Raw genomic sequence first — 72,089 nt, 5'->3', positions numbered from 1 at the left:
CTATTATGAAGGCTGTGAAGTACTCTACAGCAGCATCGATTTCTAAAGAAGACATGTCATCCCATGATATACTAGTTAAGTTTCCGAATTTCTTCCAGTCTGCTGTGTCAACCTTCCACCTAGGAGCCTGTGGTGGATATTCATTTTCTTTAAGTGTTCTTAATAGTATGGGGAAGTGATCGCTTCCGTAGGGATTGTTCGTAACTTCCCATTCGAGTTCAGGCAGTATGGACGGGGAAACTATGCTCAGATCGATTGAAGAAAAGGTATTGTTTGCAAGACAGTAATAAGTGGGTTCTTTCTTATTTAAAATGCACGCACCAGAAGAGAAAAGGAATTGTTCGACAAGACGTCCGCGCGCATCTATACGAGAGTCGCCCCACAGGGAGCTGTGCGCATTGAAATCGCCAAGAACAGCATAAGGTTCTGGCAATTGGTCTATAAACGATTGGAATTCATGTTTCGTTAATTTGTAGTGTGGGGGTATGTAAAGCGAGCAAATGGTGACGAGTTTATTGAGAAAAACAGCTCGAACCGCCACTGCTTCAAGGGGCGTTTGTAGCTGAAAACGCTGACAGGAAATACTTTTATGAATAAGAATGGCAACACCGCCTGATGATACGACAGCATCATCGCGATCTTTGCGGAACTTGACATACGGTCGGAGAAAGCTTGTGTGTTGTGGTGTTAAGTGTGTTTCCTGTAGACACAGCACTTTTGAATTGTGTTTTTGGATAAGCTCTTGTAAGTCATCAAGGTTCCTAAGAAGACCTCTGACATTCCATTGAATTATTTGTGTAGCCATATTGGAAGTAAATAAGTGCTGTGTCTATGGAAAGGGAGGTGACGCCTTAGGTTACAGAGCTCTTTCGAGGCCCTGTAACAGGGGTTCTGCCCTTTCTGGAGCGTTCGAGGGAGCCTCGACGCTCCTTAGGCGTTTGGTGCGCCTTGAGGACAGGTGTAGTGTCCATTGCCTCTTGTGAGGCGCCGGACACGTGCTCTTGCGAGCGAGAAGTTACAGGGGAGAGTCCTGCCTTGGAGGGCAAGACCCCTGCGCCCACCAGCCCGGAGGTAAATGGGGCATTCTGCGGGATTTGGCTGCACCGGCTGTTGCCAGCGCTGGAAGGGGCCGGGGTGGTTGGGGCAGCCTCGGCTGCGCCCACCTTCGGGGTTGATGGTCCCCCTTGCAGTGTTGACGGAGCAGCGCTAGCTGCAACCGCCGCGGGGGCAGATGGCGTAACTGCCGACTCACTGCCTGTGGGTCGGACAGCCGCCGGAGGCCGTTGTGACGCTGCCCCCTTACGCGCCACATCGGCAAAGCTGCTCTTAGACAGGTATGACACCCGCCTACGTGCCTCCTTGAAAGATATATTTTCTTTGACTTTGATTGTGACAATCTCTTTTTCTCTTTTCCAGGACGGGCAGGACCGCGAGTATGCGGCATGCTCGCCCTCACAGTTGACACAATGTGGAGTGTTCTGGCACGTTTCGGAGGAATGTTCTTTGTCACTGCACTTGGCACATGTCAGCCGGCCTCGACAGTTCTGTGAACTGTGGCCGAACCTTTGGCACTTAAAGCATCTGAGAGGATTGGGCACGTATGGCCTAACACGAAGTTTGATATAACCGGCCTCGACGGACTCGGGGAGGACACTTGAACCGAAAGTGAGTATCAGGTGTTTCGTATTGATCTCTTTACCGTCTCGCCTGATCTTAATTCGCTTTACATTTATGACATTCTGTTCACTGAAACCCTCCAAGAGTTCAGCTTCAGTGAGCTCTAGCATGTCATCGTCCGAAACAACGCCGCGTGTGGTGTTCATGGTTCGGTGCGGAGTAACTGTTATTTGGGTCTCCCCAAATGAGACAAGTTTCGGCAGTTTCTCGTACTGATTCTTATCGTGGAGCTCCAAGAGAAGATCACCACTTGTCATTCTCGACGCCTTATATCCTGTTCCAAAAACTTCAGTTAAAGACTTCGAAACAAGGAACGGTGAAATGTTACGCACTAATTTGTCTGAGTTTTCTGAGTGGATTACATGATATCTAGGAAAGTTCTGGACTTGTCGTCCGAAAAACTGAGATATCTTCGGTGCGCCCTCGTTTGTGAGGGCGATCAGGGAGTTTAGGAAAAGCGTTTTCCATGAGTACAGTAGGGTTTTCGGCCGCGATGCCGACCACCCACCATGGAGCCCAACAGGGGGACGTGACAGGAGTTCCTGCTAGAGAAACCCTGCCAACGCCAGCCGTACATCGCTGCTATAACCAAATACAGCATAACCAAGGCTGGCTAGCTACACAAGGTTAACCCTTGCCGCCGGGAGACTAGGAAGTTAGCAGAAGTGAAGAGAAGACAGGAAAGATGAAAAAGGCGAGAGAGAAAGACGAAGATTGGAGAGGAGGACAGGAAAAGGCGACTGCCGGTTTCCCCCGGGTGGGTCAGTCCGGGGGTGCCGTCTACGTGAAGCAGAGGCCAAAGAGGCGTGTTGCCTCCGCCGGGGGGCCTTAAAGGTCCGAACACCCGGCATCGGCTCAACCCCCAGGATCCCCCTTTCCCCGGACACGGCTAAGCCGCGCACGGCTACACGCGGGAGGGTCCAACCCTCGTGTGCTCGGGTCCGTGGTGTCGCAACACACCAAACGCCTGCTTGCGCAGACGCCCCTGCGGGGGGTGCAGCAAATGGTACATGTCCCTCAATATCAGTAAGTGTTCCCACGTGTGCTTTCATCGACGTCGTAATGATGTAGTACCGTCCTACTCCCTTAACAACTACACTTTAACACAGTGTGAAACATTTAAATACCTTGGCGCGCATATATCTCGTGACTTATCTTGGACCCATCATATAGATCAGTTAACTAATTCCTGCAACCGATTACTAGGTTATCTGCGCCGTTACTTGTCATCAGCATGTCCCTCAGTCAAACTACTAGCATATAAAACCTTAATCCGAACTAGAATATGCTTGTGCTATTTATGACAACCATCAGGTTAATATGTTTAACACTATTGAAGCGGTTCAGAACCGAGCGGCCAGATTCATTCTTTCTGACTACTCCTATAACACAAGTGTTTCAGCCTTAAAATCCAGGTAGTGTCTTCTCTCGCTCGCCTCCCGCCGCAAAAGTGCTCGCCTTCTTTTATTTTTTAGGTTCTTTCATTTACAGCCCACAGCTAACCAGGTCATCATTCCAGCCCATCGTTTTTCCCGCCACACACATCCTAATGCTGTGTATCTACCACGCGCCTATTCCACTACGTATCAACGTTCTTTTTTTCTATACACAGCCCGTGAATGGAATACCTTTCCTTCTGACATCGCTCTCATCACTGACATTTCTCGTTTCAAAGCTGCCATCGAAGACCACCTTTCAAGTCACATTACCTAACCTGACACGCCGTTTTTTCAATGTGCCCACCCCTCAAGTAATGTCCTGCTCAGGGACCTTTGAGGTATAATAAATAAAGTGTTGTGGTATGGAAACAGTGCAACGTATGATTTTTGTATTTGCTGCTCAATGAAAATACACTGAAGTGTGGCAGAAAAATTAGAGAATGCGAGCACATGCACATGACAGGATCAGATCAGATTTCTGTGTGTACACTGCAAAGCATGACTCATAAGTAACTATCTTGCATAACAGCCTTAATTTGCTCATGAGAAAGGTCTTAAAATAAACTTTCTACACTTTCAAAATCTTGCGAAGACCAAAACACAGGTAATACAATGCAAGCCCATAATGTTCAGCACTTCCTGTACAAATAGGTAACCTCACGAGACTGAAATCTAGGCTCTGTACATAGCAGCCACATTGCAACAAGCAGAACTGCATTTCCGTCAGTGGTTTAGTCATTCTGCTCACTCCCCTCTTTATACACATTAAGGATCACTAAAGGTGCAAATCATTCACACAGGTTCCTTGATGACGGTGATGACCGGCCTTTGTCAAGCCCTGCCGATGACCCAAGGCAACACGAGCTAAATAACAGCTATCTGACAGAGGTGTACCCCGGACTATGAATATGAAGCCCCTCTGTATGTAGTCGATGAGGCGTTGTTCTACTCATAGGATCCTACAGAAGCTGAAGGGGACACTCCTGGTTCACAAGTCTGCAACCAAGGGAGCACACTACAACAAGATAATGCATTGTCTTTGCATGATGAGACACTGTCCTGGAACCAGTGGTGGTGGGAGCAGCAGTAGCCACCACTCTAGCGCCACTGGCAGTAGCTGAAAGTCAAGGAGCCCTGAACACAAGATGGCAACAAGCAGGAGCAGCAGTGGCACCTCAGACTCCACGCCCCTCATGGTCAGCCCAGCAGAATCATGGCCTCCAGGAGGCCATCCAGCTTAATGCAAGAAATGTTGACTTGGAATATGCTGCCCTAGAAGGCAAAAAAAGAGCTGTTCATATTGAACTGAGTGCAACAAGAGCTGGTGCTGAAGTAGTAGCAAAAGTGTCATATGCAGCTGAAGGCTGGACGGCAGTCAGCGATGCTGCTGTTGCCGTCATTAACAAATATGGAGCTATTGCTGATGCAGTTTTAGCAGCAACACAAGCACGAACAAAGATGTGCGCAAAGCTGAGCTAGAGCTGGAACTACTTCAGCTAGAAAACAAGCGGCATAAGCTCGAGATCTTGAAACTGCAGCTGTAACTCAAAGCAAAGACTAATGAGATGGCAAATGGTGGGGAAGGAAACTGCCACATTTCTCTTAAATTTCAGTCAGCTTTACACCTAAGATTATGTTTTATAAATCATATCTTTCCTAATGACGCTACTATTGGCACAAAGGTTAATAACTGGAGGTAAAGCTATTTGCAAGTTTTGTGGATGCATATTTGTTGTTTGTGGAGCTGCCTTGCATTTTAGGCCTTCCCTTTTTCTGAGCCATGATATGGTTTGATTTAATGGGGCTTAACGTCCCAAAAGAGCTCAGGCTATGAGGGACGGTGTAGTTTAAGGCGCTCAGTAATTACATCCGCTTGGGATTGCATCTCACAGTACACGTGATAGTAATGTGCAGTTTTCACACTGAGGTAAAAGCATACCGCTATGTGCCTAGTCTGGTTGCAACCCTTTCTTGAAACACAATGTGCAGCTCGAGTGGGTGGGTTGTCCCTTTGTTCGTGATGTGCTTGGCGTGTCATTCCTTAATTCAACTTACGCTGTCATTGCAACGTGTCACGCTGAGTCTTATGAGCAATGTTTGCAGATACAATCATGTCTAAGCTTAGAAGGTACCTACATGACATGCCAAGAAGCAGAAAGCATTCTGGTGTATTCCTTATCAATGCTTAAGTTTATTTTTGTACTCCTTTTTCTTGCTTGGGTTCTGACATTTAGGTTTTTCCTGTGCCCGTAATCAAAAATAAAACAGGTTTCTATCCACTTTCTAGCTATTTCTCATCAACTGTGATAACAGCATTGCATAATCAAATAGGGAATTGTTGTCCAGGGCAAGATACATGCATGTCGGGAGTATTAACTTCAGCGGTAGCATTTTTCCCGTGCATTTACTTTAGAACTGACATCATAAATGAATTTCACGACTGATACGTTTCCATACTTTTCACATTAACGCAATAGCGCATCTCTAGGTGATATGTGTCGTCTTGTGACCGCTTTTTGGAGCAGTATTCAATGCCTATGTGGATGGGTTTCCTGCATACATAATGTGGTTTCATGTTCCATGATTCCTTACTTCAACTTGTGATGTCCTGGCAACATGCACCACTTTGAACATAAAGAACAACTATTAAATACGCAATCATCTTTGGTACTCGAGGTTAATTACATATATTAAGTGCTAAGCAGGAGTAAATTTCTTGTTGGGACTTTTTGTTAAAATTCACGTTTTTTTGTGCAATTGTTTACCTTTTGAATTTTTAGTTTTGTCTTGTGTACACAAACAAAATAACATGTGTTCCTGTTCGCTGCCGAACTTTGTCAGCAATTATGACAAAAGCACTGCACATTCAGCAAGGGCTTTGTTGAAGTCCAGGGCACTAACCACAAGGCAGGTTAGGCCGCGTGACAGCGGCCTGCCAGTGGCCGACTCGCTACCTTCACTGCAGAAAACACAGACTTGTGTACTGCGTAGAAATCCTGCTGGCCCAACTGCAACGCCAACCATGCTTCCGATGACTCTAGGAGCGCGATTTTTTAGAAATGACTTTTTTCATGCCAATGCCTTTTCGCGTGACGTCAGCGATTTTTGGAAATTGTGGTTGCGTAAGCACGACGTTCCTTGGATCGTCGAATCAGAAGCTCCCTTTCATTGGCCGGATGTTTCTTTTGTGTTCTTTCCTCTTTTTCCGGGGCTGTATAGCAAATTTGTTTTGTAAAACGGCACTTAATAAAAGCGGACTTCCATGCTGCGTAAAGCAAATTCATTTTATTGCCTTACAACGCAAAAGCTGTCGCAGCCCAAAGAAATGCACACGAAAATACTCTATTTTCGAAGCCGTAGCCACATAGTAGTCGGATGTGCATCCAAGCCATGCCGTTGAGCGCAGGCAAAATGGCAGCCTCTGTTAACCCGAACAGCTGACAGCCCCTAGCGTGTCCGTAGCTGCCCCCCCCCCTCCCCACCCGTGAGATACAGGATTGAGGTAACTATTGCTCGTGTAGTTCTTGCATTGTCGTGTGGTTTTCGCTGCATGTCTGACGTGTGATAATTTCGTGTCATAAGCGTCCTTCCTTTCTTTCGATCACTATCTATTTATCTCCCTGCCCGTGCCGATCACGACGTTTGGCTGGCGTAGATCGTTTCCCCCTCCGAGACACCGAGTTCTTTGGTTCGTTCCGTTTGCTCAGGCGCACATTTCGTTGCCGCGCCGAACGCTGCGTTGCTCGACGCTCACCGCGTGATAGGTGGGCGCAAAGTCCGATGCGGGGCGCCTCGTAAGTGATCGCTGCGCCGTAGCGCATTGTCTTACACCCCTTGGCGGGTCGACGGGAACGCTGTCGCGTTCCACTCTTGAAGGCGAAGCTTAAGCGTCCTCCAATTTTTTTTACATTAGTGGTATAAAAAGGCAGAAATAATTAAGTCGTAGTGAGCACTTTATGCAGGCGCTTAGCTTAGACAGAATGTTTGCCTCTAAATTTCTTATTGTGCCGCGGACCAGCTGAAATTCCCAAGTTGACAAAGAGAAAATGGCAGCAAAACGGCCGCGGGTGTCAAAAGAGCAGGCGGCTATTCCCGTGCAGTTCATCGAGCAGCACCCATACCTGGCGAGAGCTTCTACAGAGTTCTCGCCACGTATCACTGCTGCCCGAAAAAACGAACTGTGGGAGGAGGTGGCGGCGGTCCTTAACGCACAGGGGCCAGCCGTAAAGACCACCAGCCGTTGGCGCAACCATTGGGCCAAGATGGCCCATAAAGCGAAAAAAAAAAGCGGCCAGGGCCGCGAGCGAGAAAAGGTGAGCTTTCTAATGATGCTGACAGTAACGTCGTTTCACGTTGTCGTTGTTGCCGTGTTTGCAGGGCTACTGGAGGTGGCAAAGTGGGTGGCGTCGACGGCCGCGTCCTCGACGTCCTCATGAGCACAGGAGGGGTCCTTGTTTCCCTCCCCCCATTTCTCGCCGATAGCGAGGTGCGTACATTGGATTTAAAAATTGTTGTTTGTGTGACCTGCTGTGGCCTCAAATTTTCAGCATTACGTTGTAACACAATATTGCAAATGTTTTAAGCCCCTTCTTTCGTTTTTTTTTGTGCAATTGACAATATAGGTCATGTACTCTGAGCAGCAACTTGTGTACATGATGCGCATTGCGCACACTGTTTGCAATGTCTCAAGAATACTCTGAATGCAGCACACAAGTTCGGAGGAAGCTGCAGGACCCAGCGGTTCCCGCAGACATCCACCAGCGACAACTGCCTTCGTGGTGTCGGGCCCTGCAGCTGTTGCTGGGCCAAGTGGCCTTACACGTAAGGCAGTGACCTAGCTTATGTAGTAGCATTGTTTGCAGTTGCTGTATGATCTTGCTATGAAGTAAAGTACGTCACTGTGCTGTTATTACCTTTGTGTCCAGCAGCTCTTATTTATGGAGGAGAAATGAAAGCCTACAAATGACATGATGTTGTAATAGAGATTCCTTGTGCTTTATAGGTTACTGCTACCACCAACTTTCTGTGGCATCTTTTGCTCTAACTACGTGTTTTGTGTATCATTATTGTAGCTATGCACCTATAATGACATTTCAAAGTGACTGGTTAGGACAATCAAGCTGTGTGGGTCGGATAACAGTGAATCAGCAGTCTTTGCTTTTGCCTTGCATGAAGAGCCACCGGCTACCCCTCAGGTGCCGCGGCCTACCACCCAGCTGCCGCAGCCAACCCCCCCAGGCGCCGCAGCCGCAGGTGACGCAGCCAACCCCTCGCGAGGCACGGGCACCCCGTAGACAGCCCAGGCAGCAGGAGCTCGAGGGTGCCGTGGTGACGGCTACTGCCGAATACGTTCGACAGGGCCAGTTGGCGGAAGCCAGAGCTTAAGAGGAGGCCGCTTCCACCAACAAATGCTGGAGCAAAACCGGCAGGTATGTGTAAGGCCACAGATGTATATTTTTCTGCGTGTGAAATTGATGAGCATATGATCTCTCTAAAAATTATATTAATCAGTGAACAAGCGTAACGTATACGTGTAGTCCTGTGGTGGTATCTTGTAGACATTCGCGTGATATAACATGTGTAAATATCTACGCAATTACGTGGCAAAAAGAAAAAAGTGGCGTTAAGTTCAAGGAAGCAGGTATAGCAATGTAACACATCTTAATGGAATGGGACGGCACAAGTTTCATGGGCCAGAAAGATATTTCCAGTGTTTGAATATACAATGACAAGACAATAGCCTGCAAATGCGGATGAATGCAACACACGAAGGCCTTGTTACTGAGCTTCTGACAGTTACTGAGCTTATGACAGTTCGGCAGCGGTGCACGCACAGCACGGATCTGATTGCCATTCATTCTTTGTCTTCGCAGTGCTACAGATCGTATCAGATTATCAGGGCTCATCTTCGCCGAAGACTGCCACGCGTTCATCGGACGGTCCGCCTGCGCTGAAACCTTGGTCCCGTGACTACCTCAACAGCAACGCCCCGAAGACAACGCACGCTATAAAAGAGGCCACACAGGCTGCATTGCACAGTTCGGCAGCGGTGCACGCACAGCACGGACCTGACTGCCATTCATTCTTTGCCTTCGCAGTGCTACAGATCGCATCAGATTATCAAGGCTCATCTTCGCCGAAGACTGCCACGCGTTCATCGGACGGTCCGCCTGCGCTGAAACCTTGGTCCCGTGACTACCTCAACAGCAATGCCCCGAAGACAACGCACGCTATAAAAGAGGCCACACAGGCTGCATTGCACAGTTCGGCAGCGGTGCACGCACCTGATTGCCATTCATTCTTTGCCTTCGCAGGTGAGGAATTTTGTGCCACAGATTTTGTAAATCCTTGTAGTGCACTGCTGCCGAACAATCTACTGTTGTTGCCTGTGCTGTACTGTGCATGTGCTTTCATGTCTAATGGCGGGAAAAGATACAGGAAAGAGCACTGTGAAAGGGGGCGGCGTTCCTTCGGAACAGGAAACGAAAAAAGATTTGCGTGAGATGACAAGGGCTCTTGAGAATTTGAGGCGTAATTTCCGGGAAGAAATGCGGGAGCTTAAGAAAAGTGTCTTACTGCACTGATATTTGCAATGATATCAAAGATACTACTAATGAGATCAAAAACTTGAGGCTTGAAATGCAGGAATTGCTCAAACAGAACACTGAACTGAAAGGCGAAAACGCCCGATTATCACAAAGGTGTGAAGAGCTCGAGCAATACCAGCGCCTCAACAACCTCGAGATTAAGGGCGTCCCGGATGGAAAGGACCCGCTTGCAATAATAAGCAAAATAGGCGAAAGTGTAGGGGTAACCATTGACACCATGGTTGACATTGAGACGTGTCATTATGTGCGTACATTCAATGCTGATGTCAAGAACATAGTTGTTCGCTTTGTCAGACGAAATCAGCGGAACGAGCTGTTATCAAAGTGCAGAAAAAAGATAGACAGCTCTATGCTTGGTCTTGAAGGAATAACCCCGGTTTTTGTGAACGAACACTTGACTCCAAAAAACAAGGCACTGCTTTCAGATGCGATTAAAAGGAAAAAGGCTGCCAAATGGAAATTTGCCTGGACGTCTGGAGGCAAGGTGCTTGTACGTAAAGATGAAGACTCCGACATAATTCACATTGCTCATGAAGGAGACTTAGATAAAATCAATTGTTGAAGACTAAATTGAATGTGATTTAATGGCCTTTCCTGTTTATGATGATGAACCCAGAGGAGAACAGCAGATACTACACAGTTGACGCTTTTATTCGTGAGTTTTCTTGTGGAAAGTTTCTTTCTGCATTACATGCAAACAGTAGAAGCATTCGACCAAAGGCAGACGACATTTCTGTTTTTTTGCATTCGTTATCAGTTGACTTCGATATTCGAACCTTTACTGAAACATGGCTTTCAGATAATGACACAAAACCAAACTTTCCAGGTTATCGGTCTGAACATCTTTGTCGTAGGCAAAAAAAGGGTGGAGGGCTGGCTATGTACTTTAAGAATACCTTATCTTATGAACTGTTTAGTGATTTCTCGGTAATGAATGCCGACTTTGAATGTTCGTGCTTGCGTATCGACAAAATAGTGGTGGTCGCTCTTTACCGCCTTCCGCTAGGGCACAAAGGTCGTTTCGTAGAGTTAGTGGACTTACTGTTGGCTTCCCCTGTCTTTTCAAACGCATCTTGCATTATTATGGGGGACATCAATATCGACTTAAGTTCCAATGATGCTTACGTAGAAAATTTTGAGACACTGTTATCTACGTATGGCCTCGCAAACCATATAAATAAACCTACAAGACTTACAAAACAAACTGCCACTGTTTTGGATGTTTGCATAACAAACTTCAGTCCACGAGACATCTCCAGCGGAATATTTTCATATGCTCTTAGTGATCATCTAGGTAGACGAGCCATAAACCTTCCAAGACAAAAAAGAATTTTTCCACTTGGTCAGTCTGATTGACTGGAGTGAGGTTTACAATGACGAAAATGCAGACAGCGCTTACGAGAAATTCTTTTCTTTACTACACGCTTCATACAATGCTGCATTTCCTGTATTACAGCCGTCCGGTCGTAATAGAAAACACAAGAAACCTTAAATTAATTCAGAGCTTTATCACCGTATCAAAATAAAAAATAAGTTACTCCATGATTTTATCTGTTCACAAGATCCAAATACATTCACAGAGTTTAGGAAGTATCGGAATGCTTTAACGACTGAGTTAAGAAAAGCAAAACAGTACTACTATCAGAATCTTTTTCAGAGCATATACAATAATCAGCGACGAATATGGGAGGTTGTAAACTCGCTCACTTCAAGAACAAAAGCTAGGGATAGGATTACGCAGCTCGTAGTTGATGGTAAAACACTCATCGGTGAACGACTAGCTAATACAATGAACACACATTTTGTGGATGCTGGCTCCTACAATACCATGCGCGAAACCGTCCGCGACGACAGTATGCCACTAGACACCATATTGAATCACTCTCTTTTCCTGAAACCTACTGTTCCTAGTGAAATTTCAAGTATAATTGGCAAGCTAAAAAATACATCTCCAGGGGTGGATGAAGTTCGTCCAAATGAAATAAAATTAATATCGTCTTTAATATGTGAAGTTCTTAGCTACATAATTAACCTCACTCTAACAACAGGCGTATTTCCTAAGCTATTAAAAATCGCCAAAGTCACCGCAATTTTCAAAGGAGGTGATACAAACAATTTATCTAACTACCGACCTATTTCAGTATTTCCTACAATATCTAAAATATTCGAATGCGTCATTCATGAGAGGCTAGTTTCATTTTTAGAAAAGCATCAGGTGATAACTCAATGTCAATACGGCTTTCGCAAGCATCGGTCGACAGAACACGCTCTCGTACACATCAAAGACAGGATAATTGAAAACACGGAATGTAGAAAATATACACTAGGTTTCTTTTTAGACATTCAGAAAGCTTTTGATTCCATACAGTTCGATTTATTACTTAACAAATTATCAAGATACGGTGTCCGAGGTATTGTACTAGATCTTCTAGATGGTTATCTGAATGATCGTTATCAGTTGGTGAATATTAATGATGCGGTATCAACACTCGCGAAGCTAAAACAAGGAGTACCACAAGGATCAATATTGGGCCCATTACTATTTCTTGTCTATATCAATGACATTTTCAAAGTTGATAGTTCTGCTGAAACCATAATGTATGCTGATGATACCAATGTCTTTTTCTCCTCGCATAACCTACTGACCCTTCAATCCTCTGTAAATGACTACCTTGTGCATCTTTGAAACTGGTTAAGCAGAAACAAGTTAAGATTAAATGCCTCGAAAACAACATATGTCATATTACGTCCTCCCAACAAACCTCTACACCACAAACTTAACGTGAAATTTGAAATCACCCTTATAAAACAAGTTCAGACACAAAAATTTCTCGGGGTTTGGTTTCAGGAAGACTTGAGCTGGTCAGTGCACGTTAGAAACCTAAGTGTAGATCTTGCCCGCACAGTTGGATGTCTGTACAGGATATATGCGCTCATACCGCTCTGGCTAAAAAAGAACATTTATTATTGACTTTTTTTATTCCAAATTAACCTATAGCTTAATGGTTTAGGGCACTACTACGCAATACAATTATACTAAACTTATTACTTTGCAGAAGAAAATTCTGCGCTGTTTTGAATCTTATTGTGGTAATGCACGGGACTTAAGAACCGCTCCTCTGTTTAAGAAACACGGCATCCTAAAGGCAGACCAGTTATATTATTTAAAAGCGCTGCAAGTAATCCATCAGAAGAAACTAAGGGCTCGGTGACTGTGCATCTGCATAGCTCGCTAAACCTTTTGCTCTTGCAATGCAGATCGTCACCTTCGCTACTGTGCATTTCCTGCTGCCTACGGTAACCGCTGCTGCTACGTCAGCTTCGTCGAGGTGCGTGGTCGACTGCCAAGGAAACGAGCCAGCCAACATCCAGGTTTTCCGTACCAGCGATGCGTCATACCCGGACATCCAACAGAAGTGGCGGCCGGTGGTCCTCAGTCGGGGGTGGCAATCCCCATCGTCAGCAACAACAACGCAGTCACCAGATATTCGCAAGTTCCGTCGCCTATAGGGGGCGCTCGAGAGACTCAATATGGCGCCCACAGAGAGTATAGGAACCCTTGAGCACACGTGCGTTCTTCATGTCGGCTCATATTTTGCCTAGCGCTTGAAGATGGCACTACCTTTTTGTGGATCGCTGTCGCTGAGTGACATCATGCGCCACATTGACGCCTCAGAAACGCGAATACGGTGCCTCATTGAAGGGGAAGAGGTCCTGAACGCCAAGCACATCATTTGTTGCGGTGTGAAGGCCTGCAGCGCATCGTCTGTTGCCGTGCAAGGGCTTTGTCTGCAGACGTCCCATGTCCGCCAGAAGCCACACGAGCTGGAATTTATTTATGACAGGGAGGGTTCTATCAAGGTACGTTAGCTTGCATTTACTCTTTTTCGTGCTAATCGCGACGGCCCGCGAAGCCTGCCTTTCGCGCACTGTCGTTTCGCGACGAAGCAGTTTTTCAGGCTCCTGTCACGTAATTAGTTATGAGCAGATATTTTCGATAATTAAAAAAACGATATCACTAACTCGATTTTTCAGACGTTATTTTTGTACTTCGCTATGCTAAAGCATGCATATGTAAAGAAAGGTTGTTTTATTTCTCGCTGGTATTATCGTTCGAGTGATGAGGAGTCGCGACAGAAGCTTGTTGCGCTCGCGTCGCGAATTCAGTATGTCTGTTTTATGTTCCACCAATCTTGTTTTCAGGGCCACTGTAGCTGTAAAGCTGGTAATTCACAGCGGTGCAAGCACATGATTGCGATGCTGCTACTCGTGAACAGGCAAGTTAATTTTATAGTTTTCGTGATATTGACATTGATACTGCTGCACACTATCAAACAATGCACGTAAGCATGCCTAGGCCAAGTCTCGCTCAGTTCTGTTACAACCTCATTGTAATGGGTTCCGAATGAGAGAACGCTCGCGTACCGTGCAGTGGGTGCACCTTAAACACTCGGTGGTCCAAATTAGCCTGAAACTTGCTTCAGCGTGCCTCTAAATCAGATAGTTACTTTGGCATGCAAAACCAAATAATTAGTTTGTAAAAGTTTCATAGATAAACAGAGCACACAAATTCGTGAAAACTCTTTATTTGGCATGTGTAGATTGCTTCTTGATCTTCCGCCTTCAGCGCGTCTCTAAATCAGATAGTTACTCTGGCACGTAAGACCCTATAATTATTTTTCAAAAGTTTCGTGCATTAAGCACAGTACACAAACTCATGAAAACTCTTTATTTGGCATGTGTACATTGCATCTGGGGACACAAGAATCTAGGGGAGCAAATTTCATGGCAAAATGTATGTAGCCAAGTTGCGCCATAAGAAAACTGGAAATTATCCGTCTTCATAGTGCTTTGGCTTGATTCATTTGCGTAGATACGTTCTGTGGGTTTATCAGAACAAGTGGAATGTTAAAATACAGGCATGTTAACACAGACTAACTTTGGCTTACAAACAGGTCCGGCTTTGAAAGCTTACAAGCTTTGTCATCTACTGACATGAAGCAGGCCTGGGGAAGACTGCACGCTTCTCCACTCTACGAGGCAAAGCAACTGCAAGAGCTTTGTCACGTGCAGGTGCGCCCGTGTCAGCACCTTAGTGACGAAATGAAGCAACAGACCAGAAGACTCCTGGAGGCTGCACCACACAGTGCACTTGCGTTACATTTTCATGGTCGGCTTCATCCAAGTGGGTTTGATACTCTTAGCACTGATGTATCCCATGATGAACAAGCCCTCTTTAACCACATGGACAGTGAAAGGGTAAGATTATACACAAGCATGCTTTTCCATGACGTAATATTTTTTGATGCAACACACTTCAATATAATCAAGTTCACAGAAAGTGACATCACAGAGGCACAGCAAAAGTTTTATGCTACTAATGTCATAGTGACAGCAGCACAGGCTGCACAGATATGTGCAGATACAAGGACTCAGGAGAGCACCAAGTGGCAGCGAACAAGAAAAGTTCGAATTACAGGCAGCATTTGCCATGCATACTTCACATTCATCCCTCGGCATGACCGCACGTGGGAACAGAAAGTATCTGCTATGTTAGCCAACTCTTTTCGTGGCAACGCAGCAACGAGATATGGCAAAGCGTGTGAAGGCTATGCTCTTGAAGAATATGTAAAGCTTACTGGCAATGCTGTCACAAGGCTCGGTGTGGTTGTGAACCCACTAGTGCCATGGCTTGGCTACAGTCCTGATGGCATTTCATTTCAGGGTGGGAGACCAGCCATTCTCCTCGAAGTTAAAAGCCCAGTTCTTGGGAAATTGCACAAAACTTCTGACTTAGCTCGGGAAAAGAAGCTCCAATATGTGAAACAAAATGGGGAGGATCTTGTGCTGAACCACAGACATTCATATTTCTCCCAGGTTCAGCTTGGCATGTTTATCTTGAATCTGAATGTGGCTCATTTTATTGTTTATTTAAAGGTGGAATCTCTCATCCTTACTGTGCAAAGGTCCAATGCACACATTGACCAGCTTGTGCGAAAGCTTCAGTATATTTACTTCAAGCATCTTCTTCCAGAGCTTGCTAAGCATGCATGACTCGAATAAGCATTGCCAACTGGAAAGTTGTTGAGAGAAACCTAGTCTATAAGAGTGTGAATGTTTCGCCAAGAGCAGTGTGCCCTAAATCATTCATTTTCACTCTAGCAAGTCTACTGTCTTGTGATATGCTTCATTGTTATTTTTGTTCCTTTAAATCAGTACATGCCTAAGTCCTTAGCATTGCACAAAAGGAAAAGCTGTGATACTCTGTGTATTGTGTGGCACAGGTCAGTTATGTCGTTGGCAGGCTCATTCAATCTAAATATCTCTTACGCCGCCGTGCACTGGATTCTAGTCAGACATCAATAAAATGCAAGAGGAAAGAGAGGGCTACAAGGAAATTTCCCCTGCTATCAGGTTGTCAGTGCTGGGTTGTTCAGGTAGTGTTCTTACCAACAGCCTGATTTACTCTTATCCCCAAAGACTGCCTATGTTCCTCACGACACAGGAACTTCTGAAAATGGTCAGCTTGTCTAATATACCATGGAGTGAAAAGCAAAAATATTTTTCCGGCAATGTGCCACGACTCGGTTGCCTGTACATACCCCTCACTTTGCCATGCCATGTGCTTAAAAATCTTCAACAAAGTTGTCTAGAGCAATCTAGTCTATAAGAGTGAATGTTTCGGCAAGAGCAGTGCGCCGTGAACAATTCATTTTCACTCTAGCGAGTCTACTGTCTTGTGATATGCTTCATTGTTACCTTTGTTCCTTTAAATCAGTACGTGCCTAAGTCCTTAGCATTGCACAAAAGGAAAAGCTGTGGTACTCTGTGTATTGTGTGGCACAATTCAGTTGCAATGTCATTGTGTAAGTATGTTACATGATGCTTTGCTTTATATACTGTAAATTGCAAGTGTGTGCAAATACTCTATAAGTTTGTAATACGAACTGGATACTACACACTAGCTATTCATACTCGAAAATGAACTATTTCGTATATTCAAATATTTCATAACCGCTGAATGCAAACGTCTCGTTACTGTTCTCCATCTGCTAAGCAAAACATCAGAAATAATCAGAAGTTAGAACACAAGTGTTACCAAGCAATGCAGAAATACAACGGGCAATGCAAGCTTTTTCTCACGAGTTGGCAGAAAAAGCCTACGTGACTTGTAATTTTTGCTTGTAATGTTTAATGTTTATGGCAGCCTAGTATGTAACTGTTTTATGTTTTAATGCTACAGCCTGGGATATTTATGAACGGTGTTGCGTTTCGCCTGCGACACGTGGTTTTGCCGGCGCGACGGCGGCGGGGCGGCGGACATTTTGGCCCGATCGTCGTCACCGCAACACTCATCGCCAGGTGTTTCCAGGCGCGTCTGCGGCGATGCGACCGCCTAGGGATTTCGTTCCAGTCATTGTGCCCGAAACAGGCGAGGCCAAAGCAGGGATCTCCTTCCAGTTATTGGGCCCGAAACAGGCGATGCCAAAGCAGGGATCTCGTTCCAGTCATTGTGCCCGAAACAGGCGATGCCAAAGCAGGGACCATCTTCTCGTTACAGTCATTGTGTCCGACCGGCAGCGCCACGACAGTGTGCTGCGCAGCGCCACGACAGTATGCTGCGCAGCGCCACGACAGTGTGCTGCGCAGCGCCACGACCAGGTGCTACGAGATCGTGCGCAGCGCCACGACATGGTGCTACGGCATCGCTACGACAGTGTGCGTCACCATTAGCCCATTGTACATTCACGTGCTCGTCTTTTGAGGGGTTCCTTCTTGCCCTCAACTGCGAGAGTATAAAAACAGCTGCCCCCGGACGCCAGGGGAGGGCTCCGATTTCTTCCGTTGAGTGAAGTGCTCTCCCGTCTCTCTACTTCGGTCAAACCTGACCGCCAACTCTTGGCGATGTTAAAATAAACAAGTTGTTTCGTTGTTACCTGTCGACTCATGCTTTGCCGGGACCTTCGGATGCTTGCAGTTGTACCCCAGGCCGCCAGGCCAACGCTACCCTTGGGGCTTGCGACCCAGGTACAACCACGGGCGTCAGCGCCGAGTTCCCAACAGATCGTACCAGCAGTCGGATCCAAATATCTGGTTGCCAGCGGTGAGATCGCCTACGACTTCAAACAACGGTCTGCCAGCGGCGAGATCGCGACAACGGAGGCCAGCAGCAAAGAGATGCAGTTGACTGTATGCTGAGCAGCTCAACGTCGATCCGGGAGCAGTGCAACGAGCCCTGTGTGACGACTGGTTGCCTGCAGCGGAACGACTGCGCGGAATTCCTGCCTGCGAGGTTTGGTGAGTGCGGGACTTTCTTCTACTGAGCTTTGCCAGGCTTTTTGTTAGTGTCAGAAACAGAGCTGGTAATTGTGGTTGTCGTTGCTGCCGGGTTAGTTTGCGGCAAGACAATAGTAAGCAGTAGAGAAAGCAGCATTCAGAGCAGCCATGGATTTGAAGTCGTTGCGCAAACCGAAATTGTTGGAGCTTGCAAGAGAGTTGGGTCTGGATGTCTCAGACAAACTAAGAAAACCGGAACTGATAACGGCTATTCTTGAGTTAGAGGCTGAGGATGACGAGCTGTCGGAATGCCTTGAGACTATTGAGGAGAGGTCAAAAAGACAGGAGCGCGAACTTAAAGAGCAGAAAGAAAAAGAAGAGCGCGAACACGCTTTGGAAATGAAGCGTCTCGAGGTAGAGATGGAACGCGCTCGTAATGGAAGTCAGGCACACGGTGCAGGAGAACGCGTATTGTTCAAAATGACTGACCTGATGCGGCCGTTTAAGCTTGGAGAGGACATTGGTTTGTTCCTGGTTAACTTTGAGCGAACGTGCGAGAAGCAGGGGTTCTCTCGGGAAACGTGGCCACAGCGCTTGCTCACTTTGTTACCCGGCGAGGCGGCCGACGTAGTCGCTCGCTTGGATAGAGAGGAAGCAGAGGATTTCGACAAAGTAAAATCGAGTCTGCTAAAAAAGTACCGGCTGTCTGCGGAAGCGTTCCGTCGGAAGTTTCGGGAAAATGAGAAAGGCAAAAGTGAGTCATATACAGAGTTTGCGTATAGGCTTATGTCGAACATGCAGGAGTGGCTCAAAGAAGAGAAAGCGTTTGGTGACCACGATAAAGTTCTGCAGTGTTTCGGGCTAGAACAGTTTTATAGTCGGTTACCGGAGAACGTGCGATACTGGGTCTTGGATAGGCCAGACGTGAGTACGGTGGCTAGAGCCGCTGAGCTAGCCGAGGAGTTTGTGACGCGTCGAGCTCGCGGAGCTAAGGACGGTCAAAAGGGTGAATTTGGCTCCAAGTCTGAGAGGCCAAGGTTCACGCCCATGAGATTTAAGGGGGACACGCGTAGTGAGGATGCGAGTGAAAGCAATCCGACCAAACGTAAAGAGACGGCAGCCGAAGCCGAACGCAGAAAGCGGTTCGAGATGAGGCGAGCGGGCGTTTGTTATACGTGCCAGAAGCCGGGTCACTTTTCGGCGCAGTGTCCGGAAACAACACCAAAAGTTGTGTTTTTTTCAATAGGCAGCACTGACGAGAACATGAAGCTTCTCGAGCCTTACATGCGAGACCTCCTCGTGAACGGGAAAGAGTGCCGAGTGCTTCGCGATTCCGCAGCTACGATGGATGTAGTTCACCCATCTTACGTAGAACCCCATATGTTCACGGGCGAGTGCGCGTGGATCAAGCAAGCCGTGGAAGCTCATAGCGTGTGTCTGCCAGTAGCAAAGGTGCTTATTGAAGGACCTTTCGGAGCGCTTGAGACGGAGGCGGCAGTGTCATCTATGCTGCCACCCCAGTACCCGTACCTATTTTCAAACAGGTCCGATCACCTCCTGCGCGAGAAGGGGCTTTTGTTTGGTGAAGCTAGTGTTCAGGCCTTAACCAGATCGAAGGTTCGGGAGCTCGCTGCAAAGGCGGTAGTTGCGGGGCCGACGTTATCAAACAACGAAAAAGGGTCAGAGGCGCAGCAAGCTGATATTCAGAGCACGCCCGAACAGAATAGAATTGAGTCTGTAGCGTTGAAGGCGCCAGATACTGAAGAGGAAAATCCCGACGCGGGAAAGTTAGAAGAGCTATCTACTGATTTGCTCATCGCGCCTACGTCAGACGGACTTGATAGGTTGCTAAAAGTCAGCCGGACGGCTTTGATAGCCGAGCAAAAAAAGGATGGCAGCCTGGAAAACGTGCGCTGCAATGTCAAAGAAGGTATCGCCAGGAAAACTGCGCGTTTTGTGGAAAGAGGTGGAGTCCTGTACCGGAAGTATCTAGACCGCCGAGGAGTGGAGTTCGATCAGCTGGTCGTGCCTCAATGCTATCGTCAGGATCTGTTGCGCTTGTCACATGGGGGTTCGTGGTCCGGACACCTAGGAGTTAAGAAAACTAAGGACCGTCTCTTGCAAGAGTACTATTGGCCAGGGTGTTTTCGGGACGCAGACCATTTCGTGAGGACATGTGACACTTGTCAGCGGGTGGGCAAACCAGGGGACAAATCGAGGGCGCCGTTGAAATTGGTACCTATCATTACGGAGCCTTTTAGACGGCTCGTTATTGATACAGTGGGACCTCTGCCGGTAACAGCCACGGGGTACAGACACATTTTGACTGTGATCTGCCCAGCGACAAAGTTCCCTGAAGCAGTGCCGCTTAAAGAACTCAGCTCAGTTGAGATAGTTAATGCACTACTGTCCATATTTGCGCGAGTTGGTTTTCCTGCAGAAATTCAATCAGATCAGGGCACAGTGTTTACTAGCGCTTTGACGACAACTTTTCTCGAAAGGTGTGGGGTAAAGCTGCTACACAGCTCAGTGTACCACCCACAGTCGAATTCCGTTGAGAAGCTCCACTCCGTCATGAAGCGCGTGTTGAGAGCCTTGTGTTTTGAACATCAAACTGACTGGGAGCTGTGTCTGCCTGGGGTGATGTTTGCTTTAAGGACCGCGCCGCATGCGGCTACGGGGTTTTCGCCAGCTGAACTGGTGTACGGTCGCTCGCTTCGATCTCCGCTTCGCATGCTTCGAGAATCATGGGAAGGTAGGGGCGACGACCCAGTCGTGGTGGAGTACGTGCTTAAGCTCCTCGAACGCTTAAGAAGGGCACAGGAGTTGTCAGGTGAAGCAATGACAAAGGCCCAGCAGAGGGCCAAGGTTTATTATGATCGGACAGCCAGGGCCCGTCGTTTTGAGGTTGGCGATGAGGTCATGATATTGCGCACATCGCTAAACAACAAACTAGACGTGCAGTGGGAGGGCCCAGCGCGAATTGTTCAGAAACTGTCGGACGTTAACTACGTGGTAAGTCTGCCAGGAAAGCGGAAAGCACAGCAAGTTTACCACTGTAATCTGCTCAAACCTTATAGACAACGGGAAGCAGTGGTGTGCATGATGATAAACGTTCCTGAAGAGCTTCCAGTCGAGCTTCCGGGACTAGGCTCAGTGACGAACAGGGAAGACACCGGTCAAGTCATTAGTGACCTTATCAGTAAAGCACCGCTGTCGCCTGAGCAGAAAACCGAACTACACCAGCTATTACAAGAGTTTCAAGGTCTGTTCTCTGAGAGGCCTGGTAGGACTTCTGTACTTACTCATGATATAGAACTTACCTCCACAGAGCCAGTACGATCCAAGGCGTATCGGGTGTCACCCCGCCAGAGCGATATTATGGAGGCTGAGGTAAAGAAAATGCTACAGCTCGGTGTTATTGAGGCAGGTGAGAGTGATTATACCTCCCCTTTGATTTTAGTTGAGGTACCGGGCAAGGAACCTCGTCCTTGCGTCGACTACCGCAGGCTTAATTCCATCACTAAGGATCAAATTTATCCGATCCCTAACATCGAGGAGCGCCTTGAGAAAGTTAGTAGCGCTCAGTTTATTTCCACCCTAGATCTTGTCAGGGGTTATTGGCAGGTTCCACTTACAGAAGAGGCTAGTAGGTATGCGGCGTTCATTTCACCAATGGGAACATTCCGTCCTAAAGTGTTGAGTTTTGGTTTGAAGAACGCGCCATACTGTTTTTCAAGTCTCATGGATAAAGTGTTGCGGGGACAGCAAGAATTCGCTTTACCGTATCTAGACGACGTAGCGATATTCTCCGCATCCTGGTCTGAGCATATGACACACTTGCGGGCAGTGCTAACCCGCCTGCGCGAAGCAGACTTGACAGTAAAGGCTCCTAAGTGCCAGTTAGCACAGGCCGAGGTTGTCTACCTCGGTCACGTGATTGGTCAGGGTCGTCGCCGCCCCTCTGAAATAAAAGTGGCCGCTGTGCGAGACTTTCCGCAACCGCGCACAAAGACCGATATTCGGTCGTTCTTAGGTGTCGCCGGCTACTATCAGAGGTACATCCCTAGGTACTCTGATATCGCGGCTCCCCTGACGGATGCTCTAAGAAAGACAGAGCCTCAAACAGTCGTCTGGGACGAGACAAAGGAAAGAGCTTTTAGCGCCCTAAAGAGTGCCCTAACAAGCCAGCCTGTGCTACGATCGCCAGACTATACAAAAGGGTTCATTGTTCAGTGCGATGCTAGTGAGCGAGGCATGGGCGTTGTACTGTGCCAACGGGAAAATGGAGAAGTAGAACACCCCGTCCTGTATGCTAGTCGTAAGCTGACCAGTCGTGAGCAGGCGTATAGCGCCACCGAGAAAGAGTGTGCATGTCTCGTGTGGGCCGTTCAGAAATTGTCATGCTATCTAGCCGGCTCGAGGTTTATCATTGAGACAGATCACTGCCCTCTCCAATGGCTGCAGACCATCTCTCCCAAAAATGGCCGCCTCCTGCGCTGGAGCCTCGCTTTACAACAATATTCCTTTGAGGTGCGTTACAAAAAGGGGAGTCTCAACGGTAACGCCGATGGCTTAAGTCGAAGCCCCTAACGTAGGAATCAGCCTCAAAATTGTTTGTTACTGATGTTTTTCTTCCTGAGGCAGGATTTTTTTTTTTAACATATTGCTTTTGTTTAGTGTTTCAAAGTGATGATATGCTTTCTAGTGCAATTTTTCAATTTGTGGACGCGTTCTGAGTGATGCTAGACTACTGTAAGGAACTAGGCAGTGGTATAAAAAGGGGAAAGAGCCTGGCAGGGCTTAGTGAGGGTTGTGCCGTGCTTGCTGACTGAGCGGTTGAGTTTTCAGCGTAGTTCTAACGCTTGCCGGGAACGAGAACAAAAATGTGAACTCTCCCGAAGTCACTTTGCAGTGTCCCGTGCGAACCTGAACGAGAGAACGAGGCCTTCTCTGTGCGCTGCGCTCAAGAAACGTCAAGGGACGCCCGACCTCGGTTATGAGCATCATCGAGCGACATCCCTCCGGACAGCGGATGCAGTCCCCTGTCCATCGGGATCTCCTTTCCCCGGCGGGGCGGTCTGTTGCGTTTCGCCTGCGACACGTGGTTTTGCCGGCGCGACGGCGGCGGGGCGGCGGACATTTTGGCCCGATCGTCGTCACCGCAACACTCATCGCCAGGTGTTTCCAGGCGCGTCTGCGGCGATGCGACCGCCTAGGGATTTCGTTCCAGTCATTGTGCCCGAAACAGGCGAGGCCAAAGCAGGGATCTCCTTCCAGTTATTGGGCCCGAAACAGGCGATGCCAAAGCAGGGATCTCGTTCCAGTCATTGTGCCCGAAACAGGCGATGCCAAAGCAGGGACCATCTTCTCGTTAGTCATTGTGTCCGACCGGCAGCGCCACGACAGTGTGCTGCGCAGCGCCACGACAGTATGCTGCGCAGCGCCACGACAGTGTGCTGCGCAGCGCCACGACCAGGTGCTACGAGATCGTGCGCAGCGCCACGACATGGTGCTACGGCATCGCTACGACAGTGTGCGTCACCATTAGCCCATTGTACATTCACGTGCTCGTCTTTTGAGGGGTTCCTTCTTGCCCTCAACTGCGAGAGTATAAAAACAGCTGCCCCCGGACGCCAGGGGAGGGCTCCGATTTCTTCCGTTGAGTGAAGTGCTCTCCCGTCTCTCTACTTCGGTCAAACCTGACCGCCAACTCTTGGCGATGTTAAAATAAACAAGTTGTTTCGTTGTTACCTGTCGACTCATGCTTTGCCGGGACCTTCGGATGCTTGCAGTTGTACCCCAGGCCGCCAGGCCAACGCTACCCTTGGGGCTTGCGACCCAGGTACAACCACGGGCGTCAGCGCCGAGTTCCCAACAGATCGTACCAGCAGTCCGATCCAAATAACGGTCATTTTTCGTGTGCCTGCAGTGTACAAGTCGAAAGCTGCATTTTTTCCCACTAGGATCTTTTTCCAGCAACCATTTATTTATATTTGTAGCTAGTCATGAAGCAGCCACTCTGTCATGAAGATCTTGTTCGTGCTTAGGCTTTAACTTGTTGAGAGGCATGTACAGTACCTATTTACACTATTTTGTCCCACTTTCGGCTGTTTTCAAGTGACATCAGCATTACTAAAATACTGTTTATAAAATATTCAACTGTTGTTTGCGACATTTCACCTTAGTCATTTCTGTACTGTTTTGTGCAACATACTGTGTTCATGTTATTACTTTATGTGTGATCTGTTATGTTTCTATTGAGACGTGGCTTATATTCATATCTATGTACGTACATCAAAGTGGGGCACTACAAGTGCTGTGATGTCGAGCCCTGCTTTGTGACTGGTTACAAGGTCTCTGTCAAGTTGTAGTAAACTTAGCTAACCACACCACGATTGTGTAGGAAAAAAAATAGAGAATTCAATGAGAAGATAGCTCTGTTGGCTAGAAGGCAGCGAATATTGACTCATGGCAAGCAGATATAAGCTTGGCCTAGAAAGAAGTGTTTAATCTTTGCATCATACTAGTACTAAAATGTGAGTAGGCTTCAGCATTTTTAATTTAAACTGAAATAAGTACACCAACTCTTTCTTTTTTAGAATTCAGTTGTAATGAAAAATGGTCAGAGCAAATTTACTGGACAGCTACAACAGCAGTAAGTGCGCAGTGTGGATCCTAAACATGTCTTGATGCAGGAAACCTGCCAACGTGAACGTCATGTGCCAGCCTGCCTCAAAAGCAACCTGTACTTCTTTCCTTGTGCCTGTTGCTTTTTTGAAACAGATAGGGGACTACATGAAAGGGTTGTGAAGGCCCTGGCCCAACTCTATGTAGTTGTTGCACTGTCGTGGACGAATTAATGGAAATACGGGTTATTCTACAAAGTCATTTTTTTCTGTATTTGTTGCTCTGTTCCAGCATAATTTTACAAATAAAGTATGTGTGAGTATCAAACATAGTCACTGGTCCCTGCTAGTCCCAACTTCACATGGTTTGTTCAGTCTGAATTTGAATTTATTCTTAAACAAAACATACGAGTAGCCAAAAAATGCTACGGAGCTCGCAGCTTGGCAGGATTGCTCTCCCTTTACATGGCAGCTAGAGTGTACACTTTTTACATACAAATGCAGAGAATGAAATCGCAAGCTAAAGAATGTGTTTTACTTAAAGAAATGTTTCACTTAAGAAGGAAGACCAGGAAAAAATGTGTTTTCATTGCTTGACAGCCTGAAATGAAGGATCTTTCGCGCTAATATCGCGAAAAATTAACACGCCATGTCCTCTTTCTGAACACAAACATACTGAAACAAGTAAAATTACATGTGTAAACGTAACGGGAAAAGAGCTGTTTGCAAGTGATATGAACTGATTACGCAAATTCTTGTCGGCAGGCACTATTTGTATGCAAAAAGAACCACATAAGCAAGTACAAGTAGACATGTTTGGTAAAATGAAAGTAATCTGTCATCGCAGTAATCGCATACAGAAATATCTCAAACAGCAACAATGGGCACATCAACATCAGCAATACTACCCAAGCGGTGTTTTATTTCAATTTCCTTGCAGAATAACAGCACAATGCGTAAACTATCCTGTACTGTTTTGCATTGGTATGGCAACATGAACATGTATAACCTCAATAAACTTAGGCATGTAACATTTAAAAATTAAATTTAATTAAATTTTCGTTTCCCAGCCGCTGGGGCTGGAAGCGAAACCACTTCTCGAGCTCGGCAGCACAATACCTTACCCGCTAAACTACCATGGCGGGTTGCATGTAAAAATTATACTGCTTGTAATATTTGAACCGTTTTTTCGTCGGCATAAGCATGTTTATTATCAGGAATATGTCAACTCAACAAACTTGGAGCACACTGCTCGACACCGACTTACTTGGATGGATGGCATGAGAGCACATTGTTTTGAACAATCACAGCATCTCCTCATTTCTATATTCAAAGGCACTATTACTGCTCAGCGCATTACTGCCATGACCAAGCGTCACCACAAACTCTCTGTAGTGTTTGCAGTGCTGCTTGCAATGTATGAAACCAACAGTAGCATGCACAGCAGAATGGTAGCAAATTAAACATACGTCCTTGCACTTTAGGTATCCCCTTTTGCGAGCAAAGCATACATTTTAAACTACATCAAAACAAACAGGCTTTTGACCTCTAGCTCACAGTTCTGGAACAGCAGATTCAGTTAAGATTTTCAGGCGAGAGAGATGAAAATTAGAGAAAAGCAGGGAGGTTAACCGGAGTTAAAGCCTCCAGTTGGCTACCCTGCACTAGGGAAAGGGGAAGACCGAAAGAAGAGCGGGGGACAAAAAAGAAAGGCTTAAAGAAAGAAGGGGGGAGCGGGTCATTACAGTCTTTCCAATAGGCCACTGCTACGTAAAAATGTCAACAAAGCCTCGACAGACTTTCGGTGCGAAGGCAGTTCATGTCGCCATTTTTAGACCCACCCTTCGGCTTTGCCTCTCCAGGTCAGTGAGCATGCATTGTAGTTGGTCCCCTGAGTTACTAAGCAAGGCAATATCATCAGCTAATCGCTTGCAAGCACAAGAATTTTTCATTGCTGCGTCTTATCTTGAAAATGGCAAAGGTTTTCAGAACCTTATATCAGACAGTATTGGGGTCGACAGATTAACAATACCTGCTATTACCGTGAATATTTGGTCAAGCGCCCCTGTCATTTCCCAAGGCACTGGGCCCTTGAGTACTTTGAAAACCTTCATTCTCTGGATCGCTCTTTCAACATGAACGCGTGCTCTAGCAATTTTCAGTGTTTTGCTTGCATCTGCAGCTGAGAATTGCTGCTGAGAACGCAAGAAAGGGGGTTGTATAATACCCAGCCCTAGCTTTGTGCAGATGTGATCTATATTAAATCCCTTATCAACCATGACGTCATCCTGAAAGCTTGTCAGCTTCTGAAGTACCTCTGATTTCTCTACGCAAGCCTTGTCAGAAGCCCTACCACCAAAAGCACTGCTTACGAAGGTTATGAGACCTGCAGGTGATACACCCACAAGGACTTTAGCTGTATGTGTTCCCTTATAGTGGGAGTATAAGTATTCTGCATGAAGCACAGTGACTCTTTTTCTACCTCAACCTCTGTGCAGTCGAGAATGACGCGCACCTCTGAGAAATCTGAAAAGCAAAGTGGCATGTTTTTTTGTATTTCCTCTGTTGTGGACCAAGGAATGGCACATTCCAAGACTGCAGCAAGACTGCACAACGTGCAGTAAAAGAGCCTGTGCACAGTTGTTTTGCTTATGTTAAATAAGGCACCTAAGCAATCAAATGGAAGACAAGTCTTTAGGCGCACAAGGACAAGTGCAACACGCTCAAGCACGGACACCTCAGAGCTATTATTGTCAATTGCAGCCACCTCACTGCAAATGGAATGAAAAGTTTTAACTGACTGAACACCTGTGAACGCTCGAACAGCATTGTCTGTAGACAGCAACTCTGCAAGGTTTAACTTCTTGCTTACAATGGACAAGGAATCCACCTGCACAGATTTTTCGATTTGATTCTTGTCATTGCCTGATGCTGCAAGTTGCAGAAGGGCCTCCACTGCATCTTCTTCCTTATGTATCGTGTCAGCCCCAGCTCCAGATTCTCTAGTAGCTTCATGGCTTGACTGCTCCACCTGTACCAGTAAACAGTAACAAAATATATGCACTCAATGTGAGACAGCACACCATGCAAAGGTCTTGTCATTATTTTACTGCGCTACCTAGATAACGTTCCTTGTCTCCAAGCCCAGTCCATGATAGTTTATGAACAGCAGCCAAGCATAACACACACTAATGACTGTGAAATATGTGTGTGAACTACTGCAAACAAGTGATGTTGCTAATGAATAATATTTAAATACATAAATTTACTGCAACATTCTGACCGCCTTGACTCGCAAAGGCCCTTCTGTTCTGCAACCGTTTTCTGTTAGCAGACTGCCACTTATGTACAATGGCAAACAACACAGCAGAGTGCAGTAAAAACAAAACAGTTCCCTGGAAGATGATGCAGAATAGGTGACAATTGTCATTTCTTCAACATTATTTTTATGCAGTGGTTCTGGTTAGGAATGCTGTACGTCACATACATTGCTGATCAGATAGGCATACATTAATTGCATAACTGCACTTTGAAACTGCCCTAATTTCCAATGAATCTCTTACACTGATAGCCTTCATACAAGCTCATACAGCAGCAATTCGTTGTTAACAGAAATTACTCCAACATAACAATGTCATCACCTTGAATTTACATCTGCATAGAATGTAAACAAAGCAGTGCATCACTGTACACAAATATAGCGGTAAATAATGGCTCTGCTAGACATCAATGTGGCACTGGTGTATCTTACCTCCATCTGGTCTTCATATGGAATGCTGTTGTGCCCAGACACTCTTTTGGTCTTGAAAGTCGCTCCTGCACAAACTAATCACAATTTTTGTTACCATGGGAGAAGTGCCTATTCATGGTCATAGTACAACTGTCAATGTCTGTTTTAAGCTACAAAGAAAACTACTGATTGTTCACAGTAAGTTCACGTTTATAATAATGGGCACAGATGGGTTAAACGCCAGATGATAATGTTGCTAGTATAAACACACGTGTTCAAATGATACAAACCTTGAGAATGCCTTGCAGATGCACGTTTGTTACGTTCTTTGGCTGCTTGCATCCTAGACAAGTTCATTCTGTCATGAGGCCGTACAGGTAAACATTGGGACGGCACAGCTGTCAACTTCAGTCGTCGCCTAGCAGGCTTCCACAACTGCGGGTCTGCATACCGAAAAACGAGCTAGTTTCACTGAGGAGCATTCTTTGCAAACCGTTGTCTAAAGGTATGAATGAACTATTGCTATCCTGCACTACACATTATCTGGTGTCTGTATCCTCCAAGCCATAACTTTCTGAAGCATAACGATTACTGCCTTAAACACTCATATGTTCTCTTAGCGCTGGCGCAAGTGCGCAGCTAGAGCTCAGGCGCGCGTTATCGCACGGCGCGCAACCCAGAACGTAAACACATGCGGTTCTGGCGGGACGAGACATAACTGCGACCACACTACGGGCTGCTGCCGGTGAAACACGGTCAAATGCTCACTACACCCGCCCATACTGTAGCATTTCTCTAGAGTTGCGTCAAAGTGCTACAAACATGTGAGTTTCTATCTTAAATGCTCGTATGTTCTCGTTTCGCTGGCCACAAGTGCGCAGCTCGAGCTTCACCCGGCCACCACACAAAGCCACGCCGCTGTTCGCGCTGCTGCAATACACTCCGCGGCTCTACTTTTCTAACTAACACATCAATTATCCGTAGGAAAAGAAATAAAATAATGCACATAAGTAAAGGAATTTCGTTTTCTTACCTACTTGGCTCCAGAAGAAGTCACTTCCGACGAAATGCGCACTGCACACTTTCATCGGTGGTGTGACCGGCTTGCCAATTCTCAACTTCACAACCCATTCTTTCTTCTTTGCCGCATCTTTGGGGAACGAGTGGAGGCTCACGTCGCTTGCAGCTCTGTTGGTGCATTGCGGCACGCAGCACATGCGATTGCTCTTGAACTTATTCATACCATTTTAAGCCCACGGTGACCAAGCCTACTAACCGCCATGAAGAAAGCAAGCAAATGCGCTATCGTCGCACCACCTGCAGTTAGTCCTATACTCTTTGAAAAAAATTCGCCGGTGACCGCGGGGTGGCGTGACAGTCTGCGGAACTTGCGAATAAACTGGGGGCGGCCGTCGACACAGCTTTGTGGGCTCGGCGACTGCGCATCTGTACAGCTCGCTAAACCTTTTGCTCTTGCAATGCAGATCGTCACCTTCGCCACTGTGCATTTCCTGCTGCCTACGATAACCGCTGCTGCTACGTCAGCTTCGTCGAGGTACGTGGTCGACTGCCAAGGAAACGAGCCAGCCAACATCCAGGTTTTCCGTACCAGCGATGCGTCATACCCGGACATCCAACAGAAGAAGTGGCGGCCGGTGGTCCTCAGTCGGGGGTGGCAATCCCCATCGTCAGCAACAGCAACGCAGTCACTAGATATAAACTGGGGGCGGCCGTCGACACAGCTGTGGGCTCGGCGACTGCGCATCTGCACAGCTCACAAAACCTTTTGCTCTTGCAGTGCAGGTTAGTCAACCATACGCTCTTTGCTAAAAAATCTAGCAATTATTTCCTGATGCAGTTGCCGAGCCCGCACTGCTGTGCCGCCATTGCTGTCGAATGTACTCATATTATTCATGCCTTGCTGATTTTGGCCGGTGATGTGGAAACAAACACGGGTCCTAACATTCCTGAAAACCTACTAACCGAATTGCGAAAACTAACCGCCGGTCAGAACCAGCTGATCACTGAAATTCATGGTCTTAAGTCGCAACTTACTTCTACCGATAAAGCAATTACTGATCTAAGCAAGCGAATGAATGATCTTGAGTCACTACCAGACGCTTTTGTCCATTCGAAACGAAGTGGATGCAATGCGCACCACGACTGAACAGGCTATTTTTCGCATTTCCGAGCTCGAAGCAGTTGTAGTAGCATGTGTCTCATCTGCAGCTTTGTTTCCTATTTAGGACAAAAAAGATGTGGCTCATTTTGGCAGCCCTCCTGAATACTTAGTTTGGAGGCACCGTCTTTGCAGCACAAGTGGAAAATAAGTAGAAGTCCCTGGAACGCCGCTATAAGAGGGCTAAAACGAGGAATAATTATTCGGGGAACCATTGCCTGCCGTGTGAATATGAGGAGTATCTACTGTAATAAATGTCTGGCTGGTTTGCCGAGCACAAGTGGAAAATAAGTGGCAGTCCCTGGAACGCACCTATAAAAGAGCTAAAATGAAGAATAATTCTTCGGGGCACTGCCGTATCGCGTCATTGCAAGCCCGCCTATCGCATCACGAAGTGCGCATGCACCTACTGATTCGTATGGAATAAAAGCAGCCACGCTATCTTCAATAAACGATTCCAGTGCTCGCACCTACTGCGTCTGTTGTTGTTACCCGCGCTACAGCAGGCACCATTGCGTGCCGTGTGAATATGAGGAGTATCTACTGTAATAAATGTCTAGCTGGTTTGCAGAGTACATAAAGTCGAACTTTTTTCTTGTAGGGAGCTGGCCAAGGTGCTGGGAAAGGAGCACCATATACAGCCATCAGCACTCATTGAGAATGCTGTCTCGACAGAAAACTCTGAGCAAGTGCTAACTGCATTAAATGTACTTGCCTTAGTATATAGACTTACAAATTGAATGGAAGAGCAAACTTGGGACATCAGAAGGAACACCGACTGCAAGCTGAAATAGCAACTGAAGTATAAATATTTTCCTTAGGAGCTAGAACAAAAGCCTGTCACATATGTTCATTCTTGTGTCATCTTTTGAAGTTTGTGCTGCTTGTTTACTAGTAGAGTACTTGGTGGAAATGCAACAGGAAATCATATGACGTATGCATATTCGTGTGCGCGAAGTACTGTAGCAGAGGACACGGACTCCTTCGGGGACACGGAACAAACAACGCAGGTGCCGGTCAAGATGCCCCGAAGGAAGAGGCGGAGGACGCCTTCACACAGCATCCTCGCTGAAACGTTTCAAAAAATGGAGGCAGCAAAAGCGAGGCGCCATGAAGAACGCATGGCGAAATTTGACATGCTGGTTGATGTAATGAGAACCAATAAACAGTCAAAATTTTACCTTTCGGAGTTTCCATCAAAACTATGTAATGTGTCTTACTTTCGTTCGAAATATGTTTACGCATTTATTAATTTCAACTACCACAGCAGTGTGACTTGTGAAAGCAAGTACAGTCGAACCTCGATATATCGAATAGCGTGGTGATCACGAAATAGTTCGACATAGCCAGAATTCGATATATAAAATCACGTAATAGACGCGTCAAGAACTTCTGCAAACCAATCAATGAACCAAGGGTGCGATTGGGGATCGTTGTTCGGAGCGCGCGTTCGTTGCGCCACACGCAATGGACGGTCGATGGATGGATGTTATGAGCGTCCCCTTTGGAACGGGGTGGTAGGTTGCGCCACCAAGCTCTTTGTATTGTACTGCATAATGTCCCACCTAGGTTAAAAAAGAAGAAAGAAAAACCACGATGAACTCCCACAACCAAATTTCCTGACCCCCTATTGTGAACTTTGCTTTCGTACGTCTTCGCTATTTGTCGTTTACCTACGTCCACCAATATTCCAATCGCCTCTTACTAATCTCTATTGCGGACATGTTTACTTTTCTCCTGCTCTCGCTGAACCCAAGGGCTTGAAGGAGGCCAGTGGTGCCTAAATAAGTTTGCAAAATAGTGAGCGCCATCTGGCGCACTACAGGCAAAGCTGCAGTTCTCTGCGTGCGACAGTGTGTAGTTAGAAAGCGAGTTTCCTTTCTCCGCTCCTGCCTGGCTTCTGCCGCGGCCACCGCATATGTTCACTGCGGCAGAAATTATTTACGACGCCGTCACTCCGTTCCAGTTTTCGTACATGACATGAACGTCCCATTTCTCGAAGTTTACCATTCAAGCTGATTGCGTGTGGCCAGTATCTGCTTACAATAACTGCCACTATTCGCCAGGCTCATCGAGGCTCGGATCTGAAAAAAAGATTACGTTAAAAATGTCGCATATTCGGAGGCTGGTGATGCCAGCACGGGACTGGTGCGAGTCACATGCACACTTTCAACAAAGGGGGGTGTGCACGTCGTCGAGACACACTTCCGGTGTGTGGCCGAGTGTCCACACTTCGCTTCGCAGACTGGCCGCGCGCAGCGACCACCGTGCAAGGCGCTCCGCTTTATTTGCTCTTTGCCCCCGACAGAGTATGAAGTGAACGAACATTGTGTTCATTTAACCGCGACGTAATTGTCCATACGCTAAAATTCTCACGAAAATAAACGATTTGCGGCTCGCGGCATTTTAATTGCAAACGCCGTCGGCTGATGCTTCGACAACAGGGAGCTAGGCCCACCGGCTCGAGCGATCGGCGGCTGTGGACAAAGTCGGCGCGCCGAGCGTGATGCTCTGCTTAGGAGAGCATCACCGTACTAATATGGCCCATCTGCAACAGAACAAAGCTTCATGGAGCTGCTTGTCTTATTACGACGGTGCTTTATCGCGTACGGTAACCCAGCTAGTACAAAGGAGATATAATCATTATTATTCATGGATATTTCTTCTTGACCGTCCAAAATCGAGATTGAAGAAGTCAACATCCAGAGGAATTCAATCTACCTGAAAAATCTGCCTATAAGATGGATTTTGAAAGACGATTAAAATCGCGCGTTCTAGGAGCCTAGAATTAATGTTTTTTGTTGTTGTTTTCTTTTGTTTTTCTTTTTGGCTGGAAATTCTGCCGGGAATTGACGAACGTAATTCTTGGTTTTAGTTCGCACGGTTAGAGGAGAACGCTATTAACGATGGGCGCGGGTGTTCGCATTGCGGGGAGTACGCGCTGAAGGGGCAACCGCTGGCTCCTCTATTTTGTTATGAACTCAGCAACAAAGAAAAGTTACGCTGACCTTTCGGACCCTCAGAAAAGGCGAAGAATTAATGACGAACTGATGGTATTTGCGAGCCCTGTTGCCAGGAGTTGAACCATATGCCAGGGGGGCTATTCTGCAAGAGTCCACCTAGTGGAGTGTCCACTTCGGCCGCCGCTGATTGGCTGTAGGTCTACGAATGACGATGACGACCGGCGCTCGTAGCTTCCGGTTCCTTTCTGAAACGTCAGACTGACGTCAGTGGTGTTGCACTTACTCTTCACGTTTTGTGTGATAACTGAACATGCTTCGGCGCGTTCACGTGATTCAAACAGTCACCGCGCATCAACGGATCTTTCTGCGATTCCTTTGTTTGGAGCAGACCGCAGCACTACGATGGATGCGAGCCTGTTTTTCTTGCTTTTCGATAACGGAGGAGAGAGGCGACTTTGAGAACAACGGGACCCGTTCGCGATGTCCGATGAGTCTTTTCGGAGGCACTTTCGCCTTTCGAAAACGACGGCGATGTGGCTGTGCGAGGAGTTATCGGACGACCTGGCGCGCGAGAGAGAAGGGCTCACCGTTCAAGATCAGGTGATTTGCGCCCTTCGGTTTTATGCTACCGGTGGCTTCCAAACGGCTGTCGGTAGCGAAGCCACCGTATCGCTTTCCCAGCCGTCTGGCAGCCGCTGCGTTCGCTCCGTATCGGAAGCAATCGTCCGTGTCGGCACCGAACAGCGCTGGGTGTCGTTTCCGCGTACAAGATCGGAGATAGCGCTCGTCAAGCAAGGTTTCTTGCGGAGCGGCAACATCTCTGACGTCGTAGGATGCGTGTACGGCACCTACATCGCTATAGCCGGCCCGGACCTGCCCCCAGCCGAGAAGCAGACGTACTGGTGTCGGAAGGGATACTACGCGCTGAACACCATGGTGGTAAGCACGCTCTACCTAATATACTCATGATATATACAAAATCCCAACTCGCGACAGCGACTTAATTTACTGATATACTACAATTCACAGGTGTGCGACTCGAACATGCGAGTGCTGGCCATCGACCCTCGCTTCGCGGGCTCGTGTCACGACGCATACGTATGGCGTGGCTCAGCCCTGTGGAGCATTTTCGCCGACACCCAAATCGTCCACAGAGGAGAGTTTCTCCTTGGTGAGTAAAATGCTTATAAACGCGCTTATGAACCATAGCCAATGTCTGTTATGAATTCGGCGCAATTCCTGCGCTACATTTATTCTGCAGGCGACAGTGCATACCCTGGAGCCATGGGTCATCACGCCGGTTCCAGGACATACCGCGCTATCGTCTCCGGAGGGCCGTTTGAATGAAGCTCACGCGTCACTGTCTGTGGTGGAGCGCTGCATCGGCCTTATGAAGAGTCGGTTCCGCTGCTTGCAGCGTTATCGTGCACTGCAGTACTGCTCCGCTGTAGCGGAAAAGATTGTCGCGGCTTGTGCAGCGCTGCGTAACCTATGTCTCCACGCCAGCGAGCCCCTTCTTGGCGACGACAGCAACATTGCCGGCGAGGATGACGACGACCAGGAAGACGTCTTGCCAAGTGATGACTGCGGTCCGACCCGTGGCGGCAGAACGCTGTACGCAAGGGGAAAGGCCACACGGGACAGGCAAATTGCACTGTATGGCATCAGCCGCAATGCACATTTGCTGCACATTCAGCGAGCTCGCCGTCGAGCGCAACGTCACGCACTGGACAGCTAGAAAGTTATGCACAATGAGCTTACTTCCGGCACGGCGCCACATGTGCGTCACTGTGCTCCGTGTGGAGGGACTACAGTTACTCCCAATTTTTCTCCTTCACTGTGTTTGGGCTGCAGCAAGCAGTTTATTGCCTCTGAGATGCAACACCTGTGTGTCGTGCAGTGTGGGTACACGTACTCGCAGTTTTGCTTGTGTGCAGTGTTTTGGGCTGAAGCTAGCAGTTTACTGCCTCTGAGACGCAACACCTGTGTGGCTGTGTGTCGTGCAGTGTGGGTACACGTACTTGCAGTTTTGCTTGTGTGCTGTGTTTTGGCTGAAGCTAGCAGTTTACTGCCACTAAGACGCAACACCTGTGTTTCGTGCAGTGTGGGTACACATACTCGCAGTTTTGTTTGTGTGCTGTGTTTTGGCTGAAGCTAGCAGTTTACTGCCTCCGAGACGCAACACCTGTGTGGCTGTGTGTCGTGCCGTGTGGGTATGTTTAGCTGTGGTGTTCTTGCTTTCTGTTGGCAGTAGATGAATGTAATGCACCGTGCGTCTTGCATGAACAGTGAGAAAAGAAGAGCAGTAAGAATGGTTGCACATCATTACAATATTCCAGCATCATAGCGTAATGGCATTATAGCATGCAGTTGCGATGTTGCCATTACTTCATCCCCCTAATGCTCTTGTGATTTCTTTCTTGTCACTTCATCGTATTTGTGTAATTTTCAGTATCACTCTCACCACCTTTCCATTGCATATCGTGCTGCTGCCTATGCGGTTGTCGTCGTACCGTGAAATCAGCTGTCATTATTTCATGAGACAGAGAGAGAGAAAGGGAAGAATGAAAGGCAGGGAATTTAACCAGACTGAGTCCGCTTTGCTACCCTACATCAGTCATGCCGTTGCATTCATTGTGCCCGCATCTCTGAGTCAGAATTGCACAATACCATCTCCATCATTGGCTTTGATCTCATGATAACACCATTGTCATCCTGTTTTTGTCAGCATACCAGGTTCATGAATTCCATCATCATGTCATCTCGCTGTGTGTGTTAGGCCATTGTCATCATATTTCCTAAATAGCTTCAACATTTCAAAGTTGACGTGCAGTGGTCGTAATGCTGTCATCACCACACCATCGTGTGCATCATGTGGTTTCTTTGTTGTCAATAATGCTTCATCCAGAACTGTCGGCCTTGTGAAATTCCGTTAGTATCATAGCAGTGACGTGGTAGTGGGTCCAGTCTCACATTTCCCGTGACAGAATCTTCTCAACTTGGTATCAACTCTGTTGCACCACTGTAGAGCAAGGAGGTCTATTGCAAGTGTTCGTATGAGCCATTTAGTGTGCAATTGCTAATTTTCGAGGAGCAACAGCTTTCTTCAAAAACATAGACGAAAGGTTTGCGTGAAGCAATTGTAATGCATGGAGACCGCAAGAACAATTTTGCTCAATGAAAGTGGGACTCATACCTTCACCGTATGTGGAGGAGCAGCATTTTTTTTATGGATGTAATCTCACGTAATTGCTTCTTTCTAACACAAAAGCGTCACTTCGAGCTGAATGTGTAATACTTTCCTAACCTGCAATGTTGCAGAAGTTTCTAAACATGTGAAAGTGTTGCGTACTGCCTTTTCTTTGAATAGTTGAAGCATTTTGTTGCCTCCACCATATATCTAATAGGAAGCTCCACCTCACGGCCAACTGAAAATGGCCACTGAAAGGGCAACTTAGGAAATTTTTCTATGTCCACTGACCTTGAAATTGAAATTTTGAGTATGCATTCCCTTTTGTACTCTAATTGTTCATGCCAAACGATGTGACTAAACATGAATTAGATTTCCTTATCACGAACATCAAATATTGGTTGCATGCTCCCGGGCCATGCCCACGGATGTATAACTCTGCACTTGGCGTCCCGTGTTCGTGATGTCGTACACTACACGACCACTTAGACCACAAACGACAAAGCTAGGTCCCTTTCGCACGAGTCAATGGCCAGCAATCATTTTGAGATAAGTCACAACCGGTGCTTTTCTTCGTCTACCTGCAGCACACTGTGTTGTGTTTAGGCATGTCAGCTGCCTTGCATAGTGGGCTAAAAAAATATCGATCCTGCAGTGCTAACTCTGTTTGAGCAATCGAAGGTTTATTCGCAATTTAAAATTAGGGATGAGCTTCTAAGCCAATTATGCCATTCCGCTGGTAACAGTAATGTCAACGGCATTTGGATATTAAAACACCCTAATGTACTTAAGCACCAGCGGTTCCATATAAAGTGTATCCAAACTGTACAAGTGGCTTGCCTGACATAACCGGCAAAGCAATCGCATTGAAATGTGTTGAACCTTAAAGAGAAATAAAAATTGCGGTATTACAAGAAAAATGGCACCTGTGAGTAACATAGAGGCAAATTTTACTACAAATCCGCTAACAGGTAATTTCGGAAAGCTTCACTGAAAGGATGTCGCCATGACGTGAAACGTGTAACATAACACGATTATATGTACCTGAATGTGAATGACACCCAACAATGATCTTCAAACGTCGTACAGCGTACGTAGCATTGCTGCACATTCAGTACGCTTTATGATGTACAATATTAAATAGGCAGCATACTTCCAACAACTTTGCGAACTTGAACTATGAGGTTCATGTTAAATAGTGCAACTTGCGCAATTGTTCCTCGTTTGAGTGGCTGACAAAATTTAAATTTCATTCCCTTCTTTTGTGTTGCACAGCTGTGAAAATAAATTTACGACGGAAACTAAGCATTGTGTTAAGAGCAATGTGGGGCTGATCATACGAAGCTTCTTGTTTTTAGGTGCGTTTTACAATTCGCTGGTCACCTCATTTGGTTAAATGATATGTTACGAGCTATGTTGCATTATCGTGTGTATCTCAAAGTGTCACCTGTATTGCTGTGACTGAGAAAGTAATTTTTGTTGCATGGCTGACAAAGACAAGCTTCTTATTACCGTGTATTTCCATGTGCCCCTACGAGGTCATGTTCACTCATGACCGAAACCAAAACTGCATGCAGTTCATATGCCAAGCCGTAGTTTCCACCTCCTTTATGTCCATGTGAATTATTTAACATACAGTTTAGGTTTCGATAGCATTAGCTGTAAAGGAACGCACTCAAACTTTTGTGGCAACAGTGTGTTTTTCTCTATGCACTGGAAGACATATTATGTGGGCTGTGCTGTTACTGTGCTTGCTCAAATGGTGTCGTGCGACAATTCTTTTAATAGAATTTGTCCTCTTTGAGTGATTGGCCATATTCATCATGTTCCCTTTAGTTTGTTGTTGAATACTTCCATAGTGTTTCCTAAGTGTGTTACATTGTGACACACATCGAGATTTATTTATGCTGGAAGTCGTTAACATGAGATTTTTCCTCTATCTGAGGCGGACACACGTTTGTGTCCCATCATCGAGGAGCGGTTTACTTTTTCGACATGTTATGCTCGTATGTACTGCAAAGAAGTGTGCGTGCGTAACACTTTATTAGCATATCCTTTCAGCATGAGCGTAGGAAGAAATGGTGACAGCAGTTAGCGGCTCGGACGTAAACTACTAATCCATGTAATTTATAGCTTTGGTATGCATTTGTGTAATCTACACGAAGTATACGTGATGTTATGTTGGCAGTGAGGGTGCAAGAATTACTTTAAAAATCGGCTTTTTTCTATACTCCAATGGCACAACAAAGTTGTGCAGTGCCTATCCATACTTGAAAAGCACTGGAAGTGCATGGTACCTCACAACATTATTGCAAAGCTGGAACTTTGTCAATTGCACCATCTTGACAGAAAGCCGAATTCCTGTTCCATACTGCGCCAAAAACAATAATGTGGAGAGGATTGTGCCATGAACAGGGAGCAAATTCTATGTAAAAAAAGGGGGGGGAACAGCTGTTCACATGCTGAACACCTAGCCAACGCGCCTCCCACATGAATTTTTGCGCTCACAACAGCGGACTTTTCAGCGCTTTCTGCAAGTGACCGGCGCATGCACGGACACTTGGGAGGTTGTAATTAGAATGTACTTCATTAAATGTTGAGTTCGTCAAATGGCATCGTCGGCCCCTCCTCACACGCTTTGACTCGCACATACTTTACAGCATACAGTACACGGCGACGTCGTTATCGCCCCTGGAATTAATCTGGAACATCACGGCTACAGCGACGGCAGAAATGCGCCTACAGTGTCCATATAATTGCTATTGCGGTAAAAACAGATTGGAATAGCTAGAAGTTTCACCAGCCCGGAGTTGGTCGCGGCTCTCTGCGTCTGCAGTGACATATCGTGAACTAGAAGCTGTGTGACCGCGTTGATTGTGCCACATGAATTAATAACATTGCAGTTATCAGCTTTGGCACGGGAATGTGTAGTTAGATCATAGTGCCACCAATGCTCTTGCCTTTATGCAGAAAAACATGCACAATGCTGCCTCTTTACATACTGTAATGTTGTTTTCATGTTGGTCTTTAATATACCTATGTGCTTTCGAAGTGCCCTGTAAATTACATTATTCCACCAAAATTGACATTGGCCTGCTCCAAACAGAATCAAAATGAATATTTTCTACCCCAAACTGATCCAAAATACAATTTCGTCTGCTCCAGACTGCTCTAACACGCAATGTTACTTGCTCCAAGAATTGCGGAAAAATAATTTGGGGCAGTTTCACCTGTGACATTGCCACACTACATTACTAGTAAACCTTGAAACATATGCTGGTATTTTTAAGAAGTTTTAATACATACACATTAGTTAGAAATAAACACTAAACTTGTGGTGTATAATTTGAAATAAATGAGGCCATGACTGTGGCCAACTCCGAAATTGGCCTCAGCTGCCGTTCCAAGGAGTCTACCTGCCGCTCCATTGCGTCGGCCAGCCTGCTAACCTGGTCGTTGAGCGCCTGTAGCTCAGCAGTTAGCTGCAATAAAAATCTTTCATCAGCAATGCTTCTACACGTTACTGTGAAAGGCAGAGTTTTGCTGAACATGCAGTCGTCTTCGACGGCAAAACACATGGCCATGCAATGTCACTAGCACCGACACATTCATCCAAACTTGGGCTCTTTCGTACACATCCGCCTAACAAACGAGCTGCCACGTTCTGACTTGCTGTCATTAAACCTTGCGAAAATGTAACGGACAGAACGAAGCTACTACTTTCACTCTACCAGCATGCAGCAGCACTCATTCAGCCTCGCTTCTAATGAAATGTACTGCCGCCATCACGACGACAAGAATATGCGAGGATAACTGGTAATGTGAAGCAGCACTGGATGCAATTGCACTGGGAACACAAGAGTATGGTTGGGTCAAAGCCAGGCATGCGAAACGTGTAGACAATCTAATGAACCATTAATGTGGTCGTCACTTGAACCATGTATTGTAAGTGAACATGGCTAGCCTTCACCGGCACAAAACTGGGCTTTTTGCTTAGGCGTCAATTCGCATGCGATTAATTTGTCAATTACGGCCCAGCCTGGACAGGCTAATGCAGCGTTTGCATAGCGTCTCGGCGACTGATCATCTGGCGTGGTGCAGGTGTGACTTGACAGTCATGCATGTCTGGCCTGTGCCTCTGGGTCAGCAGAATGACAGCTGGTTTCACATACTGAAGAACTGGACTGCATGCCTAGTGGTAGGTTGGCCGCAACCTTGCTCTTGTATAGATTTCATCCAGTGCTGTTTCGCCATGGTGACGTTGCCCAAGGATGTTTCCATCCGCATTTGGGTGAAGTGTCGCAATGGCAGCACATCACGTCAACTTGCTAGTGTTTGCCTAATGTGACTCCTACTTGCATGTTTGCACTCTCAATCTCAGTACTGCTTGCATCACTGCAAGGACGTACCAACGAATTGTTTTCTGAGGGGGATATGGTGGGTAGGCACTGCAACATGTCTGATTGTTAGATACATAGACAAGTGAACAATGCACTCTATGTAATGTCAACCTCACGACGCAGGACATATGCAAGCCTGTTCTGCGAAACAAAGCTTTCGTAGCTTCGTTTGGCTGCTCTGTACTATCCACCTTTTACCTGTAGGTTTTGCTGCAGCTATTTCTGCGACTGCACTATAGCTCTCGATCCACAATTAAAATGGAATGCATGTTCCTGTGCTAGCCAAGTTCTCTGCGAAACCTGCAAGCATGTATTGCATTGATAGTCAGATGTCGTGTAATTTCCTCCCATTTCTACAGGTAACAGTGTGCGGTTTGTAATCATTCACATATGTTACTAATTGCCCCGTCACTGCTTTGCAACTGACATGTTTATTTGTATTGATATTGTTGGTGCTATTTATTTGCCTTACTAGCAACGCGCTCGGGTGTCTCGTTTCATAAAAACTACAGCTGTACCTCGCATTGTCATGTGCTGGTTGTCCGTCTCTCTTGTTATGTAGCATTGCCAGTTTTTTTCAGTTCTTGTCAACGCCATGTTTGTAAAACTTTCTGATGCAATCATATGTCGCTCCATGCTGATTTCTGTCATCATAATTGGCATAAATCTTTTAAATAAGTTGTGTGCTGCTACGGACACATGTCACAAATAACATAATAAAAAGATGAAGTGCTACAAAGCAATCGACATTGGCTGCTTGACCTTATGGACTCTCACATCAGATTCAGATATTGCCAGATGTGTGGTTACAGCACAGGTATAGCGGCCGTTATAGATGAATGAAAAGCATGCTTGGGTACAGATGTTCAGCGATATGCATGGCATCTTGACGCATTTGCGAGCAGAGCAAAATTTTTTGAGAACATTTGAAACGAGACACAGTATAACTGGGTTGGTACATTTCTCAGGGGCCACTGACAACAGAATGCTTGACCCGGGAAAAGTTCACAGAGTGCATATACAATCAGGACTGCATGGTCAGAGTGCAAGACCCAGGAAAACGCTGCAAGCAGGCAAACATCAATGAAATGTCACATGTACAATACATGTTAGGTCACCACCACAGAATGATAAATGTGCAGTGTAAAACAATGCAATGTTACCACACTTAAGAGTCTGCCTATCTTGTGACGATAGGTAAGCAACGAATGCACTCAATTTCAAAGTAACATTGTGATATGTAGGGTTGCTTATGCACACATTGGTATGCAACTAACAGCTAGTTAAAACAGTTTTGTATTGTTCCACTTGCACATCTTGCATTTTCTGTCAAATGTATGTATGTTTTCTAAATGAATGTGCCAGTAATAACGCTTCAATGTTTGGAAGCACAACCACTAGAAAGACTGCTGTTGTCACAGGCATGATGTGGCCCCTGACACCAGGAGAAAGTATCTGGCATTTTGGCCGTTGCAAGTTGCATGGGGGGGGGGGGAATTGGTGAAAATTATGAGGTGTCTCAAATTCACATAAACATCGCCCTGTTTCGATACGCTAGACTTATCCATATGTCTGGCAAGTGTCGTGTAGCTGCATCACAGTGCTTTTGAACTGATTACAGAAGTGTGTATAAAACTCGTACTGGAGGCCGTGAGGTCCTGATAAGCTATCACCTGAACCCTTACAGTGCCGTCGACGTACTGATGTGTTTCTGCGTTTATTTGACGTTGCTTTTGTGTGACAGTGATTTGAGGACCACAGAAAGGGAGCATTTGCCATTGTAGGTGGCATCATATTTTTTCTTTCTGCGCAAACAAAAAGAAACTGGCATTTTGTTTGCAATATCTGAGAAAGAAAAACCGCTGGGGGTGTTTCATGCCCGAAAGGAAAACAACAATGAAAGGGTTCATCACTTTGTATTGCAGAAATCAGTACATTTTATGCTAGCTATGCGCACATGAATACCAATGTATCGAACAGCATTACATGTGACAAAAGGTATTGCGGCTGCCTAAGCACTACAAGCTGCTTGCTACAAGACTTCAATCGACTTTTTTGGGCATAAATTTGCATGTGATGCGCAACTTTGTTTTGCACATAAAATTATGTTCATACCGTCTAGAAAAGCGGAACAAGTTCCAGAATCCCCTAGACAATGGTCAATACTTCTCATGCCAAATGTTACGTACATAATGAAGATTCATACATTCGTAACATACATTCCTTGTGTCTGCATTTGAGTTACTAGTGTGAATTGTGAGAATTACTAGTTTGCTTAACATGCTAAATTGTAGGAACTTTTTCCCCGTTTTCATTTCTATTCACCAACTACACATCTGTACTCGGCCGCGGCAAAAATTCATTCGCTCGGGTTTAATTACACGTACACACTCTGTCAGCACTGCCATCTCACCTTGCGGGACTCCTCCAATAATTTTTCGGCTAGCTCGTTTCGTGCAGCTGCCAGGGTGACCCTTCTCGCTGTGTCCCCCACAGCCTGCTGCAGCAGGCGGCCTCTTGAAGTAGCTCTTGGAGGCCCTGCATAATTTCGGAAGCACACTAGCTTCTAAGCTGCGCGACTAAAAAAATGTAACTATGCTGTTTAAGGAAGAGCAGTGCAATTATGGCAGCATTAGCAAAAGGTAATACAAGTATTCATCTGCACCAGGTTTCAGGTTGTACTTGACTGTGCATACATTTCATACCTGAAACAGGAATACTTCATGGTCTCACATGAGGAGCATAAACCTTGGAATCGTTATAGAAGCGTGTTAAATTGGAAATTACAGTTCCTTTTACAGCCACACAACTAATGCAGCTCATCGTTTCTTTTATGTGGAGTGCAGTGTTTGCGTTGTGCATTTAACCTTTCTTGTAATATATCGACTTCCCACAGAATCCTATTCCCCAACAGTCGATAATAGCATGCGCAGTTCAGGTACATAGGAAGTTTCTCGTTCTTTTAATCTTTCTTTTCCGTACCCCTCGTAGAGAGAAACAGCCTTTCCCGAGTGCTCAGCCAGCAACCACATTACATGATGTCATGCAAGTATTCATTTGGCTGGACTATATGTATGTGTTGTGTGACATGGCATTTGCATAATTACATTCGTTGCATTTCAGTCTTGACAATTTTACTTCAAATTTGTGCAAGTTGTCCAAAATTACTTTTCTATATGAAGCTCGGCCAGTTAACAGAAGTGACATTGGCCCCCTAGAATACACTCCTAGCTTCATGCATAGGCGAGCTTTGTTAGCAAGCCACTAGGCAATCGCACATGCATGACTGAAAGTCTGTGCAATATTTTTGCAAACATTCAACGAATACATAGCATGCAGGCGTACATTCACAGTGTGCTGTAGTTGTTGCCATGATTCAATTTTTTTACCTTTTTGTGGGCATCTCCCATGCGTTGGGTTTGTCTACCCACCAGTAATACTACATACCTTCGAAGTGGCTTTTCAGAGTGGCCTTTGTTCTGCTCAACAGTTCAAAACCTTTCTGGACGAGCTCATTACTAAACATCCGAACTACCTGAACCAAAGAACTTCTATTTGCACTTATTATGTACAACATACGTAGCGTTACCATTCAATAACAGAGTATCCATGAAGTATGCGTTCAGTGTGTTTGACTTTTCACCAGTGCAATTAAACTGAAAGCTAAACGTACTGCTGCACAGCTGAGAGTAGGTGAAACATGAAGTTGCCTCAAGCACACGCATAGCATATAACATACCCACTAATGACCAATACTCTTACATGCATTACTCAGACGCCTCACCCAATTGCAGTTTACATCGACTTGGGCTCCTCGCACCGCATGTTCACATATGAGCAGGCTTGTTTCGTTCAAATGTTATTGCCCTTTACGTAATATTCCTACTCTTCGGCCTGTAACGAAATTACATGAAATGAAAAAAGCACATGTGGCTCCAGGTGAAATTTCCAAACATAACTGCCTTGTCAATGCGAATGCTTGGACCTTTACCAAGCATCTAGTATCAACGAGTTTACAGTGGTGCGTTACTACATGTCCTGTTCCATAAAGTTGATCCTCCAAAAAGCAAAAAGAATGTGTTATCAAATCACTGCCATGGTGTGAAATTCTGATATTGCAGCATAACGACGTACCGCATATGCATCGTTACAAGTAGGTGCACATCTTACTGCTTCAGGAAAGCAATAGCAAATATACGTGCAGAAAATGTATGGCATGCCTTGCTGACACACCTTTTCCTCAGTGCTGTTTCGGTGTCTGTGTGTATGAATGAATGAATGAACGTGTGTGGTTTAGTGGCGCAAGGGCCAGATATGGCCAAAGAGCGCCAAGACGGTGTTAGTGATTTCGCGGTGGAATGATGAGTTCTGTGACGAAGATGTGACTTGGCTGTAAAGTGGCCTAAAAATAGTCGCTGTAAAGTGCATCTGTGTGCATAGCGTTCATGAGCAGTTCCACTAGGTTACAGTGCTGTCCAAACAAGTGCTCCTTGTATGCCTTCAGTTATGTATGCCTTCAGTGTATGCCTTCAGTGTATGCCCCCCGGCCGGAACAGCCAGCGCTGTTCCAGCTTCCGCAAAGAAGGAACAGCAGACCCTCGGGCCTGTTGAACCCAGGGCCACTGCCCGTGCAGATCGGCCCACCACTCCCGCGAAAATCCCCGCTCCGCGGGCAGTATCCACCGCCTCAGACGAGGTGATGGATACGAGCACAAATCCGGCGTCTCAGACGCCCAAGGAACGGCGCGGCTCCCTCGAGCGCGCCGGGAAGAAAGAGAGAGCTCGCATCAAGGGGCCTGGAAAGGCCTCGTGAGCTAAGCTATATTTCTTAGACACACAACACAAAACACATACATTATGGATACACAGATACTACAATGGAATGTGAGGGGTTTACTCCACAACCTAGACGACATTAAGGAACTTTTACATAGGTACACCCCAAAGGTGCTGTGTGTCCAAGAAACACATCTTAAACTTTCACAAACAAACTTTCTCTGACAGTATGCCATTTTCCGGAAAGACCGCAACGACGCCCTTACCTCGTCTGGCGGTGTGGCAATAATTGTAGATAAGGGTGTTGCATGCCGGCACTTACAGCTTAAAACACCCCTAGAGGCAGTTGCAGTCCGTGCGATATTGTTTCATAAACTAGTAACAATTTGCTCACTATATATCCCCCCGAACTGCCATCTTTCAAAAACGGAATTACAAAGCTTCATTAATGAACTGCACGAACCTTATATTGTCGCCGGAGATTTCAATGCACACAACACCCTTTGGGGAGGTTGTCGTTGTGATGCCAGGGGACGCTTAGTAGAAAGCCTCCTCTTCACTACAGGTGCATGCTTACTAAATAATAAAGAGCCTACATTGTATAGCGTGGCAAACAAAACATTTTCATCGATCGATTTGAGCATTGCCTCTGGTACACTCGTACCGTGTCTAGAGTGGAACGTGCTTAAAAACTTATATGGGAGCGATCATTTTCCAATTCTCATAAAATCAACAAAACATGATCAATGCTCCCCATGCGTCCCCCGCTGGATAGTCGAGTCAGCCGACTGGAAGCGTTATAAAGAACTCACCCGCATGACTTGGGAAGACATATCTGCACTTTCTATTGATGACGCCGTGGCATATCTGACCGCATTTATTGTTGATGCAGCGTCACTGTGTATCCCTGAATCAAATGGATCATCCACTAGGCGACGTGTTCTTTGGTGGAATGCGGAGTGCAAAGAAGCTCGTAAAAATCAAAATAAGGCTTGGAGTCACCTTCGCGAATCTCTAACTGCCGAGAATCTTATCAATTTCAGGAAAATAAAGTCACTAGGTAGAAGAACACGCCGCCGGGCCAAACGGGAAAGTTGGCAAAAATACACCAGTAGCATCCATTCATATACAGACGAACGGAAAGCCTGGAATAGGGTCAACAAAATAAAAGGCCGCCAAACTCACCCTCTACTTTTAGTAAACACACAAGGAGACACTATTGAGGACCAGGCTGATTCGCTAGGGGCACATTTCCAGTACATCTCGAGCTCATCCCATTACTCAGATACATTTCTAAGATACCAGCGACAAGCGGAACGACAGCCTCTGAACCGGAAAGGAAATAAAAATGAACCTTACAACCGGCCATTTAACATGGTGGAATTTCAGGCTGCATTGAACTGTTGCAATAAATCAGCTCCTGGAGGCGATCGAATAGTTTATGAGATGATAGAACACCTACACGCCGAAACACACAAAACACTACTATCACTTTTTAATTCCATATTCTCTGCCAGTTACATTCCATCTGCCTGGAAGCAAGCAGTCGTCATTCCTATTCTTAAAGAGGGCAAGGATCCAACTTCGGTCTGCAGCTACAGGCCTATAGCCCTGACAAGCTGCCTCTGCAAACTCTTTGAGAAAATGGTAAACAGACGGCTAATCCATTATCTTGAAAGTAATAATATACTAGACCCCTTGCAGTGTGGTTTTAGGGAGGGTAGATGTACGACAGATCACCTTGTCCGTATGGAGGCGAATATCCGAGATGCCTTCGTGCACAAGCAGTTTATATTAGCCGTATTTTTAGACATGGAAAAGGCATACGACACAGCCTGGCGTTTTGGAATTCTTCGTGATCTGGCTGGTATGGGTGTCAGAGGCAATCTGTTGAACCTGATCCAAAGCTACCGCTCTAATCGTACGTTCCGCGTGAGGGTTGGTCAAGTGCTGTCTCGTCAATTTACGCAGGAAACAGGTGTGCCACAAGGTGGTGTACTGAGCTGCACGCTCTTCATCGTAAAAATGAATTCCCTTTATAGCGTCATACCACGAACAATGCTTTATTCAGTGTATGTGGATGACATACAAATAGGATTTAAATCATGCAATATTTCTATCTGTGAGCGACATATACAGCTTGGCCTAAACAAAATATCTAAGTGGGCTGACGAGAATGGATTCAAGTTAAACCCCCAAAAAAGCACATGGGTTCTATTCACTAAGAAGAGAGGTATATTACCTCACCCTGTTGTCCATCTTAATGGACAACCGCTATCTGTCAGCCACGAACATAAATTTTTAGGAATCATTTTAGACTCTAAACTAACATTTGTCCCTCACCTTAAGTATCTGAGAGCGAGATGTCTGAAGACAATGAACTTACTAAAGCTCTTGTCCCGCACATCTTGGGGAAGTGACAGGAGATGCCTTTTGAACCTCTACAAAAGCCTTATAAGGTCCCGCTTCGACTATGGAGCAATAGTATATAATTCTGCTGCGCCTAGTGCTTTAAAGATGCTAGATCCCATTCAGCACTTGGGTATACGCCTGGCTACAGGCGCATTCAGGACAAGTCCCGTAGAAAGCCTGTATGTGGAGAGTAATGAATGGTCATTACATCTCCAAAGGACATATTTAACTTTTTCCTATGCTCTGAAGGTCAAATCAGACGTGCACCATCCATGTCACTCATCTATTCATGAAGTGTCTACAGCCAGAATATTTCATAACCGCCCAGCTATTAGACCTCCGTTGAGCCTTCGTTTGACAACACTGACAGAAGAAACAGGTGTCTTAGTCCCAGAGAATGTCCTAACGGCACCCACCCGCCTCCTCCCACCATGGGAATGGCAGACCATTGAATGCGACGTCTCTTTCGTAGAAGTATCTAAGAGGGCGCCAGAAGCACATATACAATTCCATTTTCGTGAACTTCAGGAGAAGTACTCCTGTATAGAATATTATACAGACGCTTCCAAATCCTCTAAAGGTGTTTCCTACGCAGCTCTGGGACCTTCATTTTCAGTATCCGGAGGACTAAATCCACACACAAGTATATTTACAGCTGAAGCCCACGCTATACTCTCGGCTGTTCAAAACATAAGGCTCACAAAACTTGCTAGGGCTATTGTATTTACAGACTCATTAAGTGTAGTCAGAGCCCTACTTAAACCAAGAAAATATAAAAACTCAGTATTTAGTGAGCTGTACAGTCTGTTGTGTTCCCTATATATGTGCAATCAAGTGATTGTGATATGCTGGGTACCTGGTCACAAAGGTATTAAAGGCAACGAAGCTGCTGAAGAAAGCGCTCGGTCAGTAACTTTTAGCGATGCAGATTCAAATATCCCCATCCCTGCCACAGACCTAAAGCCTTTTCTACGCAGTAAATTGCGGAATCATTGGCAAGGCGAATGGGATAAACAAGCAATGAATAAGCATCACATAATAAAACCAAAACTGGGGAACTGGGTAAATGGGAAAATAGCAAGGTACAAGGAAGTACTTCTTTGCCGATTAAGGATTCGCCACACATACGGCACCCACTCTCATCTCTTGACTGGGGGCGATCCTCCAACTTGTGTTAGGTGCGGCAACAATCTCACTGTCCTGCATGCTCTTATTCAGTGCCCTGCAATAGAAACAGAGAGGAAAAAGTATTTCCCTGCTGCACACCGCGAGAATTTACCCCTTCACCCTGCATTTTTTCTTAGCGATGAAGCTCTTTTTAATCTGCAAACAGTCTTAGAGTTTTTAGCCGAAACGGACACCCTGGTAATCATCTGGCCAGGCAACTTTTAAGCACATGACTAACAGCCCTGCATTCAAGGGCTCTCTTGAAACTCTGGTGTCAGTGTTATGGTTTTTATTGCATCATCTTTTAACGAAAGCCCATTGCCATAGCCCACATCACATCCTAGTCACCGTCATTATTTTACCACCTATATATTCCACTCCACTTACAGCGTAAGGTTTTTAGGCCCTTTTACAGCCATATTACATCTACCATGGTGAGTTCATTGTGCATGTCATCCACAATACATCGTCAACATTACCACACATTACCACATGTCATGGCGCTCTTTGGTCAAACCTGGCCCTTGCGCCATAAAACACCACACATCATCATCATCATTCTTAATCGGCAAAGGAGCACTTCGTGATATCGGGATGTTCTCTCTGATAGCCAATATCCTAATTTGGGTTTTATCAAGTGCAGTTTATTTGATATCTGAGCATTCCACTGTTGCTGCCAGTGTATTTTCAGCTTGTGACGCAAGTATGCTTTAACATCTGTGGCTGGGATGGGTATGTTTATATCCGTGTCACTAAGAGCTACTGAAGTAGTTTTCTCGTCAGCAGCTTCGTTGCCTTTTATACCACAGTGGCCAGGTACCCAGCATAGGATGATCGTTTGTTTAGCACTATAAGCTGAGCATAGCAATGTATACAGTTCAATTAAAACAGTGTTTTTATGTATCCCTAGTGAAAATCCTGAACTGGGATCTCAAGTGGTTACAACTGGTAAGTGGTTTCATCTGGTAATCAACTGGTCCCAGTTGAAATACAACTGGTACTCTACTGGGAAGCAAGTGGTTCCAGTTGGAGCCCAAGTGGAAGTGAACTGGTTCCAGCTATGAGCCAACTGGGCATGTTATTTCCATGTACAGACCAGTTGGCCAGCAACTGGTCCCAGTTGGACCAAGTAGAAATCAACTGGCTCGACAGTTAATTGGGCACCAACTGGCCATGAAATTTTCAGGTAATAGACCAGATGAGCAGTAAATGTTCCCAGTTGGTAGCCAAATGGGCGTATCGTATCACAGTTTACATGAAGCAGTTAACCTGTAACTTCACTTTATGAATCTCAAAATGGGTAGTTCTTATTCCTATAATGATAGTAGTATTCTATATGCATCTAGATGGAACTGACACATGCACTATGAAAGTTGCCATTATATGATCTTAGCATATTCAAATTGAGAAAAAGTGCATCTTATTTTATTGTGAAACATAAACTGCGCATTCAAGAATGCGACTTAAGTTGGAGCCCGTGCTTGACTTTGACGCCTGGCATGAACGTGCCCAGGACGGTCATTGCGTTTCCTCCGGTGCATTCACGACAGGCATAATTTATGATAATGATGATGTATGGGGTTTTTTGGCGCAAGGGCCAGGTATGGCCAAAGAGCGCCATGTCTGTGCTAATGGGTTTGCAATGTACTTATGATTACTATGAGGTTGGTGCGACGTGGCTGTAAAGGGGCCTTAAAATATACGCACTAAAGTGCGCAAAATCTGTATAATAAAATTATGGCGATGACGTATGACTTGTACTATGAACATTTAGATGCATTTAAAAAGAATGATACGATAGGTAAAATATAGCAGATTATAAGAAATGATAGAGCACTACTGCCTCCTCAGGGCTCTTGAAACACAAGGGCCTGGAGGCTTGTGCTGTGCAAGACAATTATCGCAGTGGCATCCTCTGGAGAGAGGAGGCGCTACGAATGCATGGGGCTAATAACATGTAAGACTACATCTCTGATGAAACCTAATACTGTGTCTGCATTAAAAAGCGGCTCTGGACCAAGAAGCATTGCAGGATGAAGAGGAATGTGCTGTCGGTATGCTAATGAAAAATGTCTCTTTCTCTCAGATTCGGCTTCTCGACACTCCAGGAGGACGTGGAGTACGGTCAGCCTCTCCCCGCATCTACCACAAGTTGGAGGCTCACTTCCGGTGAGTAGAAAATTATGGGTGCCAAACGTGTGTCCTATTCTGAGACGACAGAATAGGACATCTGTTCGGCGCGATCTTGTAGTAGAGGGCCAGAATCCTAACTGTGGTTTCATCAGGTGGAGCTTATTATTCGTTTCCGCGTCCCACATGCGTTGCCAGTGGTCCCGCAATCTCCTTCGCAAGAAAGGCCTCAGATCTGTGACAGGCACCGCAGCGGTAGGGTTTACAGTTTGCGATGCGATTGACGTGGCCATCTCGTCCGCCAGAACGTTACCCTCAATGCTCCTGTGGCCAGGCACCCAGCATAAAATGATACGCTGGTTAGATATGTACAGGCGCCCAAATCTTTAACTGGCGTGCGCGAGCGGCGACTTTTCCGTGCGTCAGCGCCGTATGACGGGGCGCAGCTGGAAAGAGTCTGAGGCTAAGCGCATGCGGACAAAGCGCGCTCAGCTGGGCCCATCGTCTGCTAAGCTGTTTCCAGCCTCGCCCCGTCATACGGCGCTGACGCACGGAAAAGTCGCCGCTCGCGCACGCCAGTTAAAGATTTGGGCGCCTGTACGCTTTACACAAGACGGTGTAGAGTTCACTAAGTACAGGATTTTTGTGTGTATAGACTGACATCAAGGCCTTCACGACGCTTAGGGAGTCTGTATAGATCGCTGCTTTTGGAAGTTTTGATTTTCTTATATGCTTCACAGCAGAAAGTAATGCGTAGGCCTCAGCCGTAAGTATGCTTGTTTCCGGATGCAGTACGTCGGATTCCGAGAAGGATGGGCCGACGGCTGCATAGGATACCCCTGCATTTGACTTCGAAGCGTCTGTGTAGAACTCTGCACAGGAATGCTTGTGCTGGAGTTCTAGGAAATGCATTCTGATTTCGGCCTCAGGAGCGTGCTTTGTAACTTGAATGAAAGATGTGTCGCATTGTATCAGCTGCCACTCCCAAGGAGGTAGCAGCTTGGCTGGATGCATTAGGCGAAGTTCGGGGAGTGGGACATGTATCACATCACTAAGCTCCCTCACTCGAAACGAGAAAGGCTTTCTTACAGAAGGACGATTATGGAATAGTGTAGTGCAGGTCATATCGTTAACAGTGTTAAAACATGGATGTTGATGATTGGAGTGTATTTTTAGGAAATATGTAAGGCTGATGTAAGTTCTCTGTAGATGGAGCGACCATTCATTTGATTCCGCGTATAAGCTTTCAATCGGGCTTGTTCTGAAAGCACCAGTGGCTAAGCGGATACCTAGATGGTGGATAGGGTCTAGGATCTTTAGTGCGCTCGGAGCGGCAGAGTTATATACGACGGCACCATAGTCCAATCGTGATCGAATTAGGCTCTTATAAACATTCATCAGACACTTCCTGTCGCTACCCCATGTTGAGTGGGATAGAACTTTAAGCAAGTTCATTGTCCTTAGACATTTTTCTTTAAGATATTTAATGTGCTGTATAAAAGTGAGCTTGGAGTCAAGTATAATACCTAAAAATTTGTGTTCTTTGTTGATAGGTATTTGATGTCCACTCAGTTGAACACAAGGATCTGGAACCAGGCCTCTCTTTCTAGTAAAAAGAACACAAGAGCTTTTGTGGGGGTTGATCTTAAATCCGTTTTCGTCAGCCCACTTTCATACCTTGTTCAGGCCCTGCTGTACCTGTCTCTCGCATACTGCGAGGTTGCCGGATCTAAAGCCTATTTGTATATCGTCGACGTATACGGAATAAAAAATGGCCGGTGGCAGTGAAGCACGTAGTGTGTTCATCTTAACAATAAAAAGAGTGCAGCTGAGCACACCTCCCTGGGGTACACCAGTTTCCTGCGTAATAGGACGTGACAGTGCATCACCGACTTTTACTCGGAAGGTACGGTTGGACAAATAGCTTTCTATTAGGGCGAGCATATTGCCACGGATGCCCATTCCCGTCAAGTCTCTCAAGATTCCGTAGCGCCACGTTGTGTCTTACGCCTTCTCCATATCGAGGAACACGGATAGGAAATATTGCTTATGTAGAAAGGCGTGCGTCGCGAATGTTTCCCTCAATGCGCACAAGGTGATCAGTTGTGGACCGCCCTTCCCTGAAGCCACACTGAAAGGGATCAAGCATTTGGTTTAATTCCAGGAAATGTATGAGTCGCCGATTAATCATTTTCTCAAACAGCTTACAAATGCAACTTGTGAGGGCTATCGGGCGGTAACTTGACGCCAACGAAGGATCTTTACCTTGCTTCAGAATGGGAATCACAATCGCTTCTCTCCATGCAAGTGGAAGATATCCAGCAGCCCAAATAGTGTTAAAAAGTGCAAGTAAAGTCAGTTGTGTATCAGTGTGTACGTTCTTAATTATGTCGTACATAATTCTGTCAGGTCCGGGTGCAGAGCTCTTGCATGTGATCAAGGCAGCGCTTAGCTCGGCAATGCTAAAGGGACGGTTGTAAGGCTCATTCTCTCGACCTTTTCTTGGTAATGGCTTACGTTCTTCTGTTTCTTTGTGTTTGAGAAAGAATTGTGTATAATTTGTTGGACTTGACACGCTCTGAAAATGTTCCCCAAGTGAGTCGGCGTGGTCTTGCAGTGTATCTCCCTGTGTGTTTACCAGGGGGAGTGAATGTGTTTGCCGCCCTCTAATCCTATTTACTCTGTTCCAGGCTTTGGCCTCATCCCTAAACGAGTTAATATTTGATAAAAACTTGTGCCAGCTTTCTCTTCTGGCCTGTCGGCGGGTTCGCCTGCCTTGGGACTTTATTTTTTTAAAGTTCATAAGATTCTCTGCAGTGGGAGAAGCGCGTAGCAACCCCCACGCCTTGTTCTGATTTTTACGGGCGATCCTACATTCGCTGTTCCACCATGGCACACGTCGTTTGCATGCCAGACCACTCACTTCGGGTATGCATTTAGATGTGACATCTATTATGAATGATGTAAAGACCTCGACTGCAGCATCAATTCCTAACGAAGACAGGTCAGCCCATGAGATACTAGACAGAGATCGAAATTTCTCCCAATCAGCTGTCTCAACCTTCCGTCTAGGAGCGTGTGGTGGATATTCATTTTCTTTCGGTGATCTTAGCAGTATAGGGAAGTGGTCGCTGCCGTAAGGGTTGTCGGTAACTTCCCATTCAAGTTCAGGCAGTACAGACGGGGAGACTATGCTAAGGTCTATGGAAGAATAGGTTCTATTTGCAAGAGAGTTATATGTGTGTTCCTTTTTATTCAACAGACAAGCACCAGAAGAAAAGAGGAACTGTTCGAGAAGACGTCCTCGCGCATCTACACGAGGGTCGCCCCACAGGTAGTTACGTGCATTGAAATCGCCAAGAACAACATAGGGTTCTGGCAATTCATCAATAAAGGACTGAAATTCATGTTTGCTTAGTTTATAATGTGGGGGTATATAAAGTGAGCAAATAGTGATAAGCTTGTTTAGCAGAATAACTCGAACCGCCACTGCCTCAAGGGCCGTTCGTAGCTGCAAACGTTGACAGGCTATGCTTTTTTGAATTATAATTGCAACACCGCCCGATGATGCGAGAGCATCATCGCGATCTTTGCGAATAGTAACGTGTTGTCGAAGAAAATTTGTGTGTTTTGGTTTTAAGTGTGTTTCCTGTAAACACAGCACTTTTGGATTGTGTTTATGGATGAGTTCTTGCACGTCATCAAGATTCTTTAGAAGACCTCTGAGATTCCATTGTATGATTTGTGTATCCATGTTTAAAGTGAATTGGTGCTGTGTTTACGGAAACGGAAGTGTTGCTTTAGATTACATAGCTCTTTCGAGGCCCTGTAACCGGGGTTCTGCCTTTTTTGGAGCGTTCGAGGGAGCCTCGCCGCTCCTTAGGCGCTTGGTGCGCCGTGCGGATAGGGGTTGTGTCCATTGCCTCTTGTGAGGCGCCGGACACGCGTTCTTGAGAGCGAGAAGTATTTCGAGAGAATCTCACCTCAGAAGGCGAGACTCCTGCGCCCACCAGCCCGGAGGTGGATGGGGCTCCCTGAAGGATTTGGCTGCGCCGGCTGTTGCCAGCGCTGCAAGGGACCTGGGAGGTTGAGGCAGCCTCGGCTGCGCCCACCTTCGGGTTCGATGGCCCCGTCTGCTGGTTTGGCGGAGCAGCGCTAGCTGCAACCGCCGCGGGGGCAGACACTTTCGGGGTCGATGGCTCCGTCTGCTCGGTTGGCGGAGCAGCGCTAGCTGCAACCACCGTTGCGGCAGATGGCGTGACTGCCGACTCACTGACTGTGGGTCGGACAGCCGCCGGAGGCCGTTGTGACGCTGCCCCCTGACGCGCCACATCGGCAAAGGTTTTCTTTGGCAGGTATGCTACCCGCCTTCGTGCCTCTTTGAATGATATATTCTCTTTTATTTTTATAGTCACAATTTCTTTTTCCTTCTTCCAGGAGGGGCACGACCGCGAGTACGCGGCGTGGTCCCCGTCACAGTTTGCACAGTGTAGAGAGTTCTTACATGCTTCAGTGGCGTGTTCAAGGGCACTGCATTTGGCGCATGTTTCGCGGCCTCGGCAGCTCTGCGAGCTGTGGCCGAAACGCTGGCATTTGAAGCATCTTAGGGCATTTGGCACATATGGTCTGACACGGAGCTTGATGTACCCGGCCTCTACAGACTCGGGCAGAATACTTGAACCGAATGTGAGTATCAGGTGCTTTGTTTGAATTTCTTTTCCATCCCTTCTTATCTTAATTCTTCTCACATTGACAACATTCTCATCACTGAAGCCCTCCAGGAGCTCAGCCTCTGTCAGCTGGAGCAAATCGTCATCCGAGACAACGCCGCGGGTGGTGTGAGAGTGCGGTGTGGAGTCACTGTTAATGGAACATCTCCAAATGATATTAGACTGGGCAACTTCTCGTACTGTTTCTGATCATGGAGCTCTAACAGGAGATCACCACTTGCCAGCCTTGATACCTTGTAGCCTGGACCAAGGACATCAGTTAAGGACTTGGAAACTAGAAAAGGGGAAATGTTTCGTACTTGTTTTTCTGATTTTTCTGAGTGGATCACATGGTAACGTGGGAAGTTTTGTCTTTGTCGTCCAAGGAACTGGAAAACTTCATCGGTGCGCCCTCTTTTGTGAGGGCGATCAGGAAGCGGAGGGAAGGAGCTAGCCATAAAGGAATTGAATTTTCGGCAACAACGCCAGCCACCCACCATGGAGCCCTACAAGGGGACGTTACAGGGACTGTAAAAACAGGTCCTGCAAACGCCAGCTTTACGTTGTCACTATAACCAAATATGAGATAACCTAGGTTGGTTATTCACACAAGGTTAACCCTTGCTGCCTGGAAAAATTGGAAGTAAGCGGAAGCTAGGAGAAGACAGGCAAGATGAAAAGTAAGAGAAAGACGAAGATTAGAGGGAGAGAGAGACAGGAAAGGGCAACTACCGATTTCCCCCGGGTGGGTCAGTCCGGGGGTGCCGTCTACGTGAAGCCGAGGCCAAAGGGGCGTGTTGCCGCCGCCGAGGGGCCGTAAAGGTCCAAACACCCGGCATTGGCTCAACCCCCAGGATCCCCTTTTCCCCGGACACGGCTAAGCCGCGCACGGCTACACGCGGGAGGGTCCAACCTTCGTGTGCTCGGGTACGTGGTGTCGCAACACACCAAACGCCTGCTGACGCAGACGCCCCTGCGGGGCAGGCATAATTTAAATCAAGTCAAACATGGGCTGCAACTTAAGTTGCGTTCTTGAATAGAGGGGCAAGAGGGTGCGAGGTGATGCATCTAATATTTGCAGATAAACCCGCATTGTCAAGGCTTATTGTTTTTCTTCTGCGGGAGCAAGCAAAATAGTAGTACAGGGGGCACAAATATTTTTTCAGTATAATCGAAGGCTAGGTATCTGTCAAATTTCAGAAAGGGCCAGCCCTGTGTCAAGACATACACCTATATGTCTGTCCTTGTATGTGTGCCAACATACCTTTGGTTAGTACGATAATTACAATCTATATTTACAATTCATAAATAGCAACTCCTTCAGTGATTTGCCAAAAATGTTTTATTAGATAGTTTTGTGAGGTTTATATGGAAGCTGTCTACACATTGAGATTGGATGCTTCAGGCTCTTTATTTCATGTTTGAAAGGAAAAAAAGCATGTGATGTGTTAGATGAACAGCCCAAAATTTTTATTTATGAGACTACATTTATCCAAAGGCACATGGGCAGGGGTTACATGATTAAATCCACACAAAAATATACAATGTAAAAGAGACTGTACCTAAATACTGTTCATACATAAGGAACAGATTACCAACACACTGCTTGTTCAATGCAAACATAATATATCAAAGAATAAACACTGACAAAAAAAAACTTGGAAGCAAAGAAAAAGAAAATGTTCAAGAAGTGTTTTAGATGGTGTTCTACCACAAATATTCATGTCACTGGTTGCAGTACCAGGTTTCTGCATGCTTCAGGGAAAACGTTATCAGGGGCACAAACATCGCTTCAGGACCTTTGTTTTATTTGTTTATCCTACGTGAGAAAAAGAACTATCTTTAATAAGTAAAGCACTGACATTACCATGAAATGCATGTGGGCGGCTTTAGATATGTCCACTTGTCAGAATCAGAATCATGTTTTATTGAGCTGCTAATATGTGTAATAAAATTGAAGATATAGAAGGAGTTCCTTGAGCATAAAGCTGTAGAGGGACATCCTCTCAGGTAGTAGACAAAACAAATTATATTATTACACGGTTAGGACAGGAACAAAAAACAAAAGAAACAATAATACATGAAATACCAATGCAAAATACCGCCGTGAATACACAAACAATACAAAATAATGCCAACAAAGCAAACGGGATCATGCAAAATAAAGTACTCTCTTGTACAAGGGAAGAAAAAATGTATAAACAATAACAGAGAATGCAAGTTCTAGGAGGACATAATATAGCACAACCAGGAATCCTGTATTTCCACACAAGATTCAGTCGAAGAGATAGTCTAGAAAAAGGTACAGTGACCTTTGAAATGGTCCTGACAATAAGACATTCTTTTACATGCAAGTAACAAAGTGGTTCTGAATAGCTTTCAGGGAACAAGTTTATTAGTTTTCACGTTCCATGCCGTAGTGGCATACTCAAGGTAAAAGAGTCGAAACATATAAATTGCAATTCATTTCCTAAGCATGCAGCATGGTTTAAGGTCACTGATTTTACAATCTTGTTCTAGGTTAATTCTAATGATAGAATTTTATTTCACATTTATGGTCAGCGAAATATTCATGTTGTAGGAAGTAACCACACCAATAATTATTCAGTTTTCTGTGTTGAGACCTCATAAGCCACAGTAACATGTCTGAAATAAAGTTGAAAAGCGAAATCTCTTCAGCATGCCACCTGCTAACTGCATCTGGCAAACAGCCTGGCAACAAAGTAGTATCGTCTCCCATCATGCTCTATGCACAAACTTCCGAACGGTAATGTCAACAGAGCTTGGGGGACTTCACGGGAAGCCCCAGAGCCACAGAACTCGTCAAGTTGATGACATCAATGTCGAAAGGTGCTACAATGTGAAGTTGCCAGCCGCATGGTCTTTAGCGTTGTACTATAAGGATGTTTTCGGAAACTTTTATTAGTAACATTCAAAGATACCAGAGGAAGTAACACTCATTTGTTATTAACATTCAATTTATCCAGAGGAACTGAACAACACAAACATTGTGAGTTTTAAATGGGATGTTGTAGCTAGTTTAAACTTTGCTGAATACTAATTTCCTGAAAACCATGACATTAAATGTTCTAAGCATCACCTCCGCTGACCCGCGGCGGAGGTGAAGCAGGCATTAAGCACTCCCCATATGTGGGCCGATCCCGAAGATAGTGCAATGCCGGGCCGACCCGCGGCGGTGTAGTATGCCATTAAGGGGCCCACATACACAGCTTCGCTGGTCATCCTTCTTCGCAGAGTGGAAGGGCACTTCTGATTTTGTTCTGTAACAATATGTATAAAGCTCATAGCAAGCATACTCACAGATTGTGCTTATATTTAAAGTTATTTCATAAAAAGCGGAATGTAAACAAAAGTTAAGTAAAAAATGTATTACTGGAAACGATTGACGAAATTGCAAAAAAACTGCATTCCATCACATTCAATCCAAAGGCATGCAGCTGTTTTATTGTCAACCTCTATGACCTTCTCTGGCATGCACTTTTGAACGCTTGAAATGTGTGTTGTGCCAAAAGAGAGAGAACTAACATAGCTCTTCGATACGAAGTAAATTCTCTTTCTGTCGCTGCAGCTCACTGAGACAATATGCTGTATCTTTGCATGCATATTGTTTGGCAGTCGTACAGCTGTGCAGTCGGTTCTTTCAGGCCTTTGGTATTGTTCACTGTGGAACACATGCCCAGAGATACGGACTCTGTCATGTTCCTCAACAGGGCCAGTGATCTGCTGAGGGACCTGTGCCTCGATTAATCTACGAAGAGACACACTGGCAAGCCTTGGCTTGCCTAAAAGGGCTAGCGATTCGTCCTTGCGCATATCCCAGCACACAAAATCTTTAACTTGGCGACTTGCAGTTGCCTTGTATGCACAAACTTTGTTGGCCATTAGGACTCTGCTCATCACTTGATGAGGCACGCCCTTTGCAGAAGTAATCGATTTTTTAATCTTTCCTATTCCTGCTTCAAAAACAAAGCAAGAGTGTGCCCAAAGTGGCCCTTGCATCGTAGCACTTTTCGCAAGATGTAGCAATAAATGCACATTTGATGTCATTTCTTTTTTGGAATAAAGGAATTGAACACCAACAACAAATTGCACAAGGCATTCTGTGCTCTGCCTTATGTCTTCAGCTGAGACAGTATCTGCAAGTAGAAGGTACACTGCTTTTACCAGCAGGCTGAAGTGCTTCATGTACTTGCCTGGCAACATTCCGTCAACACACACAAGGCTGAAATATAAAAGCCACTGCTGCCACTCACTTGCCTTCCAAAACTTTCTCAGCTGAACAGATCTCGGCAGGCGTGTGATGCACTGTGGTGGCTTTATGGCACACAGCCTTTGATCAATTGTCCTAACACATTGAGGTGATCCAATGTAATACGGAGCCCCAACACCAGACAACCACAACTCCATAAACTGGCGTGTCACTCCAAGCGAAACACAATGCATGTAGTCAGGGGTGAAGCCCCACACAATATCGAATCCCAACAAGTTTATCAGTGGGGATGGCCCCTTCACTCCCCGAACATTCACTCCGCTTCTGCGAGCTTCAGCCATGTCCTCAATCATTCCTTCTTTAGTCCTGTCGGGCACAGCTGTGGTGCTGACAGGATACTTGACTGTTCCTGCCAAATAAATATAAAGGAAATAAATTAAGTACAAAACTAACCGGTAGGCAAATAAACCTTTGCTGCAATGAATAATACATATTTCAACTTGTATTAATATTCCTGAATACGTGTGACACTCCCAACAGCCACGTCAGTGCATGCTGATGTGAAGTTCCCATTAAGCTTTCAAAAAGTTTGTACAAGTAAAAAAAAAGAAAGGCTGCAGCCTTTCTTTTTTTTTTACTTGTATTTACACTGACCTTTGGTATTTACACTGACTTTTACTTGAGGCAAAACTACTTCGCAAAAAGAATGCTCAAAACACAAATTTGTGTAGAGGAAATAAGAATGCAGAAACCAAATTACAGTGGCAAACTAGTGATGGTAAAACCCATAGACACATTAAAATGCAGTCAGCTAAATGTTTTTGTATAAAAGTGAGTTTGCTTACCTTCAATGCACTTGCCAGGGTGCAAACACCAGCCACACCCAAAGTATCCATTATACTGGACCGTGTTCTGCATCAGAGCCCTGGCTGGGGCATCAGCCGCACCAGTGAAACAGTAGACCTGTAAAGACCGGAAAAGGAAAATAAGGTCTTTGATGTAAAAATGAGAAGCTCTCATATGGTTTTCAAATGGTGCACTTTCAATTGCAATTGAGCCCAGTTGGGATAGAATTTCTCGGTCAAGATCGGGTACTTTGCGCAAGCTGCGCGAGGATGCCAACTGTGGTCCAGAATTTCTATCCGAATCGGGCTCAATAGCGATTGCAAGTAGCCGTGTGACACTGGTATATTACACTTGGCTCAAAAGCTTATGTGCTGACAATTGGTCTTTTGACAACAATAACATTATTCATTGGAATAACCTAACTAAAAAAAATTGCAATTCAATTTTGCGACTCACCTTAAAAATAAAAAGTTATTTTGTAGGTTGGTTAGTTTTTGACATGTTATACAGCAGTCAAAATCAGATTACACAAATGGCGCTTCCAAAAAGAAAAAGAAAGCTAGTGCAACAATAAGTATTTTCAATTCCATAGTCCTTACACTTTTTAAATGTGTTTCTTCATTTTTTGGTTGTGGAATTGTGTGGAGGGATAGATGATGTGCCTGTACATTTTCTAGATGAAACTTACAAAAACAAATAGAAGGAATTACTCACTTTTGAGTGAAAGGTCTCTCCGTCACACGTCCAGTTGATCCCAGTCTCGGCGAGAGAGTCCATTTGCTTGGAAAATGCCTCCAGCACCAATGTCATATCTGGATGGCACTGGCCGTACCACAGCATGGCAACTGTAACATTTTTGGACCGCAATCCTGGAGGCAACTCATTAACTATCGTCTGAACGGGCCATATTGAAAACTTTGACGAGTTGAAAACCGGACTTCCATCAGAGTTGATCGTCATGGTCAATGATGATGATGATGTATGGGGTTTCATGGCGCAAGGGCCAGGAATGGCCAAAGAGCGCCATGTCTGTGGTAGTGGGTGTGCAGTGTAACTATGATTACTATGAATTGGTGTGTCGTGGCTGTAAAGGGGCCTTAAAATATACGCTCTAAAATGCGTAAAATCTGTGTAATAAAATTATGGCGATGACGTATGACTTGTACTATGAACATTTAGATGCATATAAAAAGAATGATATGATAGGTAAAATATATCAGATTATGAGAAATGCCAGAGCACTACTGCCTCCTTAGAGCCCTTGAAACACAAGGGCCCGGAGGCATGTGCTATTCAAAACAATTATCGCAGTGGCATCCTCTCGAGAGAGGAGGCGCTACGAATTCATGGGACTAACAACATGTAAGACCACATCTCTAAGATAACGTAGCACTTTGTCTGTATTAAAAAGCGGTTCTGGACCAAGGAGCATTGCAGGATGAAGAGGAATGTGCTGTCGGTATGCTAATGAAAAAGTCTCTTTCTCTCAGATTCGGCTTCCCGACACTCCAGGAGGACGTGGAGTACGGTCAGCCTCTCCCCGCATCTACCACAGGTTGGAGGCTCACTTCCGGTGAGTAGAAAATTATGGGTGCCAAACGTGTGTCCTATTCTGAGACGACAGAATAGGACATCTGTTCGGCGCGATTTTGTAGTAGAGGGCCAGAATCATAACTGTGGTTTTATCAGGTGGAGCTTATTATCCGTTTCCGCGTCCCACATGCGTTGCCAGTGGTCTCGCAATCTCCTTCGCAAGAAAGGTCTCAGATCTGTGACAGGCACCGCAGCGGTAGGGTTAACAGCTTGCGATGCGATTGACGTGGCCATCTCGTCCGCCAGAACGTTACCCTCGATGCTCCTATGGCCAGGCACCCAACATATAATGATACGCTGGTTAGATATGTACGCTTTACACAAGACGGTGTAGAGTTCACTAAGTACAGGATTTTTGTGTGTATAGACTGACATCAAGGCCTTCACGACGCTTAGGGAGTCTATAGATCGCTGCTTTTGGAAGTTTTGATTTTCTTATATGCTTCACAGCAGAGAGTAATGCGTAGGCCTCAGCCGTAAATATGCTTGTTTCCGGATGCAGTACGTCGGATTCCGAGAAGGATGGGCCGACGGCTGCATACCCCTGCATTTGACTTCGAAGCGTCTGTGTAGAACTCTGCACAGGAATGCTTGTGCTGGAGTTCTAGGAAATGCATTCTGATTTCGGCCTCAGGAGCGTGCTTTGTAACTTGAATGAAAGATGTGTCGCATTGTATCAGCTGCCACTCCCAAGGAGGTAGCAGCTTGGCTGGATGCATTAGGCGAAGCTCGAGGAGCGGGACATGTATCTCATCACTAAGCTCCCTCACTCGAAGCGAGAAAGGCTTTCTTACAGAAGGACGATTATGGAATAGTGTAGTGCAGGTCATATCGTTAACAGTGTTAAAACATGGATGTTGATGATTGGAGTGTATTTTTAGGAAATATGTAAGGCTGATGTAAGTTCTCTGTAGATGGAGCGACCATTCATTTGATTCCGCGAATAAGCTTTCAATCGGGCTTGTTCTGAAAGCACCGGTGGCTAAGCGGATACCTAGATGGTGGATAGGATCTAGGATCTTTAGTGCGCTCGGAGCGGCAGAGTTATATACGACGGCACCATAGTCCAATCGTGATCGAATTAGGCTCTTATAAACATTCATCAGACACTTCCTGTCGCTACCCCATGTTGAGTGGGATAGAACTTTAAGCAAGTTCATTGTCCTTAGGCATTTTTCTTTAAGATATTTAATGTGCTGTATAAAAGTGAACTTGGAGTCAAGTATAATGCCTAAAAATTTGTGTTCTTTGTTGATAGGTATTTGATGTCCACTCAGTTGAACACAAGGGTCTGGAGCCAGGCCTCTCTTTCTAGTAAAAAGAACACAAGAGCTTTTGTGGGGGTTGATCTTAAATCCGTTTTCGTCAGCCCACTTGGAAACCTTGTTCAGGCCCTGCTGTACCTGTCTCTCGCATACTGCGAGGTTGCAGGATTTAAAGCCTATTTGTATATCGTCAACGTATACGGAATAAAAAATGGCCGGTGGCAGTGAAGCACGTAGTGTGTTCATCTTAACAATAAAAAGAGTGCAGCTGAGCACACCTCCCTGGGGTACACCAGTTTCCTGCGTAAAAGGACGTGACAGTGCATTACCGACTTTTACTCGGAAGGTACGGTTGGACAAATAGCTTTCTATTAGGGCGAGCATAGTGCCACGGATGCCCATTCCCGACAAGTCTCTCAAGATTCCGTAGCGCCACGTTGTGTCGTACGCCTTCTCCATATCGAGGAACACGGATAGGAAATATTGCTTATGTAGAAAGGCATCGCGAATGTTTCCCTCAATGCGCACAAGGTGATCAATTGTGGACCGCCCTTCCCTGAAGCCACACTGAAAGGGATCAAGCATTTGGTTTAATTCCAGGAAATGTATGAGTCGCCGATTAATCATTTTCTCAAACAGCTTACAAATGCAACTTGTGAGGGCTATCGGGCGGTAACTTGACGCCAACGAAGGATCTTTACCTTGCTTCAGAATGGGAATCACAATCGCTTCTCTCCATGCAAGTGGAAGATATCCAGCAGCCCAAATAGTGTTAAAAAGTGCAAGTAAAGTCAGTTGTGTATCAGTGTGTACGTTCTTAATTATGTCGTACATAATTCTGTCAGGTCCGGGTGCAGAGCTCTTGCATGTGATTAAGGCAGCTCTTAGCTCGGCAATGCTAAAGGGACGGTTGTAAGGCTCATTCTCTCGACCTTTTCTTGGTAATGGCTTACGTTCTTCTGTTTCTTTGTGTTTGAGAAAGAATTGTGTATAATTTGTTGGACTTGACACGCTCTGAAAATATTCCCCAAGTGAGTCGGCCTGGTCTTGCAGTGTATCTCCCTGTGTGTTTACCAGGGGGAGTGAATGTGTTTGCCGCCCTCTAATCCTATTTACTCTGTTCCAGGCTTTGGCCTCATCCCTAAACGAGTTAATACTTGATAAAAACTTGTGCCAGCTTTCTCTTCTGGCCTGTCGGCGGGTTCGCCTGCCTTGAGACTTTATTTTTTTAAAGTTCATAAGATTCTCTGCAGTGGGAGACGCGCGTAGCAACCCCCACGCCTTGTTCTGATTCTTACGGGCGATCCTACATTCGCTGTTCCACCATGGCACACGTCGTTTGCATGCCAGACCACTCACTTCGGGTATGCATTTAGATGTGACATCTATTATGAATGCTGTAAAGAACTCGACTGCAGCATCAATTCCTAACGAAGACAGGTCAGCCCATGAGATACTAGACAGAGATCGAAATTTCTCCCAATCAGCTGTCTCAACCTTCCATCTAGGAGCGTGTGGTGGATATTCATTTTCTTTCGGTGATCTTAGCAGTATAGGGAAGTGGTCGCTGCCGTAAGGGTTGTCGGTAACTTCCCATTCAAGTTCAGGCAGTACAGACGGGGAGACTATGCTAAGGTCTATGGAAGAATAGGTTCTATTGGCAAGAGAGTAATATGTGTGTTCATTTTTATTCAACAGACAAGCACCAGAAGAAAAGAGGAACTGTTCGAGAAGACGTCCTCGCGCATCTACACGAGGGTCGCCCCACAGGTAGTTATGTGCATTGAAATCGCCAAGAACAACATAGGGTTCTGGCAATTCATCAATAAAGGACTGAAATTCATGTTTGCTTAGTTTATAATGTGGGGGTATATAAAGTGAGCAAATAGTGATAAGCTTGTTTAGCAGAATAACTCGAACCGCCACTGCCTCAAGGGCCGTTCGTAGCTGCAAACGTTGACAGGCTATGCTTTTTTGAATTATAATTGCAACACCGCCCGATGACGCGAGAGCATCATCGCGATCTTTGCGAATAGTAACGTGTTGTCGAAGAAAATTTGTGTGTTTTGGTTTTAAGTGTGTTTCTTGTAAACACAGCACTTTTGGATTGTGTTTATGGATGAGTTCTTGCACGTCATCAAGATTCTTTAGAAGACCTCTGACATTCCATTGTATGATTTGTGTATCCAGTGAATCGGTGCTGTGTTTGCGGAAACGGAAGTGTTGCTTTAGATTACAGAGCTCTTTCGAGGCCCTGTAACCGGGGTTCTGCCTTTTTTGGAGCGTTCGAGGGAGCCTCGCCGCTCCTTAGGCGCTTGGTGCGCCGTGCGGATAGGTGTGTCCATTGCCTCTTGTGAGGCGCCGGACACGCGTTCTTGAGAGCGAGAAGTATTTCGAGAGAGTCTCACCCCAGAAGGCGAGACCCCTGCGCCCACCAGCCCGGAGGTGGATGGGGCTCCCTGAAGGATTTGGCTGCGCCGGCTGTTGCCAGCGCTGGAAGAGACCTGGGAGGTTGAGGCAGCCTCGGCTGCGCCCACCTTCGGGGTCGATGGTCCCCTCTCCTCGGTTGACGGAGCAGCGCTAGCTGCAACCGCCGCGGGGGCAGATGGCGTAACTGCCGACTCACTGCTTGTGGGTCGGACAGCCGCCGGAGGCCGTTGTGGCGCTGCCCCCTGACGCGCCACTTCGGCAAAGCTTTTCTTTGGCAGGTATGCTACCCGCCTTCGTGCCTCTTTGAACGATATATTCTCTTTTACTTTTATGGTTACAATTTCTTTTTCCTTCTTCCAGGAGGGGCACGACCGCGAGTACGCGGCGTGATCCCCGTCACAGTTTACACAGTGGAGAGAGTTATTACAAGCTTCAGTGGCGTGTTCAAGGGCACTGCATTTTGCACATGTGTGGCGGCCCCGGCAGCTCTGCGAACTGTGGCCGAAACGCTGGCATTTGAAGCATCTTAGGGGATTTGGCACATATGGTCTGACACGGAGCTTGATGTACCCGGCCTCTACAAACTCGGGAAGGACACTTGAGCCGAACGTGAGTATCAGGTGTTTCGTCTTGATCTCTTTTCCATCTCGCCTCATCTTAATTCGTCTAACATTTATAACATTCTGGTCACTGAAGCCCTCCAATAGTTCAGCCTCAGTGAGCTCCATCAAGTCGTCGTCAGAGACAACACCGCGGGTGGTGTTCATCGTGCGGTGCGGGGTTATAATTATTTGGGTTTCCCCAAATGACACTAGTGTTGACAATTTTTCGTATTGTTTTTGATCGCGGAGCTCCAGGAGGAGATCACCGCTTGCCATCCGCGACGCCTTATATCCAGGACCAAAGGCTTCAGTCAATGACTTGGAAACAAGGAAGGGTGAGATTGTTCGTACTGGCTTATCTGGTTTTGCAGAATGGATGACATGGTAACGCGGGAACGATTCTTTTTGGTGGCCGGAAAATTGAAAGACTTCATCGGTGCGCCCTCTTTTCTGAGGACGATCAGGTAGTGGAGGGAAGGAAGTAGCCATGTGTGGACGTGTAGTTTTCGGCAGCAACGCCAGCCACCCACCATGGAGTCCAACAAGGGGACGCTGCACGGCCTGAAAAACAGGGCCTGCAAACGCCAGCTGTACGTTGCCACTATAACCCAATATGACATAACCAATGTTGGCTACTCACACAAGGTTAACCCTTGCTGCCAGGAAGGTCGGAAGTAATAAAGAAATGAGAAGGAGACAGGAAAGGCGGAAAGTAAGGGAAAGACGAAGGTTGTAGGGAGAGAGAGACAGGAAAAGGCAACTACCGATTTCCCCCGGGTGGGTCAGTCCGGGGGTGCCGTCTACGTGAAGCAGAGGCCAAAGAGGTGTGTTGCCTCCGCCGGGGGGCCTTAAAGGTCCGAACACCCGGCATCAGCTCAACCTCCAGGATCCCCCTTTCCCCGGACACGGCCGAGCCGCGCACGGCTACACGCGGGAGGGTCCAACCCTCGTGTGCTCGGGTACGTGGTGTCGCAACACACCAAACGCCTGCTTACGCAGACGCCCCTGCGGGGGATCGTCATGGTCAAGTCCATAGCACCGAGACAGAGATCCTTGCGTTGCTGCTGATACAAACTTCCGTCTGTAATGTCTGCCATGAAGGCGGCCTCTGAACGATGTGACAGTACATCTAAAGAGTTTTTCAGCGCCCTGGAATTTTTTTCAGATGACAGAATTGAAGCGATCTGCTACCCCATGGGAAGACTGACAAAGAAACTTCCTTGCGCCGTAAGGGTATCTCCTGTATACAGCTGTTTGCACTGCGCACATGTTGCTTTAATTTCTTTCCTTTTCTTGAGGTCTCCGTCACATTCGCCAAGAAGGCACACACATTCAGGACAGTAGAAATGAAAGACCATGCTTTCAGTCGAGATCCCCGCAAACTTCTTGAAAAGGAACTTTGTGTCTGGGAGATCGTTTCTTTTCAGTAAAAAACTGACTAGCTTCATCAAGTGCGCTACTTGTGTCCACGATAAATCAAAGTTGACCGCAAAGTCCATGACTAGGGTCACGATGTCTTCTGCCGAGAAATTGGAGCTTAGACTAGGAAATGACTGGAAGCCGTTATCTTCACCTTCACGATTTTCATTTGCGTTCTGTGCATGGCGTTCCTTGTGGACGCTCTGCCCAAAATCTTCGCACTCGTCGACTTCCTCGTTTGACTAGTCGTTCACGGAAACTGTTTAATTCCCAACGGGTTCGTCAGCAGCAGGAACACCGTCCGATATCACGCTTTGCACTTCGCTGGTGTTCGGCACGGGGCGAGACGCCCTGTACCGCGTTGATCTCGGCAGCTCGTTCCCTTTAAATAATGGCTCTAAATAGAGCTTGCGCCGCTTAGACATGACGGCGGAACAGGCTAAAATTCGCACTGCGATATAAACTCTTCGAACTAATTAAAAAAAAGAGACGAAGTGTGCGCTTGAGCTAAAATATTTGAGGCCACAACTTGCAAACACGTGCATAGGCGCAAACGTCTTAAGATCTGGATTGCGTCGGCTATGAAGCAGCTATGAAACAAAAGCGACTAAACAGCATTATATGTTTTTATTTTGATACCGAGCAACAAATCTGCGTTAAAAATTTTCACTCACTTAGGCCACCTCTTTGATAATGTTATCACTGCATATTCAGTTTGTGCGCGTAAACAAATTCAGATCTCTTGGTCGGATGGCTGTGCATGGCTGAGCTGAGCCATCCACAATCCACGCCGTTCTAGTCGTCTCCAGTCGGTAGTGTGCAGCACGCATTTTAGCACGTTGTGTAGTACATGCGAGTTGTTTCAATATGTATGCCCTAGTTCGGTTCCTGGATCACGACCATATGCATGACACTCGCCGGTATGTCGTTCGAGTGGATGACATCCAAGATTTTCATCCGGAGCACGAGACAGATTTCGACAGCAAGACAGTGTATGTTGTACACTGGGAGGACCAAGTTGATAGCGACAACACTGGAGATTATCGGGCTCAGATACTTCGACTTGGAGGTAAGTGGAATCGTGTCTGCCCTGATCGATGAGTTAATCTAATATTCGCACGTACACTTTCAGCCACAGAGAAAGAAACTCGAGAAGCACCGAAAAGAATACCCATTCCTAAAATGATGATCGATGAGGACTTCAATGATGAAGAAGCTGTACTGCCTAAAAAGGCCACTGTAAGTGCACGTGTTCGATCGCAAGTCTTTTGTCCCGTCTTTATTTTCTTTTTCTTTTAACTGCTGATTTATGAAATAGATATTATCTAAGTGTTTGGAGCATGTGTATTCTAAAATTTGCAGGGAGCAAGAAACAAAAAAACTGTTGTCAACCGGACTGCAGCCAAGAAAGACCGGTATGAACAAATACTGAAAAAGCAGATGGATCAGGCTCTCCCGAAAATCTCGGAACAAACTGTGAGCATACTAGCAAATACTTGTTAACTCACTTTTTTTTCCCCACTTTGAAGCTTCAGTGAAGCACAAATTTTTTTATGCAGCGGAAAAGACGGGTGAGTTCGTCTTCAAGCTCGGACGACTCCCTCATATCGAGGGCAGAATTAAAAGAAGAAAACTCATTTTTGGAAAGAAAGGTGCATGGAGCTCTGACAAGATATGTTCCTTCAAGAAGAAAGTCAGATCGCAGCAGGTGCTGCTCAATTCAAAATTTTTGAGGTGTAAGTACAACGTGCATAGTCTTCCTTGTTAATACATAAACTCAGAAAGTTCTTTATATGTTTATGTCAGTCTGTTCATTCTAATCATGTATGTCTGTTGAATATTTGTTAAACATTTTAACAGTTGATGACCTGCAGCACAGCAGACAGGCTGAAACCTCAGCTGTAGAAACTGCCGTAAAGAAGACGACGGCCAAGACCAACCTCGGTGCATATTGATTTTTCTTGCATATATATGTATATGTATGTATATATATATATATACACATATATATATACATATACACACACACACATACATACGTACATATGGAGGGTTGTTTTTTAGACTACAGAATTGACAGTCACCTGAGGTAGCTCAATTGCAGTACTCCTTGAACTAGATTAACTGAAGCGGCAGACATGCATGAGAAATCAAAGAGCATAATAATACATTACTTAACAATAATAACTAATTAACTTTTAAAATTACTTCAAAATACAGCAATTTACTAATTGTAGCCAGTAAGTTAGCAAAGCATATCCACTTGGAACAAATTGTAAGGATCACGCACATTTCAAGATGTGTGCCATGAAACTTGTGATAAGAATGCACTTTTGTTCCACTTTCTTAACAAAGGTCATTTTACGCAATGAAACAAAAGTAACTGAGGCGTCCATGTACTTTGTAATTTGTCACACTTTGGGAGTGAATATGTCGAAACTGACACCATTCCGAACATTTGTTTCAAGGACGTGCATCTTATGAACTACCAGCTTCAATTTGTGAATATCAATATGCGTCATAATAGCAATCAATTAGACAATTTGATTGGTAACTTTTTGTGAATAGGCTGATTGTTAATTGTCATTTCAATTTCTCATGCAAGAAATGTTCAGACGTTTTTACTAGTCCAGCTCAATCACTAGAATTATGTTACCTGCTACAAGTAATTTTCAGCAATTATTTATAGTAAAGAAAAGGCACGCGGTATGAATATCAAGGGAAAGGTTTATTCAAGTTTTCGGTGCTTTTTAATATTTTCTCGCAGTACTAGTGGCAAAAAGAAATAAGGCTTCTCTATCTTAAAGTTGCAAATTTGTATGAAAACTGTGTCTTGCAAATAGATCTTATTTAATTTTGGATGCTTACATGAAGTGGAACGTTGCATGTGAATGATCTTATTTAATTTTGCATGCTTACATGAAGTGGAATGTTGCATGTGAATGAAATTGAAAGAGGCTACACCATTTTCGTAATACAGCCCTTGGATCTGAACCTCCCGCTGACAAAGATAAAGAAATGGCCATGCGAAGTACAACACCCTTGGTACAGAGTAAGTTGAAGGATGTATGTGTTGCTATGGGCATGAGAGCTAAATTCTGGCATTTCCATACCTAATTACAGCGACTGACAGTCTGCACTCAAAAAGGCCCATTGAGGGTAAGGTTTCATTTGTGAATTCCATTTCTTACGTGTAATAACAATATGAATTATTGACTTACAGCCTTCATAGAGGAACCAGCTTCAGCAATAACTGGTGAGTTACTGGCATGCTTATGTGCAGCATTTGTTGTAAACATGAACTTTTCCTCTTTCCGTATACACAGCAAGTGGAGCTGGTGACGAACCATCTGTGACAGGTAGCCATGTTTGCATGTTTCAATTGTAGGAAAGTTCTAGCACTGCACCCTTCACAAA

At 45.8% G+C, this 72,089-nt stretch overlaps 2 protein-coding genes and 1 long non-coding RNA gene across 4 annotated transcripts in view; 1 reads left to right on the top strand and 2 right to left on the bottom strand.

Moving 5' to 3' along the window:
* Positions 1-27,007: 27,007 nt before the first annotated feature.
* LOC142570603 (uncharacterized) lies at positions 27,008-28,783 on the bottom strand. The gene is made up of 4 exons (XM_075678971.1): positions 28,651-28,783; positions 28,382-28,455; positions 27,503-27,661; positions 27,008-27,016 (listed from the first exon to the last, which is right to left on the bottom strand). Exons 1-4 carry the CDS (start codon positions 28,715-28,717, stop codon positions 27,008-27,010), a joined length of 309 nt encoding a protein of 102 aa, XP_075535086.1. The 5' UTR covers positions 28,718-28,783.
* A 6,208-nt stretch (positions 28,784-34,991) lies between these two features.
* LOC142570602 (uncharacterized) lies at positions 34,992-61,452 on the bottom strand. The gene is made up of 4 exons (XM_075678970.1): positions 61,363-61,452; positions 59,724-60,926; positions 43,506-43,630; positions 34,992-35,114 (listed from the first exon to the last, which is right to left on the bottom strand). Exons 1-4 carry the CDS (start codon positions 61,433-61,435, stop codon positions 34,992-34,994), a joined length of 1,524 nt encoding a protein of 507 aa, XP_075535085.1. The 5' UTR covers positions 61,436-61,452.
* A 10,442-nt stretch (positions 61,453-71,894) lies between these two features.
* LOC142571115 (uncharacterized) overlaps positions 71,895-72,089 on the top strand; it is a 973-nt gene continuing 778 nt past the window's right edge. Inside the window, exons 1-2 of one of the 2 annotated variants that reach the window (XR_012825767.1) lie at positions 71,895-71,928; positions 71,999-72,031. This is a non-coding gene — a long non-coding RNA (uncharacterized LOC142571115). Of the gene's footprint in view, positions 71,929-71,998 lie in introns of both variants that reach the window. The other variant, XR_012825766.1, reaches the window with a different exon arrangement.

Source organism: Dermacentor variabilis, chromosome 2 (assembly GCF_050947875.1).
Source record: "Dermacentor variabilis isolate Ectoservices chromosome 2, ASM5094787v1, whole genome shotgun sequence".
NCBI classification, from domain to species: Eukaryota; Metazoa; Arthropoda; class Arachnida; order Ixodida; family Ixodidae; genus Dermacentor; species Dermacentor variabilis.
Note: the sequence above shows the minus strand (reverse complement) of the source record. Positions and strands in the feature narration are given on the sequence as shown.

Coding starts and splice junctions, on each gene's coding strand:
- LOC142570602 (XM_075678970.1), bottom strand. CDS start 61,435: ATGCAGAACACGGTCCAGTATAATGGATACTTTGGGTGTGGCTGGTGT. Junction 43,631..59,723: donor TGCATGCCTTTGGATTGAAT/GTGATGGAATGC, acceptor GAAATTATGCAG/GGCCTCCAAGAGCTACTTCA. Junction 35,115..43,505: donor TATTGGAGGAGTCCCGCAAG/GTGAGATGGCAG, acceptor CCTTGCGTACAG/CGTTCTGCCGCCACGGGTCG.
- LOC142570603 (XM_075678971.1), bottom strand. CDS start 28,717: ATGAACTTGTCTAGGATGCAAGCAGCCAAAGAACGTAACAAACGTGCA. Junction 28,456..28,650: donor ATCTGCAAGGCATTCTCAAG/GTTTGTATCATT, acceptor AATTGTGATTAG/TTTGTGCAGGAGCGACTTTC. Junction 27,662..28,381: donor CATATGAAGACCAGATGGAG/GTAAGATACACC, acceptor TTACTGGTACAG/GTGGAGCAGTCAAGCCATGA.